This window comes from Ruditapes philippinarum, unplaced genomic scaffold (assembly GCF_026571515.1).
Source record: "Ruditapes philippinarum isolate M1 unplaced genomic scaffold, ASM2657151v2 ctg6240_1_1_1_1, whole genome shotgun sequence".
Classification (NCBI taxonomy): Eukaryota; Metazoa; Mollusca; class Bivalvia; order Venerida; family Veneridae; genus Ruditapes; species Ruditapes philippinarum.
Genome location: NW_026852422.1, coordinates 3,024 through 75,112, shown reverse-complemented (window position 1 = coordinate 75,112; position 72,089 = coordinate 3,024). Strand labels below are relative to the sequence as shown.

The 72,089-nt window shown below is 32.8% G+C and overlaps 4 protein-coding genes and 1 pseudogene across 4 annotated transcripts in view; all 5 read right to left on the bottom strand.

The window, feature by feature from the left end:
• Positions 1-18,704: 18,704 nt before the first annotated feature.
• On the bottom strand, positions 18,705-33,760 carry LOC132759979 (tubulin alpha chain-like; annotated as a pseudogene).
• A 6,563-nt stretch (positions 33,761-40,323) lies between these two features.
• Positions 40,324-41,823, bottom strand: LOC132759956 (uncharacterized). The gene has a single exon (XM_060751835.1). It carries the CDS (start codon positions 41,821-41,823, stop codon positions 40,324-40,326), a length of 1,500 nt encoding a protein of 499 aa, XP_060607818.1.
• Positions 41,824-47,934: 6,111 nt separating this feature from the next.
• LOC132759945 (uncharacterized) lies at positions 47,935-49,617 on the bottom strand. Its single transcript, XM_060751823.1, has one exon. It carries the CDS (start codon positions 49,615-49,617, stop codon positions 47,935-47,937), a length of 1,683 nt encoding a protein of 560 aa, XP_060607806.1.
• A 3,769-nt stretch (positions 49,618-53,386) lies between these two features.
• Positions 53,387-58,217, bottom strand: LOC132759968 (tubulin alpha chain-like). Its single transcript, XM_060751843.1, has 4 exons — positions 58,053-58,217; positions 55,728-55,950; positions 54,131-55,124; positions 53,387-53,724 (listed from the first exon to the last, which is right to left on the bottom strand). Exons 1-4 carry the CDS (start codon positions 58,053-58,055, stop codon positions 53,592-53,594), a joined length of 1,353 nt encoding a protein of 450 aa, XP_060607826.1. The 5' UTR covers positions 58,056-58,217; the 3' UTR covers positions 53,387-53,591.
• A 6,874-nt stretch (positions 58,218-65,091) lies between these two features.
• Positions 65,092-72,089, bottom strand: part of LOC132759984 (adenylate cyclase type 6-like) — a 10,013-nt gene continuing 3,015 nt past the window's right edge. The window contains exons 4-6 of the mRNA XM_060751866.1: positions 71,866-72,067; positions 70,682-70,806; positions 65,092-70,069 (exon numbers count right to left, since the gene is read on the bottom strand). Of these exons, the coding sequence (XP_060607849.1) occupies positions 69,938-70,069; positions 70,682-70,806; positions 71,866-72,067 (459 nt within the window). The 3' untranslated portion in view covers positions 65,092-69,937. The remainder of the gene's footprint in view (positions 70,070-70,681; positions 70,807-71,865; positions 72,068-72,089) is intronic.

The following is a 72,089-nucleotide window of genomic DNA, read 5'->3' as shown; positions in this document are numbered from 1 at the left end:
TGCCCGTTTAGCTGATGATTATTCTTTAACCCACAAAGTTTCATTTATAAATAAAGGGAAGTCCACACCCTCACATTTTAATTCCAAGTTCAGTTCTGGTAATCTATCTGGCTCATCTAGTCAGTCAAATACTCCCAAACCAAAGTCATCTGATGAACATAAAGGTCATAGTCCCTTATCTCGTCCTACATGCAATTATTGCAAGAAAACTGGACATCTTATTTCTGATTGCTTTACCTTAAAAAGGAGGCAACAACAACGTGATGAGGCCAAACCCACTGGTCTTACCACTTCAAGGTCTGAACCTCAGTCTTGTATTGATAACAATTCAATTTTGAAGGTCAAAGAACCCAAGTCTGATTCTATAATGGAGATTTATGAACCATTCCTTTCGGAAGGTTCCGTGTCACTTATCGGTGATACTTGCCCACCTACTCCTATTACAATTTTAAGAGACACAGGAGCTTCTCAATCTCTTATTTTAGCAGATACACTGCCTTTTTCTGAGAAGACTTCTTCTGGATCTAGTGTCCTTATTCAGGGTGTAGAGTGTGGTTTTTCTAATGTTCCTCTCCATAATATTCATTTGTCCTCAGATTTGGTTACTGGGCCGGTGGTTGTAGGTATAAGATCTTTCTTACCCTTTAAAGGTGTTCATTTATTGCTAGGTAATGACTTAGCTGGAGATAAGGTAGTGGTTAATCCACTTGTAACTGACACTCCTTGTGTGGATCAGATACCTGACCCCATTGAGCAGGAAATTCCTGACCTTTATCCTTCATGTGCAGTTACTCGAGCTATGGCTAAGAAGGCCATTCAAGAAGATAATTATTGTTCAGATATTGACTTAGCTGATACTTTTATAGGTCAGTCTTTTGATAATGAAATGAATTTTTCTCTTACTCCTACTCTGCGTGAAACTCTGCCAGATTTTTCAATATCTGATTTTTCTACACCAAGATCTAAAGATCAAGGTCATGATACGCTGTCAAGGTCACAGCTTATCCAGGAACAACAAAATGATCCTGAGATTTCTGTCCTTTTTCAAAAGGCCATTTGTGAAGATGAAGCTTTACAAGTCCCTGTTTGTTATTATGAAAAGAATGGGATTTTAATGAGAAAATGGCGACCGCCCGATGTCCCTGCTGAAGAGGAGTGGACTGTTAATCACCAAATTGTGGTCCCTAAATCATATCGCCAGGAAATATTAAACTTGGCTCATGAAACACCCATGGCAGGTCATTTAGGTGTTAATAAAACCTACCATAAAATTCTCAATCATTTTTATTGGCCTGGCCTTAAAGCAGATGTATCTAGGTACTGTAAATCTTGTCATACTTGTCAGATGGTTGGAAAACCTAATCAGACAATACCTAAAGCTCATTTACAGCCTATTCCTGCATTTGATGAACCTTTTAGTAGAGTTATTATTGACTGTGTAGGTCCATTACCAAAAACTAAATCAGGTTCTCAGTACTTATTAACTATTATGTGTGCTTCTACGCGCTTCCCTGAAGCTATTCCTTTAAGAAATATTAAAGCCAAAACTATTGTCAAGGCTCTTGTGAAATTTTTCACATTTGTTGGTTTACCTAAATCAGTACAGTCTGATCAAGGGTCAAATTTTATGTCTGGTATTTTCCAGCAGGTCATGCATGAGTTAGGAATTACTCAATATAGGTCTTCAGCCTATCACCCTGAAAGTCAAGGTGCTTTAGAAAGATTTCACCAGACTCTGAAAAATATGATTAGGTCATATTGTTTTGACACTGAAAAAGACTGGGATGAAGGCATCCATTTATTGTTATTTGCTGTAAGAGAATCTGTTCAGGAATCTCTTGGCTTCAGCCCTTTTGAATTAGTATTTGGTCACACTGTCCGAGGACCCTTAAAACTTCTAAAAGAGAAATTCCTGTCTGAAGATAACATATCTTTAAATTTGCTTCAGTATGTATCAGATTTTCGAAATAGGTTGACTAATGCATGTGAGGTAGCTAGGGTTAATTTAAAATCAACACAAAGTAAAATGAAATCAAGGTATGATGAGAATGCTCAGGAAAGAAGTTTTAACCCTGGTGATAGAGTACTTGCTCTTTTACCTATACCTGGAAAACAATTACAGGCAAGATACTTTGGTCCTTATACTATTGAAAGGAAAGTCAGTGACCTTAATTATATTATTAATACTCCTGGGAGGCGAAAGCAAAAGCAAATGTGTCATATAAATATGTTAAAAGAATATTTTGATAGAGATAGCAAAATTAGTAAACCTATATCTTTTGTAAACTCTGTTCCACAAAATCAATGTTCAATTGAATCTAATAGGTGTGAAAATTTTGAAAAGTCTGATCCTGGTTCAGCAAAGCTTGAAAACTCTGATATTCTGAAAAATCTGGATGAAAAACTTGCTCACTTAGAACCGTCGAAACGAGATGAACTGAAACAGCTTATTTATGAATATGAACATTTATTTCCTGATATTCCCACACGGACTGATAAAATACATCATGACGTCATTCTTGAAAACTCTGAACCAATAAAACAACATCCATATAGAACGAATCCTATAAAACAAAAGTACCTAAGACAAGAAGTTCAGTATTTATTGGATAATGACTTTATTGAACCAAGTCAAAGCAGTTACAGCTCTCCATGTATTCTTGTACCGAAATCAAATGGAACATATAGAATGTGTACAGATTATCGTAAAGTGAACTCTGTAACAAAAACTGATTCATTTCCTATACCAAGAATTGATGACTGTATTGACAAAATTGGAAAAGCAAAGTATGTGACAAAGTTTGATCTTCTAAAAGGATTCTGGCAAGTTCCACTTACTGATAGAGCTAAAGAAATATCAGCCTTTGTAACATCAGACGGCTTATATCAATATAAAGTCATGCCCTTTGGTATGAAAAACTCACCAGCAACTTTTCAGAGACTTATAAACATGGTAATATCTGGGCTACACGGATGTGACGCATACATTGATGACGCAATCATCTACTCTGATGAATGGGAGGAACATCTCAAAACTATACGAGCATTCTTCGACCGACTTAGTGATGCTAAATTGACAGTTAATCTTGCAAAAAGTGAATTTTGTCATGCAATTTTAACATTTTTAGGACATGTAGTGGGACAGGGTAAAGTTAAACCAATAGAAGCTAAGGTCAAAGCTATCTCTGAATTTCCTGTGCCTACTTGTAAAAGACAACTGATGCGATTTCTTGGTATGGCAGGGTATTATCGTAAATTTTGTAATAATTTTTCGGTTATTGCAGAACCATTGACAAATTTGCTAAAGAAAAGAAACAAATTCATTTGGAATGACAAGTGTCAAATGGCATTTGACAGCCTGAAAGCCATACTTAAGAGTGCACCAGTTCTCTTGGCACCAGATTTTAATAAAAACTTTAAGTTAGCTGTAGATGCTAGTGACATAGGTGCTGGAAGTGTATTGATCCAAGAAGACAAAAATGGTGTTGACCATCCTGTTTGTTACTTTTCTAAAAAGTTTAATGAACATCAGAAAAATTACTCTACTATAGAGAAAGAGTGCCTTGCTCTTATTCTTGCTATTCAGCATTTTGAAGTTTATCTAACTTCTTCAAAGTTGCCTGTTGTTGTCTTTAGTGATCACAATCCCCTCACTTTCTTGCATAAACTTAAAAACAAAAATCAAAGGTTGTTGAGGTGGAGCTTATTTTTGCAAGAATATAGTCTTGACATTAGACACATTAAAGGGAAAGATAATTTGATCCCTGATGCACTTTCACGTGTCTAAAATTGTTATTTGCAGTATTTTAAATTTAACATTTATATGATATGATTGATTCTTTTTTGTTATTGTTTGCTATTGTTTGTAATAGCATTTATATGATATGATTGGTTATTTTTTTTGTTGTTGTTGTTTGCTATTGTTTGTAATACACATATATTATATATGAATGTATAAAATTGTTTAACATTTCTCCTATGTTATTTGTTAGTTACATTGTTTGAATTTATGTAAAAGAAATATTCATTTCATTCATATTTCTTTTTCTTGAAGAGGGGAAGTGTTATGTATGCAACATATTACATGTATATAATTTATATCTGACAAGTTGGTATTTCCAATATTATCATTGTTCTATTTTTAGAACATAAACTACATGTATGTACTAGAACGTTCTTAACTGTTGTAGAAAACTCATGCATTATATTTAGATAGAAATTTCTGGAATGATCTTTATTGTTGAAGTTGCTAGATTATGATTACTGTAGTAAATGGAAGACTATTCTAGAAACTTCTTAGTTAATATATATAAGGAGACATTTTTCATTACTCTTACCTTTTTAGTCATCAGTGATCTTTAAGTCATCAATATATTTGGAGTATTATTCAACTTGGAAATTAAGTGATTTATTGGAGCTTGGATTATTAATTATTCTTGTGGATTTTATTGTGGGAATTTATTCTAAAGTGTTCTTGGATTTAACTTGGATTTAACTGTGCTATTGAAAAAGGATCATTCCAGGATCAGACTAGACATTTGTAATTTTTATTTGGACTTCAGGTATTTGTAAAGTTATTTGTTATTTTATTTTTCTTTAATATTTTTTTCTGTAATAAATTTGTTATATTGTTACAAGTTTGTTGCTGGCTTTTCTTTCTAGTTACGCCTGGCTCGTAACAATGATAATAAAAATGTTCGAAACCTGTGTGTAGGCTCCTATGGGATATATTATTTTTATATAAATACTTTATGGACTACTTCTTTCAAAAGAAAAAAACATTACCTCTATTGTTCTTGAAGGATTCTATTTCATGAAAGAATAGTTTTTGAATGCCCGTCTGGATGGCTTTTCCTAGTATTTTTTGGAAATGCTTATACTCGTTTTTTTTTTTGTTTTTGTTTTTTTTATATAAAATCAATTCGTACATGAAAAACTGTAGACCAGATTCCCCACAAATGAACTATTTTAGAAACATTTCTTTCTAGAAAGACATGACCGTGATCTTCGGGCTGTTGAACTGGCTCTCAAGCACTACATATCCTATACGTGTCCTTGCGCAATCAACATTGACATAAAAATATTATTTCTCTTTCAAACCCAAACATTTTATGGTAACCTTTTTGAATGATAAGTAATAATTTAAAGTAAACCTTTTCCTAATCTGTTACATAAAGCCGTGTATTATGCTAAATTATTTTAAAATCAAGGTGTCAATGAAAGAATCCTAAACAGGACAAAGATTTTCGAGCACTTCCAAGTCTAACTTTAAATTTGATCATCAAATCTGGGTCTAAGTTCTTCTCATTCGGCTTTTTTCTTGTTGGATGGTTCCAGTATTCCTCACTTGAATACTGTTGAATCACCGTTAGGATATGTGGCCTGCTTTTAAATTTGTATTTTAATGTATCATCTGTGCTGGCTTCATAACGTCTGATTCAATTTAAAAATTTCATTTTATTTAGTTCCGTCAATTGTTTTATTCGTTTGGGGCAAACGCATGTTTTAACTTGGGGACTATATGCCGTTTTTCATGGAATGACACTTATGTGTCACATTGAAGGTTTCAAGAAGACCGTCATATAACACATCTGCGGATGTTTCAAAATTACAAATTTTGCCTGTTCATGTTAAATTTTGAATACTGCTGAAGGGGGCGTGAACGGTAACTTGCACATTCCATTACGGTCCATGAACAGGCTCAATAAAACCGTGCCTGCAACATTTTTAAATTTGTAGTTTTGTACGTTCTTTAGGGATTCGTTATTTCTCTCTAGTTTGCTTTTGTCATTGCCTAAATGTGGCATTCTTTCACATTTTTTAAAAAACCCAAAGTATGACATTATAGACAGGAAAAAAACGAAAAGTCTTTTTTTTCTTTGGGGATGTCTGAAACTTCTTTATATCCAAATTAAAGCAGCCATTTTCCCTACATAACTAATGATTCATCTTTAAGGTCGGGCCTGTACTGAATTGATCTCTATGGAGGCTATACGTTGCCAAAAATCCAGCCTTTGAAACTTGACAATTATGCACACTTCGCTTCTACTAAACAAATTATTAAAAATCTAATCCGAGAGTTACATACTATACTGGTATTAAGCGTTTTGGATTATCTCGATTTGATAAAATGGAAGCTGTTTACATGCAACTTAGCTAAATTGCAAATTGTATTTAGAAATGTATAACTTCAAATTTGCGACATGTAGAAATGTTAACAATAGAATGACACAACACGTTTAATGTTATGCATCATGACGTGTCAAGAGTGTAACTGCACCAGTTAACACTCTCAGGTTGACAATTTTACATTCTAACGCGATTAACATTTGTAAACGAGTTTGCAACTTCCATATATGGAATAATCACGGTTATAGACGAAAATTAATAGGCGGAGCCAATTTTCATGAACTTCAAATCAGAATATAAAGAAAGGTAGCTCTTGCTGGTACAAAAATATTACAAATTATATAAAACTGTTATAAATTTCACATACATCAACTGCATTACAGTTGACTTTGAATATCCTCTGATTTTGTTAAAACGTATTCTAGCACAGGATATTAAAGTAATGCAAAATTGGTTAATATATATTGTAACAATGTAACAACGTTTATACTGATAATGAGCATAATAATATGCAAAAACTAAAGTTGGTGAATTAACATAGGGAATGTTTCCCATATATAACGACACAAACCACATTTGTATTCATCGACAGGGTTCTGTGCATTCAAACGTTACAACGGTAGTAATCGTAAGCATATCTTTTACATTCAGCAAACATTACAAGAATGCGATACATGGCAACACGAATAAAGAGAACTGAGCAATAAGCCTGTGCCTTCTTTCTTTAAAGGACTATATTGGGTTGTAGAAAAACCCAAATGTTTAAATTTTACTATGGAACTATTAAGAGTCTATCGAAAATTCCTTTATAACCAAACACTTGTGACTTTTACCATTTTTGTGTTGAAGTGTTTCCCAGAATCTATTTTCCCCCATTAAAGATTTTTGAGTCATAGGTGATTTAGGCCCTTTTATTTTTAAAATATGTAACGACGTTGGCGGACCCCTTAAAATTTTATCAAATCAATACAGCTCTAAGATCGTGTATACATCTTCTAAATTTTTTTCTTACTGCTTTTTATCAAAATCAGAAAATCTTTTTTTGACTGAAATACTTCCAAATATTTTTTAATTTTTTGATGGCTTTCTTTGAAAATAAAATAAAAAAAGGATAATAAATTGTAATCAAAATACATATCTAAGAGATCATTTAAAAGGAAAGTCATGAGGTTCAAAAAAACAAAAAACATAAAAAGATCACTGGGGCACGTAATACAGGAAGACATGCAAAAAAATAATTCAGAAATTTACTAAAAAATGAACTGAAAAGCGTATTTTTGTGTTATTTTTGATACGACTTTAATTAAAAGCGCTTAAACGCTTTTCCATTTCGGGTCATTTTTCACAATGTGAATAATTATCCTGGATAAACCACGAAAGCAAGTGATCTAAACTTTGCACACAAGTTACTGATCTAGACCTACATCAAACTGAGCAAAAATCTCGAAAAATTATTTCCAGTTTCGTCATGTCAAAAAACCCTTTCAATATTATTATTGGAAAAAAAAACTGGTAAAGATGGAAAAATATATCTATACAGTATGGTAAAAATAAAAAGTTATGTACGAAAGGGTACATACAACTTTGGTTTTATTTTTACTATTGTTAAAAGATTTTTCTTGTCAAGTTATACGCTAGAATTAAGGTTACTAGTAAATGAAACTACTAAGAAAGACAACAGCCAGAATTTGGTCTGTATTAGTATTTAGTCGTATCGAAATCTCTAACAGATGTTGACTTGAAAATTTGAAAGTGGTAAGGTAGCAGCATAACTGTCAATGTTACTTATTCGTATTCAAATTGGAATCCCCTCAGTAAAATATTGATTGAATAAAGGCATAGTTTAGCAATCATGCAAGTGAATTATGTTTGGTGAATAATTAAACACCTAAAAGGTGTAGTAAACGGAAACTACGCCGGTGCGTGTTCTTGTTTCCTTCTTGTCGCTGACGGTAAGCGGATAAATACGTTTATTCACGATGATGTAGTGGGCCGGAAAATGGGCGGAGCTTATTTTATCTCCTATTGAAAAACGTGTAAAGCTGGATTATGCTAATCCGAATCATGATGGTTTGACAATGTCAAGCTGAGCATGTTACTTTTGTTTTGTCGGCGAATACACGAACAATGAATATTCCGCATGTTATGATGAACACTTGGTATTGCTACTATCAGAAAAACAGTTTATGTTTTGTCGTTTAACAAAATGTATTTTGTTGAAATACATGTTTACAATGTTAAATCGGCAAACTCAATCCAAGAATGTAACATTGGAGTTTACATACAAAGAAATACAATTGTATTTTGTCCGTTAACAAACTGATCAACTCAGATCAACAAGGCTGGATTTTTAGCAACGAATAGCCTCCCTAGATCTGAACGTCAACTTGTAAATTGCCAAATACCCCTTAATGATACATGAGATGCTCGAACAGATAGACAGACGGACAGACATTTAAGCAGGAATCCCTTCAGGGTGATACAAAATTATCACAATTCTTAAAAAGAACATTTATTGTATGCTTCGAAGTATCAAAATAACATATAATGACAAAAGCAAATAGAGTCTCAATAATTTGTGACCTTTTTCACCATAAAGTTTGTAGGTTAAGTTGATCTTTTTTCTAAGTTTCTGCTTGTTAGTCTTCATATGTATAACTTCACATCTAAAGAAAAGAAATGAGAGTGTTGTTGTATAATAAAATATGTATTTCTTTAAACTATTTTTCATATTTATGCTGTATATTATTAGATATGTTAAATATGCCATGTCTTGTATTGTATATGTTAATGTGTACTTAAAACTGCCCATCTTTTTTTAAAACATAAAAATGAAACATGACTTATATATTTTCATACTTTTCAATATTATATTACTTTTGTTAACCTAACCGCCAATTATGAGTGGCGAAAAACATGTATATATGTTTATGCTAATAAATACTTTGACTTGACTTGACTAGTTTACAATATAAACATGTAAAATACGACCACAGGTATAATAACCCGGATAAATTTACAAACCTATTATTTACAAATAGGTGTAACCGACATGTAGGGCAACACAGGTGATATATGTATTGCCTAAAAAACTTCCGAAAATTACATTTTCGGCATTACGAACAAATGTTAATAATTTTAGTATGTTAAAGTTTAGATTTGATACTTTTTATCTATAGTGTGTGAATACGCATGCCAAATAAATATTAGTGGTGTGTCATTGTTGATTAAAATATCGGTAATTTACACCATTGTAAAACATCCCACCATCCCCTAAATGCTAAACAAACATACCCTTCATTGTAACAGGGTTTGTAATTCGCTACACATCACTTATAGTACATTGTATTTTATTATTTTCTATTATTTTTCAAATATTTATTTTAAAGTTCAAAGCTCATGTTATTTGTATATAAAAAAATTTCCCTATCCAGATATATCCAATTATGAAATTTAACATGTAAATTTGTCAAATCGCGGCGGATTTCATAAAGATTAGTCTCAAAAATGCACGTTTGTCTATTGTGTAAAAATGATATTATACATTTTAAAATCCTGCCACATGTACGACAAAAAAAAAACTCTGGACAAAGAAATCACCCTACATTTATTTGCTGAATACAATTTTGGAATTTCAGTTGAAAATCGCCAAGTTTTTGCCTCTTTTATCATAATTTAACTATAAAAAAATGTAAAAAAAAAATGCGTAGTGGCAAATGTTTTAATATTAATATATTAAATTGTAATACAAGACAAGAAATTAAATGCAGGTATATTTACTTTTTCATAATGTCGAATTTTAGCTTTTAAATTAGTAAAATCATATTCAAGCTATTTTGTGTTAGTTTTAATATGTGAAAAATCTCTTGAGAATGTTGTAAGAAAATAATATTTAACACGATGTGCCGTCCGTGATTTTAGAAAATTTACCGACTATCCAGATTTTTTTCAGATTAACCAATTCCGTAACTCAAGATGACTTTGTCAGTTCGTGTAGATAGGGCGTCCTTCAACAGACAGGAATTCGAGATTACCTTGTTTGTTCGTGTCAAAATGACTTTGTCTGTTCTTGTAGTTGACAGACAGAATCTCAAGCTAACTTTGTATGTTTGTGTAGGAAGATTAACAGATAATCTATATATAAGAGTTAAAGACAAATTTAATTCGCATTTCACAGATAATGTCTTTTCCAACATAGATCCAATTCGTTCATAATTAGATTTCTTTTTATGCACATAGTAAAACATAAATATCTACGAATGACATTTAGTTGTAGATAACTGCTATGCACGACATTCATGAATGACAGAATTATTACATATATAGTTTAGAAGAAGATATTTGTAAATATTCTTTTAATTCTCTAACATAGAAAGGTCTCTATTTTTTTCTTACCAGTGTGCTGTGTAAATGGATAATAATACATTTTCTTTTGTACCGGCGGAACCATACATTTATGCATACATTGTGTTATGTTCCCAATATTGTATTGTAAAATGCTCGGGCAAAAATAAAAGATATGTTGTGATCGGCTCTTATGAATGATTATGATTTTATTTAAAATTCAAAATATCATTTATTATATCAAATCAAAGTTGTAAAAACATCACTTTCTTTCTGAAGTTATGTCTTCATGCATAATAAGGGGTCGCAATGTCTGGTCAATTAAAGGGGTCTAAGTGTCTTAATTGTCTAGGTATCAAGGGTTGAGATTTCAAAGAGTCGTTTGTATAATAATTATAAATCTTACTGAGATCACACACAAGAGCTTATTTAATTGCATATTAATCCATGATGCCCTTACCATCACTCTTTAAAATTCTGGTCGGATGACATTAATTGACATTACATGATGCGAGTTCCATCTACGTCTCGTTTGTTTACAGGGATAAGATGTAATGTGTAAATGAAGCTTATGGTAATTAATTAATATACACTCGGATATTTATGGAATTCGGATGTAAACACGTATCTGAAATAAATAGACTGTATCCTTTATTTTTAAGTACAATACTTAAATATTTGAGTTATTTCTTTAATAAATATATCTGTGCGATAAATGAATTTCCATCATGGTTGAAAAAAATTTTTTGCTTACAAGACATTTGGATCATCATACTGATGTTAGATTGGTATTTCCAAAGTAAAAGTTCTTAAAGTTCATTACACATATTGTTAGTGTTGAAGTTGAATACGTTAATAAATTATGTTATTCATTTTCAAATAAATCAATGTTATAAAGATTTATTGTTTAATTGTCTCTACTGTTTACTTTCTTACTACTATGTATAAAATAAATATTTCATGAATTATTATCCCCACATCAACATTTTACGTTCATTTCGGGGAATCCTTGTGTATATTTATTCTCGTGTTTTACAGTATATATACAACACATTTTTTGATTTATAAACACAAAATGTTAAGCGATTTATGTAACAGAATATATATCTATACATTTTTGGTTTAAAAACACAAAATGTTAAATTGCCTATGTAACAGTATATATTCTATACATGTTTTGGCAGACTCTTCAAACGCTTATGTTACAATATATATTCTATATTTTCTATACATCTTGGTTTATAAACCCAAAATGTTAATTTGCTTATGCTACAGTATATATTCTATACATTTTTGGTTAATAAACGCAAAATGTAAAATCGCTTATGTAACAGTAAATTTTCTATTTATATCGCCAGATGCTTGCATTATGTAATCGTATTCAGCTCGTCCAATAAATTTAGTATTGAACTTATACTAATTCAATATACTCAATAGATGACATGAACTATAATTCAGTCCGCTGCCCGGAAGGTTTCAGAATACAGCAGCTAATTCTTAGGATTTTTTAAACAATAAAAATATTATAAATTCACTTATTTTCGAACCGTCACCTACGGATGTATAAATAAACTGATGAATTAATAAAATATTTTTTAACAATTTAAATGGGAGTTCAATAATGTAAAAATAATTGGTCTTTGGAATTACCCTACCTGCAATTGACATTACGCCGCCTGTCAATCAAACTTGCAGAGGTCATAGAGATAAGCCAATCAACGATCGTTATTAGTTCCATTCTAAGATGCCTGCGAAGTCCACCATTTTCCATAGATAAACTACTTGTCTAAGTCAATGGTATAGAAGTAATTTTGATTGAAATAAGTTTATATTATTTTCAATTTAAAGCTTATTTATCGATATATTATTTAAGTTACCAACTATACTGACATATTGACAGATCGAGTAAGTTATTTATTATACAAAAAGTCAATACATTTCTAGATATGGAAATGATAAGTACGAAACATTTATCCTGGGTTTTACACAGTGCATTGAAAAAGGAAAAGATTTAAACAAATTCACTTTGCTTATTTCCATTCTACCGAATAATAATCACAAGTTACATATCATCAGGTCCTAGAATATCCAGAAGATTTATTCGTTTATAACGTAAAGCGTCAATAAAAATGCAGCCGTAAAAATGCAAATATAATAAGCCAATTAATAGAAAATTGGGTGAAGTTATCTAACCTGAATATTTCTATTAAAGTTCAATAAATTAGGATTAAATATTCAAATAGATCTGCTTAATACGAAACTAATACCAATAACATCATGTTTGATGTATGTGAAGCTTATTCTTAAAAGAATAACAAATATTATTATGTATTTTGTCGTGAATCATATCAAATGTATGTTAACGATACAGAATCACATATACTAAAACGTTAGCAAGGGCATGCAATTTCCTGAATCAATTCTAACAATTCATGAACAAATTAATGTATTATCTAAACAGAATTTTGCACACAAAACCCGAAAAATGATTTAGATTTGAGTCACTTATATAATTTTACTGTTTTTGTTTCTCTTCTTCAATTTGAAAATAAAACGATCATAACATAATCATATACTTTTCTACATATAGTCTCTTTGAATTTTGTAAGACATAATGACATTTTGTCAGTTATAGATTTTCATTGAAGTCAACCAGAAATAACACGCTCTTTGCAAAACGTTTCATGCGTCATTAATACGTAAATGCAGATATTTTTAACTTGTTTTTAAAATACCATAATACATTTATACATTGAATAATAGATATACTATTCAATAAAGCTATTAAAAGCATCACAATTTTATATATACAAAAAATATTCAAGGTACATTCATTAGTCACATAAATGGTATAACAGTTTTGCGAATACATCGGTACCATAATGTGTTTAAGGTTCTTGCTGACCGGGTCACGTGAATTAGTGGGCGGAGCGATGCCTTCTCTGGCTTAATGTCAATTATAAATATTTTGTTGTTGTTACTGCTGTTGTGTCTTTTTTTATTTATTTATTATTTTCTATAACTTTTGAAAACTGATCAATCTTCTCAATTTTCATCAAAAAGGTCATTTTTGAACGGTTCATTAAAGTTTAGTTAAACGTCTGATTGTACTGAGGAAAAAATAAAATAGAAGAGATAAACGTTCACAAGCATAACGCGGCTAAGTGTCTGCCCCCTAATCATGAGAAGTTACCGTTGCTGATACACTACAAGCTTTTCGTGGCAGTTACTTCCCCTGATCAGTAAAGTTAACTTGAATAAAAAGCTGGGACAATTAAAATGTTAGAATATGCATTATAAGAGGATTAGATGAATTTTTCGTTTAAATATTTAAATCAGAAGCAGACGTTCAATTTATACTTAGTCTGGCAGGCGACTCCTTAAGATAGCGGAAAAAACACATAACCATTATAGTTCACTACATAAGTACATAATAGCAGTCCATTATCAAAGTTATTGTCGATGCATTGGCAAAATGTTATTTTTCCGGGCCCATCTTCCGGTAGGGTCTTCTTTAATTAAATGAAAAAAAACAACATATTTTTGTTTGTTTTTATGTGCGAATACAAATGAAAACGTTTTAAGTTATTATCAAAATCAAAGTAAGAAATAAAATGAGAGTAATGTTGGTAACATACTAAAATTTAAATTCAACATAATTCTTCAATGTTACAAAGAATTCGAAAAAAAACGATAATAATAGTTTGCTGTGTTTGATTCGTCAGCTTTGTAAAATATAAAATATCAAGGACGAAACTATAATAATTAAATCTATGTGTTGAAAATATTTTCATTATTAACCCAATCATATAAAACTAAATTTTAACAAAAATGCAAATAAATGATAATTGAAAATTAAAGAAAAATATTCAAGCGAATTTCCACTTACGGCATGCAATTCCCAAAGAAACACAAAAAATGGCATTTGAATTGAAAATAAAATACTGAACATAATTGTGTAACACTATACGTCTTTTATTTTTCCTCTGCATTGTAATGCTATTACTGTTTACAAAAGTATATGAAGTAAGAAAAAAAGTACAGCATATTTACAACATAATTTTTAACACTGAATTAACGCTATTAATGCTTTTAACAAAACATTTATTTATGTGACTATTATTTTAATCTTTTCCTCCTTTTTCGTAAAATGCAAAGTGTCTCAATAAAGATTAACATGGTGATAGTATTGTAGGTACAACAATACTGTTAACTTTATCTCATTTTGGCACGAACAAAAGCCATACAAATGAATTATACAAGCATACTTATTTTGTGACACAGCCCTAACTGTTACTTGAGTTCAAATATTTTAATGAAATTGCAGTCCACGGATGAATTGAGTTCACTAATAAAAATTTTATTTTGCTCTTTAGAAATGTTGATATAAAATGGCTTCAATAAATGCTGCGCATTGAATGGCAGAATCTCTTTCGTACCAGGAACAATAACTCCGAGCGAATAGCTTTTCATTGGATAACAAACAACAGCACATCCACAGTTTGTAACTGTTAAACCTACTGGTTTATCATTATTCTCTGTTTTATTTTGAGATATCAGTTCTCCCTGGACTGTAAATTTATACACGGCACGGTTTTTCTTGTCAGACACGAACATATATTCATTATCTGTACTCAGATGTACAAATGTTGGATATTTCAATATGCTTGTATCTCTAACCTCATGAAGGATATGACCTTCCATATCCAATACCTGAACAGCGGGAGGTTTAATAAAGGACACTGCCAATATACCATTACGATGATCTAGTCCAACACATCCTTTCCTGACATCCAGACTGTGACTTTCAGTCAAACCGTTATGCGTATTCACAAACAAGATTTTGCCTTCATTTGGTAAACATGTTGCAGCAGATGATGAACTGATAGTGGTTATGTTAGCGGGAAAATCTGACAATTTCAATGTTGAGGTGACTATATTATCTCTGTAATTAAGAACTTTTAACGATTTGTTAGCGTGGTCTGCTAAAAGAATTTCGGCTTCAGATATAATTGTGATTCCTACAATAATACAATTTTCTTCGTTTTCTGTCTGGCAATTTACTTTATTAACAAAATGTGCCTTCATGTCATTAATACATTTCTTGCATTGCCCTGAAAATGTTTTTACTTGTGTTGTAAGACTGCCAAGGGGTGTGTTATGTTTCATCATGGTATCAATACCTTCAGATACTTTAAAATTTAAAGTGTTTATCTGACTTTTGGTTGAAATGGTTTCATTTATTTTTTGACATTTTTCCGATTTTCTCTGTACACGTTTAGATGTCACAAACAAATTGTTGACCTTGTCTTTGCACTGATTCAATTTTCTTTGAAATTCTTTCATTTCATCTGATAATGCCTCGCACTGATCTTGAAGCTTTTGCTGAGACGATACATCTCTGTCATTCATTTCGTCAACTTTTTGTAAAAGGTCTTTTTCAATTTTGTATAGATAATCATCCATTTCTTTACGCCATAGCTTGATTTCTTTGACGACCTCGGCCTTTATTTCATCCGCTGCTTTCAAACTGCATTTTATTTCTTCTTTACATGAAGCAAGGTTTTTCCTGAGGTTATCAATTCTATGTTTAATTAAATCGAAGTCGACATTGATGTCATAGTTACTTGATACATCTGAAACGAGTTGAACCTTGCAAGAGGTATTGTTGAAGTACCATACAATCTCCATAACCAACGCTGTCGTGCTCTTGACAATAAAACTTTACTATTTCGTTTACATGAACATCACAGAGTTCAGTACATGGGTCGCTTTGTGTCTGATATGTCGGCATTTCATTTTTGGATTTGATCACGTGATTTGTAGTAACAGCCAATTTCCGGTGTGCCTTGATACATGATGAACATATAAACTCGTTACAATTCTCACAATAGCCCTCTGCTTGTGCAGTATCACCGTCACGCTGACATGGCTGGCATAATATAGCAGAAGTTTCCTTACGTCCCGAGACTTCCATTTCAAGGTGAAAAGTCTTCCTAAGCAACGAAATGTCCGATCTCTTGTCTACTAATACACGTATTTACACAGATAAAAATTATTAACACATCAATCCGGTATGTAAAATTGCACCAACTTCTGATTATTCTATTTTTATCACTATAATTATATCACATGTATTTCTGCAATTACTTTATAGTGTGACCGTGTCTATCGCGTACACAAAAAAAAACGTCATTCACACAAAAGAAGCGGTGGTCGAACGTTATTTGAATTTATTTTAAAATAAAAATTTAAAGTTTTAAGTTTATTTACGAGTGGTCATATTAAGAGGCAAAACGTCCTCTAGTGCCTCTAGTATATGCATCTGTCATATTGACATTCGCTAAATTTACATAAAGCCAATTGAACAACAACAACTACCCTTTCATAGTATTTGAATGCACTTCGGCCAACAGAGGCCAACATGTTTGGTCTTGTAACAATATAGTAAATGCTTTCATTTAATCTAAGCTTTATTTAATCCGTCTGACCCAAAGTTTCAACCCCTTAAACTTTGAATCATTAAGTAAACATTTTCCGAAAATGACATAAAGGAAGTTAAACAACCCTTTAAAGTTTAAACGTTGCTGAAAGCGGTATATGAAACATTACACAGTTATTTAAAAGCAGTACTGTGTATCTAGTGTTGAATATATCAGCCTGCACCCGCGGAATGTTCATTTTAATATTGTCTATTACGAAAATCCAACTTCAAATATTTTTTGATAAAACATATTAATGTGCTTTGATGACTTTCTTAAAACTTTTAAATCGGTTGTCATTTTTCATAATAATATTTTTTCATATCTTGATAGGTACTGTATAAAAAAATAAAAGAAAAATGTCAGTTTCCAATAAAGCAGATTAATTCTAAATATCCTATAATAGCAATTAAATACATTGTATGTTGATCCACAGAAAATTTATTTTTGTTTTCTAATCAAGTTGATGTTTGTAAATTAAGATGGACATTACTCTTAAAAAAAATTTCCAGTCAAGTCCAAATTAAGTTATTACCTTTTATATCCATTCTTGTCTATTTCCAAATGCGTTTCGTTTCAATGATGTTTTTATGATTTATGTGAGATTTTATTTTAGGGATGTCATGTTTATCTCAGGTGTTTTTAATGAAATTTTATTGGAGATTAATGAAATTCCTCTTGGTACTATTTAGAATTAATTGACTTAAACAAACATTCAATCATTCTTTAGTTTTGCTTATAACTTATAAATATTACAACAATCTTCAAAGTATGTGGTGGGGGTAATAAGATCATTCAACGTTTGTATTTGTAATGTATTTCAACTTGTAACCACATAAGGCTGAAACTAGATAATAGATATAACTAATTTTTAAAAGGCATGGGAAATATTTTAACTTCTTGAATCTTAAAAATTTATGTACACATGTTCTCGTTGGTGAGAAAATACAACCCTCATTACCGCCCATTAGGCCGGATATTCCGATATGAACCGTAACAAATGACAGTTATTTTCTTGAGTAGCAAGAGTCTAGACGGACATACGTAACTTACACGGTCTTATAATACGGTATACACCAGTAATACGTAACACTCATCATTCTTACATGACTCGCAGTTTTCTCTATTGACCATAGAAGGACCGAAAGTTTTTGTAAATATGCAATAAAATCACTGTTTTGACAATTATTAAAGAATCGATTGGATGCGCAATTCTTCACACAGTGATTTTATTTAGCTATAAAATCACTGTTGCAGAAACATTTTTTCTAAAGCCGTAAGTTCATGAAAAGCAAAAAGTGTGCGTATTACTATATATTTTAAAGAATTTTTTAGTTTCTTAACGTAGGTTAGACTTAAATACCGTATCCGTTCTGTGTATTCATACTATTGTGTCCGAAGGCTTACGGAAAGGGCCGAAAAGTTGCGATTGACACGAAATTTGGCATGTGGCTGATTTACACCATGTCGTATTTTAGTCTGGTTCCCGTCGTACTATAAAATTTAGTATATTTATTGAACGGAGAGAAAAGGGCAGGTAATCCAGACTAGTCGTATTTTTGCTTCTTTGTCTCAAAATGCGAAAACACGAAGGGACCACAAAATTGGATTTTGTCGTCTTTCGTGTTTTCGCTTTTTTTATTTTTTTTGAGGCAAAGAAGCGAAAACACGATATGGCGTTAATCAGCCGCTATAAAGATCAATTATGCCAAGGGAAAGTCATAACTGTTATACAACAAAACTTATTACTTCTGAAAAGACAATAATTTATCAAAAGTATATACATATCTATGAAAATATACAATGACAATTTTAATATTGACTAAATAAAATAATAACCAAAACGTAAGATGTATTTTTATCGTCCAAATATATACGAGTATTCCGCTATTAATTAATTAAAATGTCAGGATCACCACCGTCGGCTTAAAACTATGTGTTAATTCTTCCGACTAGTACTCTTCATTTTCATCTTCTGCTTCGTAAGTGGAATCGATACCAACTTCTTCGTAATCTTTTTCGAGGACAGCGAGGTCTTCCCTCGCCTCGGCGAATTCACCCTCCTCCATCCCTTCGCCTACATACCTAGAAAATGAATGTGGAAATGCAATAACTATGGTTACAGAAGTAGCATTGTACAAATGTCCGTATAGTTCATGCATATAGGTAGTTTTTACATGCAAATTGCTTTGATTTTAATAATGTTGTTTGCATAGAGTACATAAAAAAAAGAATTGTGCGTATGTTTAAAAATTTAAAAATTGAGATAAAAGCTGGAAAATAACGTCATTGTGTTCATGTTTGACTTCTTGTCTATAAAAAAGCTTCCAAAATTACTTCCATCACAATTAAAGAAAGTCAAGATTAACGCAAACAGTTTCACACTTTCAAGAGAGGACCAAGTGTGTTTAATTTAACATTAAATGAATTAAAGAGCTCTAATTGCTGATAAGATGATGTTGAATACATAATCTCTTACCAGTGGACGAACGCTCTCTTGGCGTACACAAGGTCGAACTTGTGGTCCAGTCTAGACCAAGCCTCGGCTATGGCAGTTGTATTACTCAACATGCAGACAGCTCTTGGTACTTTGCCAAGGTTTCCAACGAGAACCACAGTAGGTGGCTGGTAGTTAATGCCTATTTTAAAACCAGTTGGACACCAGTCAACACATTGAATACTTCTCTTTGTCTTGCGATCGCGGCGTTGACATCTTTCGGAACCACGTCACCTCCGTACAGCATACAACACGCCATGTAGTTCCCTAGCGAGGATCACATTTCACCATTTGGTTTTGCTGGTTCGAAACACATTTGTTAGCAATCTGGGAAAACTGAAAGCTGTTCATTATAAGCACTTCTCAGCTGATATGATCGGGGAGTATGTCGTCAACAGGAAATGGATTCTTGGAAAAAAAACAAGTTCGTCTGTAACTCTGTTAATCAAGGTTTAGAGCTCCATCAAATCTTAGCAAGGCAGTGATTGAACATACAATCTGACCAATCAATCGGTTCAGGTTTAAATACGAGGGGTGCTCCACGTCAAGTCTCTTATTGCAGATGTCAAAGGTCGCCTAATTATCTACCATGAAAGCGCAGTTTGTTTGTTCTAAAGTTGTATGTGTGGTGAGGACGGCATTATAGGGCTCAACGACAGCTGTTGCCACCTTTGGAGCCGGATACACGGCAACCTCTAGCTTACATTTCTTCCCGTAGTCCACGCTAAGTCTTTCCAAAAGCAAAGATGTAAATCCAGACCCTGTGCCTCCACCGAAGCTGTGGAACACAAGGAATCCTTGCAGACCCGTGCATTGATCGGTCATCTTACGAAGTCGGTCAAGGACTTCGTCGATAAGCTCCTTACCTAAGGTAAAATGACCTCTAGGGTAGTTGTTAGCAGCGTCTACATTTCCGGTTATAGTTGCTCCGGATGATATAGCTGCCTATATTTACCAACACGGTCCTTGTCTGCAGAATAAAGTCATCTCTTTTTAAAAGTTAACGTACATTAATTGTTGTACATATACTAAAAACTATATTAACAAAATGATAATTGTAATAATTATAGATTCTAAAAAAAATCTTTTTAGTTTGTTCTCCCTATCAAAAGTTTGTTGAAGGCTACTTATGTGTGCCAAAAGTCGTGCATGCCAAAAGTCTTGTAGAAATAAATCCCTTGTTTGAAAAATAAACTTGGAAAAATAGAACTTTTATTTATTCATAAAATAATTGACTTTGTTGTAACTGTTTTAGGTCCAATATCAATTATTATTACATGTACAAAAATTAGTACACATGAAGGAACAAACTCCTCACAATGATCTGTGTAGCGAAGCAAAGGGAGACCACTGAGTATAGGAGTTTGTTGTTAAGTTGATGAAACTGTTTATATCTTTTTTATAAAGTACATGTACTTCCAACAATGTATTTACTATTTATCATTGGTTCGATATCAAACTTTTCCTTTTTTTCAGTCTAAAACAAAACATAATGTCGGCTAAACTTGCTACATTTTGACCAGTGGCAAACATTGCTACATGTAATTTCCTGATATACATTGAGATTTGGGGACCAATTGAGAGATTCATACGAAAAAAGAGATATGTACCAATGCCAGTAGGCTCGAGGTCAACAAAAAGTGATCTCAGCACGTGTTTCCCTGAACCAGTCTCGCTAAAGAAAGTGTTGAACGAGTCGTCTCAACTACCTACAGTCGTATCACTGGGCATGCGCCCATCGGGCTTGATACCATGCTCCAAACAGTATAACTCCCAGCCTGCATTGTCAATCTGGACCCCGGCTTGGCCGACATGTATGCTGATAACCTCACGCTCTAGTAAAAACGTTTTTAAATATCAATTCAAAACTCAAAATTATTCCAGTGACTGAATATCAATTATTGTTTACCTATCAGCATAATAATAGAGACAAATAAGAATCCCCATAAAGCCCAAAGTTTAAGATTAGAAGTTAACCCTTATGGTATTTTATAATTCACATATATATGTTTAGATTTGGTGATTCATATTAGTTCGCAATTATTTGTATGCATGAATGGAATAGACTTGCAAGTTTCTAAATATTTCTAGAAAAAGAAATTTGTTTTCCATGCAAGTTTATGTATGTAAGTGATTCATTTCTGCCACAAATACCAAGAAGAGAGGAAATGACCATTAAACTCAGAGTAGGAGATAATGGTCACGAAGAAATATCATCATGACATTGTCAAACGTCGTATTCCATTTGTGAAAAGTTGTATCTCCTTGTTACTATATCAATGAGGAAGTAACAAAATAAAGTCATAACTTAAAACAATCTGCCTGATGCATATCTCTTACAATGTAATATATAATCGGAACATGTATGACAAATTAGTAATCTAGTGTCATATGAGTTAAAGCAAGTACATGGTAACAATATCTGCTTTATGCTTGATATCAGCATTGATAAATTTTGGATATTGTTTATGGTGGCTGATTTGTGCCATTCGTGTTTTCGCCCCGCGACCCCGCCAAGCGATAAGTCGAGAATTAACATGTTAACATGGCGGAGGCGCGTAGCGAAAATACGCTAATTAGCGAGGGTGCGGGGTGAAGTTAAATAAATAAAACTTCTTCCCGCAGGGGAGCGGAGCGAGATTTAAGAAATAAAAGGGCGGGTCGCGGAATGAAAACACGCTAAGTAGCGGGGGCTCCGGGCGAAGTTTAATAAAATAAAACTTCGCCGTGCGTCCCCGCTAATTAGCGTGTTTTCCTCCCGCGACCCCGCCAAGCGAAATGTCGATAATTAACAAGTTAAAATGGCGGGGACACTAAGCGAAAACACGCTTATTAGCGGGGTCATTAATTAGCGTTTTTTCGCTCCGTGCCTCTGCAATTTTATCTCTTAAATCTCGCCCCGCACCCCCGCGGGACGAAGTTTTATTTATTAAACTTCGCCTCGCGCCCTCGCTTTATAGCGTGTTTTCGTCCCGCGACCCCGCCGATTTAACTTTTTAATTCTCGACTTTTCGATTTGCGGGGTCGCGGAGCGAAAACACGAATTGCACAAATCAGCCACCATAATTGTTCCTTGTATCATAGTTTGGAGACCTTTCTGTTGAAAATGTGTCAGGGTTAAATCGTTTACATATACATGCACAGTGCGTTAACTGGAGTGCGGGTATTAGTTACCCGCACTCCAGAGCATGACCATTGATTGGCTCATTTTTGCTGGGGTTTACATATTGTGACGGCAGAGAAAGGGAAAGCGACAGAAATGTCATATCCAGATGCTCGTTCATTGGTTCATTTTTGCCGGGGTTTCATATTGTGATACAGGGAACGTGCTTTTATTTTTGACTATGATACAAAAGAGAAAGAACACCAAAACACTTGGCAATCTGATTTATACTCGGGGGCTACGCCCCCTCGTACAAATCAGATAGCCTCGTGTTTCGGTGCTCTTTCTATTACTTAACCTTGATAATGTATATCATGTATAATGATAATGTTAGATAAATAGCTAATAACGTCTAATGTTAGTTGCATTTGTTAAGTTAAGTGTTTTTACATTGTTATTAACAGTCAAATAGATCCAAACCACATGCCAAACAATAATAGAAAAAAGAAAATTTAAAGGTTATATTTGTTTATTAATTTATAAAGGTAATAAGATCTCCAGATAATTCACTTACATATGCTCTAAATGAAACAATTGTCTGACGTATACATAAATATATACAAAAGCAAAAATATTTGATATACATGTAAAATAATATGCGTTTTATAAAAGAAAAAGCGCCTCTCAACTTCATAGAAGTAAATTGACTTTCTTTCTCTCTCCTGTTCCCTATATTCCTTCTTCTTTGACCTTTTTTGTTCTTCTTCAATGATTTATAATCATAAAAAATTCAAACATACTAGTTAAGTAGATCACACGCTAAACTTAGCAATGTATCCCTTTAAAACTGAATTCTTACTCATGCTTTTACCTCAAATCGAACAGTAATGGATCTTAAATTAAGTTCACGAATACTTAATATAGAATGTTTACGTAAGAAAGCAAGCACAAGTCGATATGATATGTAAAGCTTAGCTTATATATTTTAATATTTTGTAACCATGTATATAAAATTTGTTAAATACTGATTACGGAGAGAGTTTCAAAAAAGCTTTACAAGCTTCCTTCTCACCCCGTAAGTTTTATTTTATGTACCTTATTATGTAAATGTATATATTATAAATAAATAGTTTTTTAAGCTAAGATTTTTTAAGAAGAAAAAAGACGAAAGAAATATGTCAAATCTGGAATTCACACGGAAAGTGAATTTTAGGGTTGGGAAAAATTTCGGCGGTTGAAAACTCGGCTTTTAAAATTTAATCGAGTTTATCGGAAATTTTTTAAAACTTCAACTCCCCATTTCATTCTATCGTGGAATTTCGAAAAATATCTGAAATTTTGTAAAAGTTTGTAGTTTTTTTTAAAAAATTCCAGATTTCCTTTTTGGTTTTAAAAAAACATGCCTATAAAAAGTACGGGAATCCCTTTGTTGTGGCGCATGTGCAGCAGATGCTCATTTTGAGGCCCGCACAGGGGTACTTTTATATATTGACGATAAGGCGATTACCGGTAAAGCAGACGACGTTTACGCATACATTTTGTAAATGAAATTCAGACTCACCTTTTTCTTGCTAACTCAGAAAAAAGGCTGATTACACAATTGTAATCTTTAAGTGGAAGGGATTGAAAGACTAATGTTAAAATGCTCCTTTTATATGTTATTGTGTAGGTTGAATACCACTAAATTAATTTCTTCTGCACTCTGTTAAGCTAAGCAAATATAAATTTGAATCACTAATTCTTTAACTACATATTTCGTCATACGTTAATAAATGGTAATGCATGTGTTTTTACGTAAAAATGATTTATATGTTACATAGTACGTTGCATATAAATATCGTGTTATCATAGATATTCATTAATTTATACTAATGTAATGCTCAAGAATTTTGGTAACAATATTTTTTATTTGACATAAATGAACAGCAAAGTAATAATAAAATGTCTAAAAATGTTATTTTACGTTTTAACTTACTCATTTAAGAAGAAAAACAAAGAGCCGGAATTATCTACTTGCGCGCGTTAAAAATATCCTTTTTACGTACCAATTCCAGGGCCTCTCAAAATGTTTTTTATGTTTCTAAATATAAATTTTATGGTGATACCGGAAATTCGAAGAGCTGAAGTTTATTATGGTGCAACCTTCATCAGAATACGAAAACAAATAAATGAAATATGCCCCCAAAACACTGATTTTCGGCCGAGTTTATCTCCCAAACCAGTAAGGTTTCAAAATAAATTCTTCATGATTTGTGTTTATTCTCAAAATTAAGATGATTCTATACTTGAAATATGACACTTAATTTTATGATGTAATTTTAAAGAACATGAATAAACAATTGTGAGATATGTGCTTATAAAATTTTATCGAAATCTTTATTATTCTTTTAAGATTGATCTATGACTTTGTTTGATGTATTATGCACTATATCAGTCAAAATGTGTTGAATTACATTTGCAGTTTTAAAGTTATAATCTCATAAGCGTAATATATTTAAACTGAAGCTCCAGACAGTAATCTCAATGGGTCTTTGAATGGACCTTACTAGCAATTATACATATTTTGTTGTTGTTGCTGTTTTTTTCTTTCTTCCTTTTTTCTTTCTTTTTTAAAACCTTTTAAAACTGATCAGTCGTTCAATTGTCATCAAAATAGGGTCATTTTGAACGATTCGTTACAATTAAGTTAAACTTCTGATTGTATTGAGGAAACGCTTGGCAGAAACATTAGTGCACAAACATAACGAGGCAAGGCACCTGCCCCTCTGATCAGGGGAAGTAACCAATGCTGACACACTACAAACCTTTTGTGGCAGTTACTTCCCCTGATCAGTGTGGTACAAAGTTATGAGAATGAAATATAGAACCGCTGTATTAGAATATGCATTCTAAGAGAGGTAGATAGACTTTCCGTTTAAATATTAATAACCAGTAGAGACATTCAATTATACTAGGGGGGCGATCCCGGGGATGGGCAAAAAAAACCAAAGCATTACAATTCTCATCCAATGTTTTTTTAGTTCCTAATAATAAATTTTACAGCCCATTATTAAAAAGTATTGTCGTGAATTGGCAAAATTTATTTTCTCCGGTTTCCATTTTAATAAAGAAAATTTTAATGTTATCACTAAAATTTAAAAAGGAATATAGAAATTTTTACTGTTTTTTTTTATGACCATATTTTTCAATATCATTTAACTGTTACCAATTTTCAAATATGACCTGCTTATAGTTGATTTTTAAAAGGGGTCAATTTTTTACGCATGGGTTGGTCATTTAATGACGAGAAGGTGTCACTTTTCAAAATTAGAGAAAATCCGTTGAAAAAAAAATATAGGGTACGAGTAAAAGTACGAGTACGTGTCAAGCGTCTGCAGTTTATTAGGATAAAATATACTTTTGTAATACATCATTTATATCTTTCTCGCTCATTTGGTCTCTTTCTGGTAGTGAGGGTTAACAATTCCAAACACACACGCGCGCGTTTATATTTGTAATTTATAATTAATCACGATACACAAAGTGAGAAACTTGCGTGATGTTTCGGGTAGGGTCTTCTTTATTAAACGAAACAAAAATCATATTTTTGTTGCTTTTATTCAGATCTAATACAACGAATACAAATGTCAAAATTTATACTTGTTATCAAAATCAAAGCAAGAAATAAGAAAATGTGGTAACATACTCTAATTAAAACACAACAAAATTCTTCATTGTTCAGAATAATTATAATTTTATTTTTGAAAGCTCATCTTTGTAAAATATAAAATAAAAAACAAAATTGTAATTTTTAAATTTTTAAACTAAAAGTATTTTCATTATATGAAATTAAATTTAAAACATGCATTGGATTATATAACATTGTAGCTTTTCACTAGAAATAATTGTTACTTTTTTAATATATATTTGTTAACTCAGGATAACTTGTGCATAATTTATATATTGATTGTGGTATTCCACTAAGAATATACATTAAATTATAAAATGGGACACTCGAACCCTAAAACATAAAATATTACAGTTAATAGCAGATTTCCATTGACGGCATGCAATTTTCAAAGAACCAAAACACATTTTAACCTAAGACTAAATACTGAACATAATTGTGTCGCATAATTAATGTGTTTTTTTTTTCTTTCTCTATAACGTAATGACTATGGTACATCTGTTTAAAAATTATATCCAGTGAAAAAGCGTGCAGTATATGTACCACATAAATATCATTTATAACATTGAATTAATGCTGAACATAATTGTGTCACATTAAACGTCTATAATGTGGGGAGATATATTTTTACAAAATATATAAAGTAAAAAAATTCTGTTTATTTACAACACAATTTATAACATTGAATAAATGCTATTAGTGCTGTTTACAAAACATTTATCTGTGTGACTACTCTTATTAATCCTATCCTCCCTTTTCGTAAAGTGTATATAGTGTCTCAATAAAGATAAACTGAAGATATTATAAAGAAACTTTGACACTTTGAAACTTTATCACACGTTGGCAGGGACACTAGTCAAACACACAAACAATATTCACACCAATGAATAAACAGATTGATTTTCTGACAAAGCCCTAAATTTTACTTTAAGTCAAATATTTTAATGAAATTGCAGTCCACAGAAGTCGGTAATTCACTGATAAACATTTTATTTTGCGCTTCAGAAATGTCGACATAAAGTGGCTCCAATACATGCTGCACATTGAAAGGCAGAATCTCTCTCCTACATGTATCAGGTACAATGACTCCGAGCAAATCGCTCTTTTTTGGATAACAAACAACAGCACATCCGCAGTTTGTAACTTTTAAGCCTGCTGGTTTATCATTATTATCGGTTTTATTTTGAGTTATCAGTTCTCCCTGGAGTGTAAATTTGTACACGACATGGTTGTCTTTGTCAGACACAAACATATTATCATATTCTGTACCTAGATAAACAAATCGTGGATATTTCAATATGCTTGCATCTTTAACCTCATGAAGGATCTGACCTTCCATATCCAATATCTGAACAGCGGGAGGTTTAACAAAGGACACTGCCAATATACCATTGCGATGGTGTATAGAGTTACATCTTTTCCTGACATCCAGACTGTGACTTTCAGTCAAACCATTTTGCGTATTCACAAACAAGATTTTGCCTTTATTTGGTAAACATGTTGCAGCAGATGATGAACTGATAGTGGTTATGTCAAAGGGAAAATCTGACAATTTCAATGCTGAGGTGACTTGATTATCTCTGTAATTTAAAACTTTTAACGATTTGTTTCTGGCGTCTGCTAACAGAATTTCAGCTTCAGATAGTATCACAATTCCTGTAATAGAACAATTTCCTTCGTTTTCTGCCTGGCAATTTACTTTATTAACAAAACGTGCCTTCATGTCATTAATACATTTCTTGCATTGCCCTAAAAATGTTTTTACTTGTGTTGTAAGACTGCAGAAGGGAGTGTTATGTTGCTTCAAAGTATCGAAGTCTTCCGATGCTTAAAAATTTAAAGTGTTTATCTGACTTTTGGCTGAAATGGTTTCATTAATGTTTTGACATTTTTCCAATTTTCTCTGTACACATTTAGATGTCACAAACAAATTGTTGACATTGTCTTTACACTGGTCCAATTTTCTTTGAATTTCTTTCAATTCATCAGATAATGCCTCGCACTGATTTTGAAGCTTTTTCTGTGAAGATACATCTCTATCATTCATTTCATTAACCTTTTGTAAAAGATCTGCTTCCATTTTGTCTAGATAATCATCCATTTCTTTTCGGAATAGCTTTATTTCTTTGACGACCTCAGTCTTTATTTTATCCGCTGCTTTCAAACTGCATTTTATTTTTTCTTTACATGAAGCAAGGTTTTTCATGAGGTTATCAATTCTATGTTTAATTAAAACAAGGTCCACATTGTTGTCATAATTACTAGATATATCTGAAACAAGCTGAACCTTGCAAGAGGTATGTTGAAGTACCATACAATCTCCACATCCAACGCTGTCGTGCTCTTGGCAATAAAACTTTACTATTTCGTTTACATGAACATCACAGAGTTCAGTGCATGTGTCGCTTTGTGTCTGAAATGTCGGCATTTCATCTTTGGATTTAATCACGTGATTTGTGGTAACAGCCAACTTCCGGTGTGCCTTGATACATGATGAACATATAAACTCGTTACAATTCTCACAATAGCCTCTGCTTGTTCAGTATCACCGTCACGCTGACATGGCTGGCATGATATAGCAGAAGTTTCTTTCGTCCCGAGACTTCCATTTTAAAGTGAAAACATCTCCTTAGAAACAAAACGTCCGATCTTTTGACTACACATACACGTTTTTACACAGATAAAAATTATTAACACATCAATACGGTATGTAAAATTGCACCAATTTTTTATTATTTTTTTATCACTTTAATTATATCACATGTTTTTCTGCAATAACTTTATAGTGTGACCGTGTCTTTCTCATTAAAAAAAGTTATAATGTCTTTAACATTCACATTAAGCCGTGTCTCGACATATGCAGCTGTATAATTGACACATAAGGTCAATCAACACAAAACTACACCTACCCTTTCTGCGCGCAATAAAGGGCGGCTTCGCGCTTCCGGCGGGAGTCTTGAAACATATCGTAAATGCTTTCATTTCTATATAAGCTTTATTTAATCCGTCTATATGACATTTAATGGTTTCACAGCTTAAACCAAAAGTTTCACCACTTAAACTTTGAATCATTAAGTAAAACATTTTTCCGAAAATAATATAAAGGAAGTAAAATTGAACTGGGTTATTATTTAGTACGCAGGGAAAGGGAGAACAATCCATATGCTTTTAAAACTGCCCCAAATATTTCCAATGTTTGCAAAGAAAGATGTAGTTACATATATCGATATATTTGTACAGACTTCAATAGAATATGAATACATAAAAATATTATTATGTTCTCCATATTTTTACATTTTTAAAAGCGGTATATGAAACATTACACCGTTTATTTAAAAGCAGTACTGTGTATTTGTGTGGAATATATCAATCTGCTCCCGCGGAAATGTTCATTTTATATTGTCTATTTACGAAAATCCAACTTCAAATTTTTTGATAAAACATATAAATGTGCTTTGATGACTTTCTTAAAACGTTTAAATCGGTTTTCATTTTTCATGAGACTATTTTTTCATAGCTTGATAGGTACTGTATAAAAAAAATAAAAGAAAAATGTCAGTTTCCAATAAAGCAGATTAATTCTAATTGTCCTATAATAGCAATTAAATATTTTGATCCACAGAAAATTTAATTTTGTTTTCTTATCAAGTTGATGTTTGTAAATTAAGATGGACATTACTCTAAAGAAAAAATTTCCAGTCAAGTCCAAATTAAGTTATTACCTTTTATATCAATTCTTGTCTATTTCCAAATGCGTTCCGTTTCAATGATTTTATATGATTTATGTGAGATTTTATTTTGGGGATGTCATGTTTATCTCAGGTGTTTTTAATGAAATTTTATTGGAGATTAATGAAATTCCTCTTGGTACTATTTTGAATTAATTGACTTAAACAAACATTCAATCATTCTTTAGTTTTGCTTATAACTTATAAATATTACCACAATCTTCAAAGTATGTGGTGGGGGTAATAAGATCATTCAACGTTTGTATTTGTAATGTATTTCAACTTGTAACCACATAAGGCTGAAAATAGATAATAGATATAACTAAATTTTAAGAGGCATGGAAAATGTTTTAACTTCTTGAATCTTGAAAATTTATGTATACATGTTTTCGTTGGAGAGCAAATACAACCCTCGTTACGTCCCATTAGGCGGGCACCTTCGAGACGTATATTACGATATGAACCGTGACAAATGACAGTTATTTTTCTTGAGTAGCAATCGTCTAGACGGTCTTATAATACGGTATACTCCAGTAATACGTAACACTCATCATTCTTACACGACCCTCAGTTTTCTCTATTTACCATAGAAGGACCGAAAGTTTTTTGTAAATATGCAATAAAATCACTATTTTGACGATCTATGTTAAAACAAGTGACTTAACCATTAAACGGAAATAAGTACGGAAACAAATCAGGCACAATTATTAAAGAATCGATTGGATGCGCAATTCCTCACAGTGATTTTATTTGGCTATAAAATCACTGTTGCGGAAACATTATTTCTAAAGCCGAAAGTTCATGAAAAGCAAAAAAAAATGTGCGTATTACTATACATTTTAAAGAAATTTTTTAGTTTCTTAGCGAAGATTAGACTTAAATACTGTATCCGTTCTGTGTATTCATACTATTGTGTCCGAAGACTTATGGAAAGGGACGAAAAGCTGCGATTGACACGAAATCTGGCATGTTAAGATCTATAGTGGCTGATTTACACCATGTCGTATTTTTGCTTCTTTTTTCTTTCAAAATGCGAAAACACGAAGGGACCACAAAATTGGATTTTGTCGTCTTTCGTGTTTTCGCTTCTTTTTTTTTTCTTCTTCTTCTTCTTCCGGGTAATGTGTGGGCCCTTGGGATCGTCCCAAAAATTTTTTTTTTGGAGGAAAAGAAGCAAAAAACCCATTGCCTTTAAAATCACCCGCTTAAGATAAATTATCCCAAGGAAGTCAAATGTTATAAAAGGGAAACTTTTCTTCTAAAAAGCAATAATTTATCAAAAGTTTATACTATCAATGAAAATTAAAATGACAATTTGAATATTGACTAAAACTAGTAAAACCAAACGTAAGATGTATTTTTTATTCCCAAATTATACGAGTTTTCCCGCTAAAATTAAAAATTAAAATTCAGGATCACCCCCTCGGCTTAAAAATATGTTTTAATTCTCCGATTAGTTATTTTCATTTTCCCCTGTTTGTAAGGGAAACGTACCAACTTTCGTAATCTTTTTTAGGACACGAGTTTTCCCGCCCCGGCGAATTCACCCCCCTCCATCCCTTCGCCTACATACCTAGAAAATGAATGTGGAAATGCAATAACTATGGTCGGAGAAAAAGATTGTACAAATGTACGAGTTCATGCATATAGGGAGTTTTGACATACAAATTTCATTGATTTTAATGTTGGTTCTTGCATAGACTACATAAAACAAAGAATTGTTCGTATGTTTACAAATTTTAAAATTAAGATAAAAGCTTCAAATTAAAAATAGTAAAAAACAACGTCATCGTATTCATGTTTCACTTTTTGACTATGGAAATGCTTCCAAAATTACTTCCGTCGCGATTTAAAAAAGTCAAGATTAAACGCAAACAGTGTCACACTTCCGAGGGAGGACCAAGTATGTTTAAATTTAACATTAAATAAAAAGAATTATCTCTAATTGCTGATGTTGAATACACTAATCTCTTACCAGTGGACGAACGCTCTCTTGGCGTACATAAGGTCGAACTTGTAGTCCAGTCTAGACCAAGCTTCGGCTATGGCAGTTGTATTACTCAACATGCAGACAGCTCTTGGTACTTTGGCAAGGTCTCCACCGGGAACCACAGTAGGTGGCTGGTAGTTAATGCCTATTTTAAAACCAGTTGGACACCAGTCAACAAACTGGATACTTCTCTTCGTCTTTATTGCGGCGATTGCAGCGTTGACATCTTTAGGAACCACGTCACCTCTGTATAGCATACAACACGCCATGTACTTCCTAGCGGAGGATCACATTTCACCATTTGGTTTGCTGGTTCGAAACATTCGTTAGCAATCTGGGACACTGAAAGCTGTTCATTATAGGCTTTCTCAGCTGATATGATCGGGAGTATGTCGTCAACGGGAAATGAATTCTTGGAAAAGGAACCAGGTTCGTCTGAAACTCTGTTAAATCAACGTTTAGAGCTCCATCAAATCTTAGCGAGGCAGTGATTGAACTTACAATCTGACCAATCAATCGGTTCAGATTTAAATACGAGGGGCGCTCCACGTCAAGTCTCTTATTGCAGATGTCAAAGGTCGCCTCATTATCTACCATGAACGCGCAGTCTGTGTGTTCTAAAGTTGTATGGGTGGTGAGGACGGCATTATAGGGCTCCACGACAGCTGTTGCCACCTTTTGCAGCCGGATACACGGCAAACTCTAGCTTACATTTCTTCCCGTAGTCCACGCTAAGTCTTTCCAAAAGCAAAGATGTAAATCCAGACCCTGTGCCTCCGCCGAAGCTGTGGAACACAAGGAATCCTTGCAGACCCGTGCATTGATCGGTCATCTTACGAAGTCGGTCAAGGACTTCGTCGATAAGCTCCTTACCTACGGTAAAATGACCTCTAGCATAGTTGTTAGCAGCGTCTTCTTTTCCGGTTATAAGTTGCTCCGGATGATATAGCTGCCTATATTTACCAACACGGACCTCGTCTGCAGAATAAAATAATCTCTTTAGTTAAAGTTAACATACATTAATTGTTGAACATATACTAAAACTATATTAAAAAAAAGATAATTGTAATTTAAATAGATTTAAACAAAAAAATGTTTAGTTTGTTCTCCCTATCAAAAGGTTGGTTGAAGGCTACTTATGTGTGCCAAAAGTCTTGTATGCCAAAAGTCTTGTAGAAATAAACCGCTTGTTTGAAAATTAAACTTGGAAAAATAGAACTTTAATACATTATTCATAAAATAAGTGACTTTGTTGTTACTGTTTTAGGTCCAATATCAATTATTATTTCAAAAATTTAGTACACATGAAGAAACAAACTCCTCACAATGATATGTGAAGCGAGTCAAAAGGAGACCACTGTGTAGGAGTTTTATGTTTAATTGATGAAACTGTTTCAATCTTTTTTATTATAAAAGTACATGTACTTCTAACAATGTATTTATCATTGGTGTCGTTATCAAATTTTACCCTTTTTTTCGTCTGAAACAAAACATGATGTCGGCTAAACTTGCTACTTTTTGACCCGTGGCAAATATTGCTACATGTAATTTCCTGATATACATTGAGATTTGCGGACCAATTGAAAGATTTATACGCAGAAAGAGATATTTACCAACGACAGTAGGCCAACAAAAAGTGACCTCGGCTCGGCACGTGTTTCCTTGAACCAGTCTCGCTAAAGAACGTGTTGAACGAGTCGTCTCCACTACCTACAGTCGTATCACTGGGCATGCGCCCATCGGGCTGGATCCCGTGTTCCAAACAATATAACTCCCAGCATGCATTGCCCATCTGGACCTCCGCTTTCTCTCTATTTGACCGACATGTTTGCTTATCACCTCGCGCTGTAGTAATTGAAAAACGTTTGTAAATATCTATTCAAAACCCAAGATTATTTCAGTGACTTAATATCAATTATTGTTTATCTGTCAACATAATAATAGAGACAAATAAGAATCCCCATAAAGCCCAAAGTTTAAGATTAGAAGTTAACCCTTATGGTATTTTATAATTCACATATATATGTTTAGATTTGGTGATTCATATTAGTTCGCAATTATTTGTATGCATGAACGGAATAGACTTGCAAGTTTCTAAATATTTCTAGAAAAAGAAATTTGTTTTCCATGCAAGTTTATGTATGTAAGTGATTCATTTCTGCCACAAATACCAAGAAGAGAGGAAATGACCATTAAACTCAGAGTGGGAGATAATGTGTCACGAAGAAATATCATCATGATATTGTCAAACGTCGTATTCCATTTGTGAAAATTAGTATACCCTTGTTACTATATCAATAAGGAAGTATCAAAATAAAGTCATAACTTAAAACAATCTGTATGATGCATATCTCTTACAATGTAATATATAATCGGTACATGTATGACATATTAGTAATCTAGTGTCATATGAGTTAAAACTAGTACATGGTATCAGTATCTGCTTTATGCTTGATATCAGCATTGACAAGAAAAGCATTGATGCAAAGCATCAAAGGGCGTCCAAGCAAGAAATGCAGCAAGTGAAGATGAACTAGTACACATATGATGACAAGATATTCTTATAAACTACCAGAAATGTATACCACTTATGAATGAGCGGACGAAAGACATTGTTCATTATGAACTTTGATTGGCATGCTAGAGATTAGAATATTACTTGTTATTTCTTTATGATCGTGGTTATTAATAGCAACGGATATACATGTATGCAATCATTTATAATCCATATGTGTAACGCATGATCAACACGTACCACACATTTGTCCCTTATTATGTACATGTTATCGCTATTAGCGAAGACCCCCTTAAGGTATCTGTTCACACTTTAAGTTAGTAAAAATATGACACTGGTTATATTACCATGTTGATCATGTTGAGCATAATTGTTTATTATACAATAATTGTAATATCTATTAATTTTAATTTAAAAAAAATACAAATTTTATGAATATTGTTTTCTTTTATTCTTTTTTGTGTTTTATGTGCTATTTTAATACTGAGTTTTTACTACTCTTTTTTATTAAAATTGTAAAATAAATTTTAAGAATTCAATTGTCATATTGACCGACGATTATAAGTAAAAAGCTTAACTGGAAAAAGTCAGTAAATTATGGTTTATCTTTCAATATATAATATTGTTTATTCTTAAACCATGTACATGTACATTGTATTTTTCTTTATCATTTTTTAAATTATCGATCAATTGAATAATTCATAAAATCTAATTTGTAACTTTGAATAATTCCTCGGCATCTTTACTAAACACGGATAACAAATTGAATAATTAAATAAAATGTTTCAAAGTTGATAATGTCATTTTAATACCATAAAAAATGTACCTTTTTCTCAATTATTGTACATATCACGGATTTATATTACATATAAATCCGTGTACATATTTATTGTTTTTATCTCATATAGATAAAATGAAACATGCTATTGTTGTTTTTTTCCAATTGTAACGATATCAAACATCTACTCCAAAATCGGGAGAGACCGGACAATAAACGTGTGGTACTATTCGCCGGTCACTAGTAAATCCTGGTCAAAATAGACCGGGAGAGACCGGCATTTACCGATAGGAGTGATAAAAAGATATATCTATAAATAGGTTTTTGGAATATTTAGGTCATCGACTGATCATTCTAGGATACATGTACAACAATAACATACCATGACATGATAACCGACTGTGTACTACAAAATGATAAATAAAAAACCCCGAAGAGCGGGATTTATTGACGGAAAAGGTTATTTCATTTGTAAATGTTTGCATTGCGAAAATTCATTGTAACATATCGCGACATTTCATTCTTATTTAATAATCAAGCACCCTCATACCGATCGGAATTTTCGGCTTTTATTATGACCGACTAAAAGGCTCGAGAAGTTGCTGTCGCCCTTTCACAAAATCTGATCTCATTCCATAAGAGCGCCGCGCTTCGGCGCGGACGCCAATAAATTTTGGATATTGTTTATGGTGGCTGATTTGTGCCATTCGTGTTTTCGCCCCGCGACCCTGCCAAGCGCAAAGTCGAGAATTAACATGTTAACATGGCGGGGGCGCGTAGCGAAAATACGCTAATTAGCGAGGGCGCGGGTGAAGTTAAATAAATAAAACTTCGTCCCACAGGGGCGCGGAGCGAGATTTCAGAATTAAAACGGCGGGGTCGCGGAATAAAACACGCTTATAAGCGGGGGTTCGGGGCGAAGTCTAAAGGCCAATTATGTCTTGTAAACCTTTTTTTCATTTCTCAGAAGCTTTTTAATTTCAGTGTACATTTATAGTGTCCAAAAAAATACTCATTGGCCAATTACCAGAACCATCTTTTTCATCTGTTGTTTTTTGGAACATAAGTACATTTATAGTGAATTAGTATTTTGTATGGAAGTCAAAATACTGTTGTTTACATTTTGCTTCTTTTGAGAATAATTATTTCACATCTACTGCTACTTTCTTCAGGTAACAAGCATAGATCTAACATTCTCTAAAAGCATTATTTAAACATTGCCTTTTCTGAAGAAGTAAAAAATTATTTGTTTCTGGGGCATAATGTGCCTTTAATAAATAAAACTTCGCCGCGCGGCCCCGCTAATTAGCGTGTTTTCTTCCCGCGACCCCGCCAAGCGAAAAGTCGATTATTTACAAGTTAAAATGGCTGGGGCGCGGAGCGACATTTAAGAAATTAAACGGCGGGGTCATCGGAGGAAAATATGCTAATTAGCGGGGACGCGGGGCGAAGTTTAATAAATCAAACTTCGCGCGTCCCAGCTAATTAGCGTGTTTTCCTCCCGCAACCCCGCCAAGCGAAATGTCGAAAATTAACAAGTTAAAATGGCGGGGGCACGAAGCAAAAACACGCTTATAAGCGGGGTCATTAATAAGCGTGTTTTCGCTCCGCACCTCTGCCATTTTATCTCTTAAATCTCGTCCCGCGCCCCCGCGGGGCGAAGTTTTATGTATTAAACTTCACCTCGCGCCCTCGCTATTTATTTCGCTTTTTAGCGTGTTTTCGTCCCGCGGCCCCGCCGATTTAACTTGTTAATTCTCGACTTTTCGATTTGCGGGGTCGCGGGGCGAAAACACGAATGGCACAAATCAGCCACCATAATTGTTCCTTAACCTTGATAATGTATATCATGTATAATGATAATGTTAGATAAATAGCTAATAACACCTAGCTAATGTTACTTGCATTTGTTAAGTAAAAGTGTTTTTACATTGTAATTAACAGTCAAACAGAGCCAAACCACGTGCCAAACAATAATAGAATAAAGAAAATTCAAAGGATAAGATCTCCGGATAATTCACTTACAGATGCTCTAAATGAAACAATTGTCTCATGTATACATAAATATATACAAAAAACAAAAAAGATTTGATATACATGTAAAATAATATCCGTTTTATAAAAAAAAGCTCCTCTCAACTTCATAGGAGTAAAGTGACTTTCTTTCTCTCTCCTGTTCCCTATATCCCTTCTTCTTTGACCTTTTTTGTTCTTCTTCTTTGATTTATAATCATAAAAAAATTCAAACATACTAGTTAAGTAGATCACACTCTAAACTAAGCAATGCATCCCTTTAAAAATGAATTCTTACTCGTGCTTTAACCTTAAATCAAAAAGTAATGAATCTTGTATTAAGTTCACGAATACTTAATATTATTTAGATAGTATGTTTACGTAGTTTACGTAAGAAAGCAAGCACAATTCGATATGATATGTAAAGTTTAGTTTATATATTTAATATTTTGTAACCATTTATATAAAATTTGTTAAATGCTGATTACGGAGAGAGTTTCAAAAAACAAGCTTCCTACTTAATCTGTAAGTTTTATTTTATGTACCGCATTATGTAAATGTAAAGATTATAAATAAATATTGTTTAAACTAAGATTTTTAAGAAGAAAAAAGACAAAAGAAATATCTCAAATCTAGAATTCACACGGCAAGTGCAATGTAAGGTTTCAAAATAAATATTTCATGATTTATGTTTATTCTCAAAATTTAAGATGATTCTATATTTGAAATATGACACTTAATTTTATGATGTAATTTTAAAGAACATGAATAAACAATTGTGAGATATGTGCTTATAAAATTTTATCGAAATCTTTATTATTCTTTTAAGATTGATCCTATGACTTTGTTTGATGTATTATACACTACATCAGTCAAAATGTGTTGAATTACATTTGCAGTTTTAAAGTTATAATCTCATAAGCGTAATATATTTAAATTGAAGCTCCATACAGTAATCTAACTGGGTCTTTCAATTGACCCTACCTATACATCTTTTGTTGTTGTTGCTGTTTTTTCTTTCTTTTTTTTTTCTTTCTATTTTAAAACCTTTGAAAACTGATATATTCCATTTTCATCAAAATATGATCATTTTGAACGGTTCGTTTCATTTAAGTTAAACGTCTGAAACTCAAGTTCACAAGCATAACGAGCCACTCTGATCATGGAAAGTAACCGTTGCTGGGACTTTGCCGATTAACTACAAACTTTTCGTGGCAGTTACTTTCCCTGATCAGTAAAGTTAACTTGATGAACAAAACGCTGGGTTACGAACGCACAGCCGAAATTTATGAGAGGTTGAAATATACAACGGCTGGTTATAATATGCATTCTAAGAGGGGTAGATGGATGTTTCGTGTTTAAATATTAATAACAGTAGCAGACATTCAATTTATACTAGCAGGCGACTCCCTGGGATAGCGAAAAAAACATAAGCATTCATTATTCTGCATCCAATGTTATATTATAGTTCACTACATAAGAAAAATATAGCAGTCCATTATTAAAGTTATTGTCGATGAATTGGCAAAATGTTATTTTCTCCGGTTCCACTTTAAAAAACGCATTAATGTTCATCACGTACAATTCTGAAAGGAATATAGATATATCACTTTTTCATGTGTATGACTATATTTTGCAATATCATTTGGATCTGTTACCAATTTTCAAATTTGGCCTGCTTATAGTTGATTTTTTAATAGGGGTGAATTTCTCACGCGTGGATGGGTCATTTAATGACGGGAAGGTGTCAATTTTCAAAATTAGAGAAAATCCGTTGAAAAAAAAAATATAGGGTAAAAGTACGAGTACATGTCAAGCGTCTGCAGTTTACTAGGATAAATATACTTTTGTAATACATCATTTATATCTTGCTCGCTCATATGGTCTCTTTCTGGTAGCGAGGGTTAACAACTCCAAACACACACACGCGCGTTTATATTTGTAATTTATAATTTATCACGTTTCACAAAGTGAGAAACTTACGTGATATTTCGGGTAGAGTCTTCTTTAATTAAACAAAACAAAAATCATATTTTTTGTTGTTTTTATTTAGATATAATACAACGAATACAAATGTAAATGTTTTAACTTTTTATCAAAATCAAAGCAAGAAATAAGATAATGTTGGTAAGATACTCTAATTAAGATACAACAAAATTCTTCCCTATTGTAACAAAGAATTCGGAAATTGCGTTAATAATAATTTGTTTATTTTTGAAAGCACTTTGTAAAATGAAAAACGAAATTGTTATTTTTAAATCTTTATACTAAAAATATTTTCATTGTATGAAATTAAAGTTAAAACATGCAAGTAAATAATCATTTTGGATTAAATAACACTGTAGCTTTCCACTAGAAATAATTGTGTCTGTTTTTAATGTCTATTTGTTAAACTCAGGATAACCTGTGCATAATTTATATATTGATTGTGGTATTCCACTCAGAAAGTAACATTAAATTATAAAATGGGACATTGTGTTCAGATTTACTAACTCTGAATCATAAAATAATACAGTCACTAGCAGATTTCCATTGAAGGCATGCAATTTTCAAAGAACCAGACCACATTTTAACATAAGACTAAATACTGAACATAATTGTGTCGCATAATTAATGTATTTTTCTCTCTATAACGTAATGATTATGGTACATCTGTTTACAAATTATATCCAGTGAAAAAACGTGCAGTATATTTAACACATAAACATAATTTATAACATTGAATTAATGCTGAACATAATTGTGTCACATTTATCGTCTATAATGTGGAGAGATATATTTTTACAAAGTATATGAAGTAAGAATTTTCCAGTTTTTTTACAACACAATTTATAACATTGAATTAATGCTATTAGTGTTGTTTACAAAACATTTATCTGTGTGACTACTCTTATTAATCCTATTCTCCCTTTTCGGAAAGTGTATATATTATCTCAATAAAGATAAACTGAAGATATTATGAAGGTACTTTGACAATGTTAGCTTTATCTCACGTTGGCACGGACACTTGTCAAACACACACACAATATTCACACCAATGAATAAACAGAATGATTTTCTGACAGAACCCTTAAATTTTACTTTAAGTCAAATATTTTAATGAAATTGCAGTCCAAAGAAGTCGGTAATTCACTGATGAACATTTTATTTTGCTCTTCGGAAATGTTGATATAAAGTGGTCTCAATACATGCTGTGCATTGAAAGGCAGAATCTCTCTCGTATCAGGTACAATTACTCCGAGCGAATCGCTTTTGAATGGATAACAAACAACAGCACATCCACAGTTTGTAACTGTTAAGCCTGCTGGTTTATCATTTTTCTCTGTTTTATTTTGAGATATCAGTTCTCCCTGGACTGTAAATTTATACACGGCACGGTTATCTTTGTCAGACACGAACATATATTCATTATCTGTACTCAGATGTTCAATTCTTGGATATTTCAATATGCTTGTATCTCTAACCTCATGAAGGATATGACCTTCCATATCCAATACCTGAACAGCGAGAGGATTAATAAAGGATACTGCCAATACACCATTGCGATGATCTATTCCAGCACAACCTTTCCTGACACCCAGGCAGTGACTTTCAGTCAAACCACTTTGCATATTCACAAACAAGATTTTGCCTTTATTTGGTAAACATGTTGCAGCAGATGATGAACTCATTTTGGTTATGTCTGCGGGAAAATCTGACAATTTTAATGTTGAGGTAACTTTACCATCTCTGTAATTTAGAATTTTTAATGATTTGTTATTGGTGTCTGATAAAAGAATGTCAGCTTCTGATACAATTGTGATTCCTGAAATATAACAATTTTCTTCGTTTTCTGCCTGGCAATTTACTTTGTTAACAAAGTGTGCCTTCATGTCATTTATACATTTCTTGCATTGCCCTGAAAATGTTTTTACTTGTGTTGCAAGATTGCCAATGGGTGTGTTATATTTCTTCAAATTATAAAAATCTTCAGTTACTTTAAAATTGAAAGTGTTTATCTGACTCTTAGCTGAAATGGTTTCATTTATTTGTTGACATTTTTCATATTTTCTCTGTATACTCTTAGATGTCACAAACAAATTGTTGACCTTGTCTTTGCACTGATCCAATTTTCTTTGAAATTCGTTCATTTCATTACATAATGCCTCGCACTGATCTTGAAGCTTTTTCTGTGACGATACATTTCTATCATTTATTTCGTCAACTTTTTGTAAAAGGTCTGCTTCCATTTTGTCTAGATAATCATCCATTTCTTTACGAAATAGCCTTATTTCTTTGACGACCTCGGTCTTTATTTTATCTGCTGCTTTTAAACTGCATTTTATTTCTTCTTTACATGAAGCGAGGTTTGTCCTGAGGTTATCAATCCTATGTTTAATTAAAACGAGGTCCACACTGTTGCCATAGTTACTAGATACATCTGAAACGAGCTGAACCTTGCAAGAGGTATGTTGAAGTACCATACAATCTCCACAACCAACGCTGCCGTGCTCTTGACAATAAAACTTTACTATTTCGTTTTTATGAACATCACAGAGTTCAGTGCATGGGTCGCTTTGTGTCTGATATGTTGGCATTTCATCTTTGGATTTGATTACGTGATGTTTGGTAGTTGCCAACTTCCGGTGTGCCTTAATGCATGATGAACATATAAACTCGATAACCCTCTGCTTGTGCAGTATCACCGTCACGCTGGCACGGCTGGCATAATCTAACAGAAGATTCCTTACGTCCAGAAACTTCCATTTTAAATTTAATCAACGAAATGTCCAATGTTTTTTCTTTAAACACATATTATGGTGAAATCCCAAATAAGACACAGTTCTGGTTATTATATGCTATATTACATGTAATTCTTTTTTAATTTAATAGTGTCTATTGTGCATAAAAATAAAACACTAGTTATTTAATTCGTGTCTGAACATGAAAAACTGCCAAATTGACATAAAATAAATCCCAATATAACGTTTTGCAATGTTACAATATCGTAAATGCTTCCTATTGAATAAACGAATTAAAATCCTTTAACATGACGAATATTGTCTAACATTTTGAAAGCCATTAGGAAATATTTTCCGAAAATATCACCAAGGAAGTTAAATTTAATTAGGCTATTAGATAATATACAAAGGGGAATCTAAGTGTGTTAACGTATATGTTAAAGCATGTATTGATTAAACTTCAATAAAATGTTCATGTATAAAAATAGCATACTGTTTTGCATAGCGTATATTTTATAAATCTTTACAGATATACAAGAGCTTTTGAAACATCTAAATAAGTGTCATATTAACTTTCAAAGGTATAAGACCTGTTTTTTTAATGTGGAGCTTGTATTCAAAGGAGAATTTATTATTTAAGAAAGAGTAATGTCTGCAATCGGGGGACGCCCGTCATACCGGGTATTTCGAAAATCAATTTTGTTATAACTTAACTTAAGTTTTTACTGTCTCGGCAGCAACTATATTTTGATAAATTAAATATAAAGACTTTTCTTGAAGGATACAAAGCCATGTTGGGTTGTCAATTATCATTAGATGTTTTTTTTATTTCTTGAACCCCATATAGTATCTAGATATTATTGTAATTTATTCATTCATAAAGCTATAGCATTTAAATTTTCCATTGCTTGTTAGGTTGAGATATTTGTCTATTTTTTTTTAACTCTTTCTACATCTTCCTAAGCTTTTTAAGTGTATGACTTTTTACCATATATTTATACATCACAACAGCAGGTGTCAAGGACTGTGTGGCAGTCGTAAAAAATTGTCCCGTACTTCATTACAGTACAGTAAATTTGATAGGGAGTATTCGTTTTATTCATCGTTTGTATTTTTTATTTATTGTACTGGGACTTGTGCTTGGGCTGAATGAAATAGATTTAGCTCATTTGCAAGGCACAGAAATTGTCTTAGGAGTTAATTTATTGTAGTATGAAATGATAGTGAATAAAAGATTAATGCTATAAACAGTATATAGAAGCTTTTACATTATTCTTGCTTATATCGTCAAAAAAGTCCAAATCGTCCTACAAAACTTACTCTGTTGATTGTTTAACAGTTATTCATACTTCCAAGCTTGTAATCTCATTATAATTGCATTTAAGACCCCATTAGCTTTGCAAAAATGTATTTATATCATATTTTTCATTTTGAATAATATAACTGAAAATGTTTGTTTGCTTTGTGCTGGTTTTTTCATGGAACAGTCACATTAGAAATAATAAGAAATTAAATGTAGCAAATGGTCGGCGTGTTGAAAAAAAACGATTGTACACGTTATGAATATATTTACACGAGCAGCAGATAGTATCTTAGAAACTTTACTTAAAGTTGCGTGCACAACACTTTAGACCTATTATGTCCTCTGTTTATATTATTGAACATGGAATATTGAAAAAAAGTATCTAATCTCTTACCCTCGGTGCGTGCTCATCGCGAAGACGCGAAGAAGGCTCAGTATAAGACCACGGCAAAAAATTTGCAGCTTGGCGAGTAAACTTCCTAGTACTTCGGTACACATCGTCCTCGTCTTCGACTGAAGATCAGCTGCCGATGTCCTGACAAAATCCAAGGAGAGTGGCCATACAAAGTAGGCAAGTGCGACAAGGAAAGTGAGCTAGGGTAAGTGAGACCTTTGCACAAAGAGTGACGGGTTGAAAGGCAGGCCCTTCGATGGCATTACAGCCCTTTTCAGGGCTACAACTTTTTCATATTGTCTCAAGTTACTGTAAATTTAGGTTTTAATTGTCCGCTTTAAAAAACCTACTGTGGACTCAAAATTATTACTCTGTGAAATTGTATCGATGTAAATCATCACCAATTCGTGATTCAAAAATAATCCTTTAAGGGCATAGCAGATGACATGTCCGGGGTCCGTGCTCGACAGCAAAATCTGCTTTTGTGCTGCTTAACGGGGGATGGACCTTTACATACATACATACATGCACGCACGCACGCACGCACGCAAACATACATACATACATACATACATACATACATACATACGACACTTCATCCAAATGTTTCATTTCCTTTTTATACAGTCAACGTACTATAGAATGTTGTATTATACATATAGGTATCATACTTTGGTATAGAATTCATCCAAGCATTTACATAAATGCATGATTAACATATACTGTCGGTTTTATTTGCTATATCTGGCTGACAAATAACGTAACTTGTCTGGAAGTATGTGATTTTGCTTTCTATCTCTAGTCACTTTATAGTTATAGTATTTGAATATGTAACGAATGAATTAATGTTACTGTATTGTTCATGTTTAGATATCTCAACACAAATAAGAAAGTATCCCCCTTTTGACTGCTGGTGACAAATAAATACATTGTATATCCATGCAAACAGTGCAGACCAAAGTCCGTGCGGTTTTATTATGGTCTGCACTGTTCGCTATTCAGCCAGTATATACCTATCATTAGATGATCCTTGTATCCTTGAAACATGATGAATAGTTATACAAAGATTGAAGGACAAGCAAATCCATTTACGATATTTGACATGGTAAAGGTTAAATTATATGTTATCACAATTTGCTTATAACAGACACATAGTTTCATTTAAAATAAAAAAGGATGCGTATATGTACTTAAGCATTCTGTTAAGAATTTAAAAAACAATTATATAAAAAACACGAAGAGCGGAAAAATAACGGGTGAATTACAATTGTTACAGCCTTGTTTTTATTGAGCCTGGTCATAGAATGTACTGGAAAGTGCCAGCTATCGTCCACGTCCTCTAGTACCGACTTTATCCTTGGAACGAATTAGCAATAATGTAATTCGTTTTTGAAGTTGAACAGAACAAACTTAGGCCACTAAAAAGACTATTACTAATGGGAAAAGTTCAATCATAAATCACTGTAATTTGATTATCATCCGATATCATCAAAAAGCTGTTAAAATAAGTATGATAAGATATTAGTAAAAATATTTTGTGAGATAATAGGTTGGTCATTGGACTTTGATACTATCATTATTTATCAATTTTACATTACATTAAACTGTAAATAACACAAACTTTTACTTTCCAAATGTTTTGAAGTACTTAATGAAAATATTATAAATTCACTTATTTTCATGCCGTTACCTACAAATATATAAACTGTTATTTTTTATTAAACAATCAGACTTGCACTATGACTACAAAGTAAGCTTTTCAAATATGCTTTGCTAATTTACATAACTCTAAAACGCAGTCAAGATAATTTATTAATCTTATAAAGATATCTCCTACGTCTATGCATTAATATATTTTAATAAATTTATTTTGTGTGGGATGTTACGTCCCACCAAAACTGTAAATGTGATTTGAAGACTTCCCAGCTTAACTTGATGGAATCAAGCAGAACTCAGGTACCCCTTTATTAGTTCAGGCACGAGCGGCTACCTTAATAGAACCACTGAAGTTCGGAAAGCAAGCTGGATGCCTCTTAATCTATTTAAATCCATAGTGTCTACTTAGCCTGATATTATTAAAAGCATAATATAGACCTATGAATAAGTCGAGACAATTCCCTTGATCTGTTTGTCAAAAAAAAGCTTCCACAAATTTCTTTGAAAGTTAATCGTATGTTTCCATCAATGTTTAATTATCACACTTCCCAAAACAATCACACAGATCTAAAGTTATCGCTGATTGAGCTTTTGTGTATTGTGATTTGGTACACCTTGCGCGTTGCGTTGTCGATAGCGACAAAACAACCTGTATCATTATCGCCATTTCGTCTTGTCGCCAGCGAAACGCGCCGAACGGAGCGTTGTCGCACTGTCGTCTTTTCATCTTGTCGCTAGTAAAGCACGCCAAACGGCGTGTTGTCGTGCGGTGCATTGTCGCGATGTCGTCCTGTCGCTTGACTTATACATATATATATATATATGTGCAAATAGCCAATCCTTCGATTTGAGCCGAGCGACAATGTGACATCGCAACAACACGCCGCACGACAAAGCGCCGTTTGGCGTGCATCGCTAGCGACGGGACGACTAGACGAAAGTCCGACAACTCGTCGTTTTGTGCTGCCGCTAACGACAACATGACGCACAAAAGTGTTCCAAATTAGCCACCATATTTGTGCGATTTACACGTCACTGGATTTACGCGCGATTTGCAAATCATTGGATGTAACGTTTTACTCAAGCTTCAAACAAATCTTCTCACAATCAAACAATTTAAAGAGTTGAGATTGAAAATGAAGTTTGACCTCAAGTGTAACTCATGACAACATTTTCTCAGTCAGTTCAATAATCATCAAAACAATTTTTAACGATGCATGAAATATGGTGATACTTTAACAGATAAGCGATATTGACAGAGATAACTGACATGGTTTCGCCATACCGTCTGCACATGTAAATATCGTATACATTTTACGTAAGTTGAATAACTCTCAATATACAAGTATTTGAAATGGTTCTGAAGAAACAAATTGAATTATCATATACATGAACATACAAACGTTCTTACAAGACGTCCTATTCTATAATTATTTACGATCGTTATCTTTTAACCACACAATTTATTTTGTAATTATCGTATATTTTGTATCAGTATAACCCATGTCGATGAATACTGTAGATTAAACCTCATAATGCCACAAAAATACTCACTAAACAATAACCACATATTATTTTCCTTACATCAAAATTACTGACCGAATGAATATTGCATTTCGACACTGGGATTTGTCAGTGAAATTAAATATAACAAAAATAATCTCATACTGTCGCATAATTATTGGAAATTTTTATATCATGTTTTCTATGTCGTGAAGAAATTTAGATCAAGCGTTTTATTGCATACCATTTCCAATACTTGTATGTTTAGCGGCATTTATATTTTATCCCGTGACATACGGATCGACACAAAGTGCAAAACAGGGTATTTCAGGTACGGTCTTCTTAATCAAACGAAAGAAACATCATATCTTTGTTTTATTTATTCCTATACAATATAATGAACACAAATGAAAACTTTTAACTTGTTATAAAAATCAAAGCAAGAAATAAAATAAGAATAATGGTGGTAACATACTCAAATTAAAAAACAACATAATTCTTCAATGTTACAAAGAATTCGAAAATAAACGCTAATAATAATTTGTTTATTTTGAAAGCTCGGCTTTGTAAACTATAAAATAAAAGATGAAATTGTAATAATCAAATATGTGTTAAAAATATCTTCATGATATATTAAATTGCAAATATCAAACATGCAAGTAAAAAACCTTGTAAAATAAATCACATAAAATTAAACAAAAGGATTCCCACTTACGACATGCAATTTTCCAAGAATCAGAAAATATTTGTAAATACGGAACATAATTGTGTCGCACTATTGTTGTCTTTATTTCTCTGTAACGTAATGATTCTGATACAACTGTTTGCAAATTATATTCAGTAAAAAAAATTGCAGTATATTTCAATATAATTTATAACGTTAAATTAACGGTATTATTGCTTTTACGAAACATTTATCTTTGTGACAATTCTTATTAATCTTTTTCGTAGAGTGTATTTAGTGCCTCAATAAAGATAAACATGAAGATTGTATGAAAGATAAATTTACACTGTTAACTTTATCTCACGTTGGCACAGACAATAATCAAATTCACGAACAACAGTCATACAATTGAATACGCAGGTTAATTTCCTGACACAACCCTAAATGTTACTTTAGTTCAAATATCTTAATGAAATTGCCGTCCATGGAGTTCCGTAATTCACGAATGAACATTTTATTTTGATCTTCAGAAATGTAGATATTAATTGGCTTCAATACATGCTGCAAATGGAAAGGCAGAATTTCTTCGCTACCAGGTACACTTACGCCGATCGAATCGCTTTTCATTTGATAACAAACAACAGCACATCCACAGTTTGTTACTGTTAAGCCTAATGGTTTATCATTATTCTCGGTTTTATTTTGAGATATTAGTTTTCCCTGGAGTGTAAATTTATACACGGCACCGCCCTCCGTGTCAGACACGAACATATATTCATTGTCTGTACTCAGATTTACATATCTTGGATATTTTATCATGCTTGTATCTCTAACCTCATGGAGGATATGACCTTCCATGTCCAACACCTGAACAGCGGGAGGTTTAGTAAAGGCCACTGCCAATATACCATTGCGATGATCTATTCCAGCACATCTTTTCCTGACATCCAGACTGTGACTTTCAGTCAAACCGTTATGCGTATTCACAAAAACGATTTTGCCTTTATTTAGTAAACATGTTGCAGCAGATGATGAACTGATAGTGGTTATGTCAAATGGAAAATCTGACAATTTCAATGCTGAGGTAACTTTATTATCTCTGTAATTTAAAACTTTTAACGATTTGTTGGTGGCGTCTGCTAACAGAATTTCAGAATCAGATAATATCACAAATCCTGTAATAGAACAATTTCTTTCATTTTCTGCCTGGCAATTTACTTTATTAACAAAATGTGCCTTCATGTCATTAATACATTTCTTGCATTGCCCTGAAAATGTTTTTACGTGTGTTACAAGACTGCCAAGGGGTGTGTTATTTTTCTTCATGGTGTCAAAATCTTCAGATAATTTAAAATTTAAAGTGTTTATCTGACTCTTGGTTGAAATGGTTTCATTTATTTTTTGACATTTTTCCAATTTTCCCTGTACACGTTTAGATGTCACAAACAAATTGTTGACCTTGTCTTTGCACTGATCCAATTTTCTTTGAAATTCTTTCATTTCATCAGATAATGCCTCGCACTGATCTTGAAGCTTTTTCTGTGATGATACATCTCTATCATTCATTTCGTCAACTTTTTGTAAAAGGTCTGCTTCCATTTTGTCTAGATAATCATCCATTTCTTTACGAAATAGCTTAATTTCTTTGACGACCTCGGTCTTTATTTCATCCGCTGCTTTCAAACTGCATTTTATTTCTTCTTTACATGAAGCAAGGTTTTTCCTGAGGTTATCAATTCTATGTTTAATTAAAACGAGGTCGACACTGTTGTCATAGTTACTAGATACATCTGAAACGAGCTGAACCTTGCAAGAGGTATGTTGAAGTACCATACAATCTCCACAACCAACGCTGTCGTGCTCTTGACAATAAAACTTTACTATTTCGTTTACATGAACATCACAGAGTTCAGTGCACGGGTCGCTTTGTGTCTGATATGTCGGCATTTCATCTTTGGATTTGATCACGTGATTTGTAGTAACAGCCAACTTCCGGTGTGCCTTGATACATGATGAACATATAAACTCGTTACAATTCTCACAATAGCCGTCTGCTTGTGCAGTATCACCGTCACGCTGACATGGCTGGCATGATATAGCAGACGTTTCCTTACGTCCCGAGACTTCCATTTCAAAGTGAAAAGACCTACTTGGAAACGAAATGTCCGATCTTTTGACTACACATACACGTATTTACACAGATAAAAATTATTAACACATCAATACGGTATGTAAAATTGCACCAATTTCTGATTATTCTATTTTTATCATTATAATTATATCACATGTATTTCTGCAATAACATTAAAGTGTGACCGTGTCTATCGCGTACACAAAAAAACGTCGTGTCTCGACATATGCATCTGTCATATTGACATTCAATAAGTACACATAAAGTCAATCAAACACCAACAACAACAACTTCCTTTCATAAGATATGAATGAACTCAATAAAGGGCGTCGCCCTTCGGTGCGGAGGCCAACAAGTTTGGTCTTGTAACAATGCCGTAAATGCTTTCATTTAAACTTAGCTTTATTTAATCCGTCTATATGATATTTTATGGTTTCACAGCTTAAACCCAAAGTTTCAACCACTTAAACTTTTAAATCATTAAGTTAACATTTTTCCGAAAATAAGATAAAGGAAGTAAAATTGAACTGGGTTATTATTTGGTACGCAAGGAAAGGGAGATCAATCCAAAATGCTTTAAAACTACCCCAAATATTGCCAATGTTTGCAAAGAAAGATAATTATAGTAACATAATTATATTGATATATTGGTACAGACTTCAATAGAATATGAATACATAAAAATATCATTATGTTCTCCATATTTTTACATTTTTTAAATGCGGTATATGAAACATTACACCGTTATTTAAAAGCAGTACTGTGTATCTAGTGTGGAATATATCAATCTGCACCCGCGGAATGTTCATTTTAATATTGTCTATTACGAAAATCCAACTTCAAATATTTTTTGATAAAACATATTAATGTGCTTTGATGACTTTCTTAAAACGTTTAAATCGGTTGTCATTTTTCATAAGAATATTTTTTCATATCTTGATAGGTACTGTATAAAAAATAAAAATAAAAGAAATATGTCAGTTTCCAATAAAGCAGATTAATTCTAAATGTCCTATAATAGCAATTAAATATGTTGATTCACAGAAATTTTTATTTCGTTTTCTTATAAAAGTTTTGTTTGTAACACAAGATAGACATATCTCTTTAATTATGTTTCCAGGCAAGTCCAAAGCACACACTTTATGAAAGCAACATAGTTGAGAAGCTGATAAATATTTTAACTCTATACAGTCATAGCTTCACTCACTTTATTTAAAAATGTTGCAATGATTTATTCATTCAAAACGCACGAGCGTTTAAAAATTTCGTTCCTTTCAAGTTTAAGATATTCCCCCGTCTATTTTCTAATGCTTTCTCAGATGTTTTTTATGAAATATGTGAGATTTTAGTTTGAGGATGTCATGTTCCTCAGCTGTTTTTAGTTTCGAATTAGTTGTCATATGCAAACATTTAACTATCTGGTTGTTTGGTTATAAGTATTACCACATTATCCCAAGTATGTGGAGGGGGTTATAAGATTATTCAGCGTTAGTATTTGTAACGTATTGTGCATGTATACAATGCACTTGTAACAACATAAGGCTCAAAATAGATAAAAGATATAACTAAATTTTAAGAGGCATGGGAAATGTTTCAACATCTTGAATCTTAAACATTTATGTACACATGTTTTCGTTGAAGAGAAAATATAACCCTCGTTACCGCCATTAGGCGGGCACCTTCGAGACGGAGACGGATATTCCGGTATGTAACGTGACAAATGACAAGTTATTTTTCTTGAGTAGCAAGCGTCTAGACGGACAAACGTAACTTACACGGTCTTATAATACAGTATACTCCAGTTATACGTAATACTCATCATTGTTACACGACCCGCAGTTTTTTTCTTTTGATCATAGAAGGACCGAAAGTTTTTGTAAATATGCAATAAAATCACTGTTTTGACGATCTATTTTAAAACAAGTGACTTAACCATTAAACCGAAATAAGTACGGAAACAAATCAGGCACAATTACGAGGTTTATTCAAAAAGTTTTGTTACCAATGGTCTTCCGTAGCGAAATCGACGGTTTTGCTTCAATAAACATATACATTAATGTACATAAATATTCACACTATATAAGCACGAAAAACACGTGCAAATCGATGCAATAATGACAAAATTATTCAGTTTTGAAGTAGTGTCACTAGTATACACTGGCCATATTTTGGAAATAACAATGAAACGACATTACAAAGTTGAAGTACGCACTTATATTAAAAGTCGCACTGCTTTGCATGTATCTCCAAAAGACATTTATAATGAGCTGAATGGTATTTATGGACATTCGTGGTATCATTTATGACAGTTTGTAGATGGGCGAAAAAATTTAAAGGTGGCCTTTCTGTGATTAAAGATGGTCATCGAAGGTGACGTCCGAAGTCGTCAGTGACTGATAAACATGTGGCTGCTGTGAAAGCATTGGTGGAAGAATATGGCCGTTATACAGTAAAAGATATGGCTAATAGCGTTGGCATTTCAGAAGGAAGTGTTCATGAAATTCTGTTAAAAAAACTTGGACTGAAAAAGGTTTGTGCACGTTGGGTGCCCTATTTACTGACCAATGACCAGAAAAAAATGAGAGTCATGTGTTCAAAAAAACTCCTTAAAGAGTTCAAAACATTTGACAGCAGGACTATTTCTAATATGTTAACTGGAGATGAGACTTGGGTCTACATGTTTGAGCCACAAAGGAGGGGTGATAATAAACAATGGAGAGGACAAAATCAAAAACGTCCAGTAGTGGCTAAACGGCAGAAAAACTCAAAGAAAGTTCTGTACACCATTTTTTTCAATCATCTTGGTCCAGTTATTCAGATACCATCACAATCTGTAAAAACAATCACTGGAACATATTATAAGAACGTTGTGCTAAAAAGGATAAAAAAGTTTTATAAAAAAAAACGTTCAAGTACTGGATTAAGGGGAGTAAATTTACTACATGATAATGCCCCCGCGCATAAAAGCAGGGGGGTTGTTAACTTTCTCGCTGAAGAAAAGGTAAATGTGTTAAGCCACCCCCCTTATTCGCCGGATTTAAGTCCATGTGACTTTTTTATATTTCCCCGGCTAAAAAAGATGGTGTCTGGACGTCGGTATACCACCAGAAGCGGACTTGGAAGTGCTGTATATCAGTGTTTGAGACTGATACCAAGGGCAGACTACTCTGATGCATTTAGACAGTGGAAATTTCGATTACAAAAGTGTATTTCTGTAGGTGGTGAATATTTTGAAGGGATGAAATAAACCATTTTCGTATATATTTTCTTTATATTGTTTTTAATACCCGATAACAGAACTTTTTGAAGAACCCTCGTATTAAACTCGATATCATTAGAATCGATTGGATGCGCAATTCCTCACACAGTGATTTTATATAGCTATAAAATCACTGTTGCGAAAACATTATTTCTTAAGCCGTAAGTTCATGAAAAGCAAAAAATGTGCGTATTACTATATATTTTAAAGAATAAGGTTAGACTTAAATACCGTAACCGTTCTGTGTATTCATACTATTGTGTCCGAAGACTTACGGAAAGGGCCGAAAAGTTGCGATTGACACAAAATCTGACATGTAAAGATTTATGGTGGTTGATTTACACCGTGTCGTATTTTCGCTTCTTCGCCTAAAAATGCGAAAACACGAAGGGACGACAAAATTGTGTTTTCGCTTTATTTGGAGGCAAAGAAGCGAAAACACGACATGAAGGTCAATTATGCCGAGGGAAAGTGATAACTGTTATACATTATGCAACGAAACTTATTACTTCTGAAAGGACAATAATTTATCAAAAGTATATATATATCTATGAAAGTATACAATGACAATTTTAATATTGACTAAAAAAATAGTAATAACCAAAACGTAAGATGTATTTTTATCGTCCAAATATATACGAGTATTCCGCTATTAATTAATTAAAATGTCAGGATCACCACCGTCAGCTTAAAAATATGTGTTAATTCTTCCGATTAGTACTCTTCATTTTCATCCTCTGCTTCGTAAGTGGAATCGATACCAACTTCTTCGTAATCTTTTTCGAGGACAGCGAGGTCTTCCCTCGCCTCGGCGAATTCACCCTCCTCCATCCCTTCGCCTACATACCTAGAAAATGAATGTGGAAATGCAATAACTATGGTTACAGAAGTAGCATTGTACAAATGTCCGTATAGTTCATGCATATAGGTAGTTTTTACATGCAAATTTCTTTGATTTTAATAATGTTGTTTGCATAGAGTACATAAAACAAAGAATTGTGCGTATGTTTACAAATTTTAAAATTAAGATAAAAGCTTGAAATTAAAAATAGTAAAAAACAACGTCATCGTGTTCATGTTTCACTTCTTGACTATGAAAATGCTTCCAAAATTACTTCCGTCGCGATTAAAGAAAGTCAAGATTATACGCAAACAGTGTCACACTTCCGAGGGAGGACCAAGTATGTTTAAATTTAACATTAAATAAAAAGAATTATCTCTAATTGCTGATGTTGAATACACTAATCTCTTACCAGTGGACGAACGCTCTCTTGGCGTACATAAGGTCGAACTTGTGGTCCAGTCTAGACCAAGCTTCGGCTATGGCAGTTGTATTACTCAACATGCAGACAGCTCTTGGTACTTTGGCAAGGTCTCCACCGGGAACCACAGTAGGTGGCTGGTAGTTAATGCCTATTTTAAAACCAGTCGGACACCAGTCAACAAACTGGATACTTCTCTTCGTCTTTATTGCGGCGATTGCGGCGTTGACATCTTTAGGAACCACGTCACCTCTGTACAGCATACAACACGCCATGTACTTTCCTAGCCGAGGATCACATTTCACCATTTGGTTTGCTGGTTCGAAACATTCGTTAGCAATCTGGGAAACTGAAAGCTGTTCATTATAAGCCTTCTCAGCTGATATGATCGGGGAGTATGTCGTCAACAGGAAATGGATTCTTGGAAAAGGAACCAAGTTCGTCTGTAACTCTGTTAAATCAAGGTTTAGAGCTCCATCAAATCTTAGCGAGGCAGTGATTGAACTTACAATCTGACCAATCAATCGGTTCAGATTTAAATACGAGGGGCGCTCCACGTCAAGTCTCTTATTGCAGATGTCAAAGGTCGCCTCATTATCTACCATGAACGCGCAGTCTGTGTGTTCTAAAGTTGTATGGGTGGTGAGGACGGCATTATAGGGCTCCACGACAGCTGTTGCCACCTTTGGAGCCGGATACACGGCAAACTCTAGCTTACATTTCTTCCCGTAGTCCACGCTAAGTCTTTCCAAAAGCAAAGATGTAAATCCAGACCCTGTGCCTCCGCCGAAGCTGTGGAACACAAGGAATCCTTGCAGACCCGTGCATTGATCGGTCATCTTACGAAGTCGGTCAAGGACTTCGTCGATAAGCTCCTTACCTACGGTAAAATGACCTCTAGCGTAGTTGTTAGCAGCGTCTTCTTTTCCGGTTATAAGTTGCTCCGGATGATATAGCTGCCTATATTTACCAACACGGACCTCGTCTGCAGAATAAAATCATCTCTTTTAAAAGTTAACATACATTGATTGTTGAACATATACTAAAACTATATTTGCAAAATGATAATTGTAATAATAATTGATTCTAAAAAAGTCTTTTTAGTTTGTTCTCCCTATCAAAAGGTTGGTTGAAGGCTACTTATGTGTGCCAAAAGTCTTGTAGAAATAAATTCCTTGTTTGAAAAATAAACTTGGAAAAATAGAACATTAATTCATTCATAAAAAATATGTAAATTTGTTGTAATTTTTTAGGTCCAATATCAATTATTATTACATGTACAAAAAATTAGTACACATTATGAAGAAATGATTTGATTCGTAGCGAAGCAAAGGGAGACAACTGTGTAGGAGTTTGATGTTTAGTTAATGAAACAGATTCAAGTGTTTTTTTTATAAAGTATATGTACTCATAGAAAAGTATTTATCATTGGTTTCGTTATTCCCTTTTTTCGTTCTGAAACAAAACATAATGTCGGCTAAACTTGTTACTTTTTGACCAGTGGCAAACATTGCTACATGTAATTTCCTGATATACATTGAGATTTGCGGACCAATTGAGAGATTTATACGCAGAAAGAGATATTTACCAACGACAGTAGGCTCGAGGTCAACAAAAAGTGACCTCGGCACGTGTTTCCCTGAACCAGTCTCGCTAAAGAAAGTGTTGAACGAGTCGTCTCCACTACCTACAGTCGTATCACTGGGCATGCGCCCATCGGGCTGGATCCCGTGTTCCAAACAGTATAACTCCCAACATGCATTGCCCATCTGGACCCCGGCTTGGCCGACATGTATGCTGATTACTTCGCGCTGTACATAATAATTAAAAAAAGTTTTTTTTAATATAAATTCAAAACTCAAGATTATTCCAGTGACTGAATTTCAATTATTGGTCAACATTACAAGTCTAACGTCTTAAGGCAACCCTTATATATGTTGTGTTATTATTCAAATATAGTATGTTGAAATTTGGTGATTCATAAAATTGTTCGCAATTATTTGTTAATAAGTTGTTTTTTAGAAAAAGAAATGACTTTTCCATGCAAGTTTATAAGTAAGTAAGAGATTCATTGCTGCCACGAATACCAATCAAAGGTGATAGGAAATGACTATTAAACTCTATATCATGAAGAAATATCATCATAACATTGTCAAAAGTAGTATCCCATTGTAACTATATCAATAATGAAGTAACAAAATTACTTAAACAAAAACAAAACGTGTTGTGAACATCCAAATTATGTTATTTGCATATTTTATTTTAGTTGATGTGGGAGGGGTTAGGGGAGGGGGTAAGAGGGAGTCTCCGGAGGGATTCTGGACACCTTCAACCTATATTTTGCACTGTTATCTGCCTAATGCATATCTCGTACAATGTAATACAATTAGTACATGTAATGACATAATCTAGTGTCATATGAGTTAAAGCATATAAATACTAGTACATGGTATCAGTATCCTGCTTTATGCTTGTTATCAGCATTGATAAATTTTGGACATTGTTCCTTACCCATGATAATATATATCATGAATAATGATAATGTCAGCTAAATAGATAATAACATCTAGGTCAATGACTTAAGGATCAAAAATGTTTATATACTACTGTCTGAATGCATATTTAAATTGGCTGAAATAAATGAATGAATGAATGAATGAATGAATGAATGAATGAATGATCCAATAAAGGAAATAACGAACGAATAAATCAATGAACCAATCTATAAACAAATTAATCAATTAGAATCCTTTGATATTTTTCTAATTAGTAAATATATTCATTGTAATTGTTTTGATTTGACTTTTTATTCAGGAAAGGCGGTAAGGTGGTCATTTTTTACGAATCAAGGTGGTCAATTTCTACGAACAATGGATAAATAAACAATAAAATTTAAACAACGCTCAGACTGATTTTATTTTTTAAATATATTTTTCTTACAATTGAATATTTTTATAGATAGATTTCATTATCAGACGTGTCAGAGGTATGTCACTTTTTTATAGAGGAATGTGCAGTTGCCCTGTAACGAGTACATCTAAGTCAATTCTTTAACTCCAAAATATTTTTGTCCTGGCTTCTAGAGGGGAAACACTGCGTATATCTCAATCTTGGTACAATATTTTTAGAGTACATATACATTGTAATAATAATAATGCAACTGAAAACTCCACTCCACCCACATCAAAATGCCTACATAGAAACAAAACTTATCTACAAAATAAGGAAAATAACTTGAGTTGACAAATTCACGACCTCCTTAATGGCCTAATGAACTACACACTGTATACTATACATGTAGGTAAGGATAGCCTAAAGAAGAAATTTTAATTGAAAATGAAACAAACGTCACGTTCAGCAATTACACATTCGCCATATCTTAACTCTCCGTACTAGTTTTATGATTTAAAAAACAAGGACCAGCTATTAGAAGCGGAGGTGTTAAGTGTTAGACGCCAGGCCAGACTGAATGCCCGTGCCTGTACCTCTGGGTAGACTCTTAACTGTTGTTAGCTCAAGATTCTCTTATTTTATTACTAAAATCCCTTAAACTCCAAATTCACAGAAATGCAATTCCATTGCCCGCAATTAGCAGGTTACGCAAGCAAAATAATGAAATTTAATCTTTCCTAAGGCCTTAACTATATTTTACCATTGAGTTTTAAAATGAATATAAGCAGAAGTTACTACATAAGTTACTGTCACAATTTGTGTACATAAATAATGCAAGTCGGCACAGGGATCGGTGCAAAATGGAATAAAGTTATATTTAGTTAAAAATTAATGATCTTCAATATACGAAACTTCAAAATCTTTGATTTTTAGAGATTGATGGAAATTGCAGTTATTTTTAAAACTAAAAAGAACATACGACTTATTATCATCAATATGATTGTTGAACATACTAACTTACCATTGTTTTTTGTCTGTTGACCGTGGAACTGCTGGAAGATTATCTTTATAATTAAACTCCTAATTCACTTCGCCTCACTTTGACTTAATGAGCGTCCGTGAGAGATGATCTTTGATGTGAAAAACGCCTCCTAAATATACCTGCATATATATGTTATCTATGATATGTATATGAGGCCACTATGAATCACATAACGTGGTCATATCTATACATACAACTATGACACATATAAATATGTATATAGCCAGATTTATTTAACATGGTTTATCATAATTTTGATATTACAGTCAAACCTTTGAAAATAGGCCATTGAAAAGAGAGAAAGAACATGGCCTTTAAAGACAAGCGGTCTTTATTTGGAGGTAATATAATCTTATTAGTTAATGAACATTTTTTTTAAAGAGTGGTCTTTATTCACAAGGTGGTCTGTATTCTGAGATGATCTTTAAGACAGGTTTGACAGTAGTTCTTCGATTAATTTCTTACGAAGAATGACCTGGTACCGAAAAATATATGACGAGGTTGATAGCTCTAGCACCTATATTTCATAAATTATCTCCCCTTTCAAATTAGAAAAATTGCTATCATATTGTTCATTTCCTTATTTAATCTTTTTTGTTACTATAGATAGGAAAAGAACTTTCCTGGCTTAAATACGATGTTCTTATCATCGCTGACATCTTAAATGACGGGCAGTTAACTTTCAGCTACAATCATTTCAAAATTATCTCCCCTTTGAACTACTGACGCTTGTCCTAAAATTGTTCGAATTTTTACCGTGTTGTCTCATTACTTCAAACGCTAAATACACGTAGAACTTTACTCTTCCTCATATTTGACATGGTTCATTAATCACGAACCTATTTCAAGAATTACCCCCCTTTAAATTAAAAAAAAATTATGTGTAAATTTGATATTATTCAAACATTGTCTTTCTTTATATAAATGTAGTTGTTCTTTATCAAGAGACTTATTATAACAGACTATGTTCATAGCTCGATCTAGTGCCTATACTTTAAGAACTCACTACATGTTTACTTAAAATTATGTAAGGGATATCTTTTTTTCCTTTGCAGCAGAGACATTCCGTATTGATATTTTATGTTACATTTTCATTTATATGTATGCTATATTTGATAATGACTTTGAGAATTTGAGTTTTACTTGAAATTGATGATAAGATAAAGTTAATTTCTTTGCTTTCTTCTTTCTGTACTATCAAGTATTATAGGGTTATTATACATTGTAAAGAATGAGTACACAGCTGTTAACCTATATTGGACGAGGTGCTAGCCAAACCTGATACATGTTTAGCGACAATGTACAAGTCCAAAGAGATCAGTATTGATCTCAACCATGTGTAATGACCTTTTTACTTCAAACCACAGAACTTTGTTAATTCAATAATAATAATAATTTGATACGGATTTTGGACTCTCAAAAGTGAAAACGAGGCTAGATGACGAGGCTGAATTTTTGGACTCTGCATGGAGATGAAAACGAGGCAGTATGGGATGTGATATAGATTTGATATTGACTTTTTGACTCTGGAAGTGAAAACGATACTAAATTGATAAGATTGGACCCAATTGATTTTTTTTACAACATCAAGCAGTGCAAATGATCTTGATTATGAGGACTCGTTCAATTAGCAGAACACAGTAAGAGTTTAGGGAATGACGTTATTTAAAGGTTATTTCTATTCTTTAAACTGGGGCCTACTTAATTCACATAAATACTGATGAAATTACCTACCCTACCTGGACTAAAAAGGATATTTTTGGAAACAATAGACGCTCTACTATAATGTATTAAAGGGGCGTATAGCTTTGTAAACAACCAATGGACAAAAAAGTTGGTGCTAATAGACATATGTACTCCTTTGAACTTTAGATTTCTATGAAATTTCGGTGGTTGCTGAGAAATAGCTAGCAAGGTGACCAAAATTTCAAAACAGACAGACGGATGGTTCTAATTAATATGAGAACTTATGACGTAACTCTATTGTCTACCACTATTGTCCTTTAAATTAAGCCACGTAAACGATAAAGACCGTACAGAATGAACAGCAAGGAATGCATGCTAACTACATTGTATCATTCCCACAGAAACCTTACCATCCGTTATACGTACAGACGGACAAATACACACGGACAAAGCAGAGTCTACATAAATCCCCGTAGTGGAGAATGAAAAAAAGAAATCAAATTATTCTAAAATAATGAAAAAGTCGAATGAGTTTATCACAATGGTTTACTTCCAATTAAATAACAAACCTTAACAATATTATATTTTATTTCATATTTAGTCACTCAATATTTTATAACTCATACTTATTTACACAACAAAAATGTCGGAACTAATGAGGCTGAACTGTTAACAAATTAATAAATTAAATAAATCTGTCAATATCTCAATCCTTAACATGTGCAAAACATCTGCATTCTAAATTTATAGAGAATAAATATAACGTAATTTACAAAACAAAATAAATAAACAATTTGATAATAAATTAATTTGTTTTCTATATTTAATGTAATAGTAAATATTACGAAACAATGTGGACAATCAATACATGTAACAAAGTCTTATATCATATTCAAATGGATTTAACATTTTTTTCAAAGAAAAATACACAGTTATATAAGTCAATTAAATTCACGAATTAAGTTCAGCTTAGACTAATACTTATAAACAAGACTAAAGTTTATGATATGAAAGTTGTTATTATAAAACAAACACAATTTATTTAATTTGGACATTTATCCAAAGTCTTAACCCGTTTTTCATGAAACAAATGAGCTGTGCCATGACAAAACCAACGTTATGGGTTTGCGACCAGCATGGATCCAGACCAGCCTTCGCATCCGTGCAGTCTGATCAGGATCCATGCTGTTCGCTTACATAGCTTACAAACCCTATAACAAGAAGAGAAACTGATAGTGAACATCATGGATCCTGATCAGACTGTGCGGATGCGCAGGCTGGTCTGGATCCATGCTGGTCGCAACCAATTATGCTGGTTTTGTCATGGCACGACTCAAATCAAAATTCTAGAATTTAAATTTCTTTAAACATCATGATAAATTGAAAGCAGTATAATCAACAGTGAGAAAAGATGTTATCTGGAACTCGAAAAAATGTGGGTTTTCCCCCACTACATGAAAATCTGGGTACAGACACAATTTTCAAACCTTCTCAATGAAGTGGACAATGCCTTATTGCAGCATTATTATCACTACATTTATTCAAATGGAGTTATAACCTAATGCCTTCTATAAATACTATTTGAGCCGCGTCATGACAAAACCAACATCGCGTCATGACAAAACCAACATAATGGGTTTGCGACCAGCATGGATCCAGACCAGCCTGCGCATCCGCGCAGTCTGATCAGGATCCATGCTTTTCTCTATCAGTTTCTCGTCTTGTTATATGGTTCATAAGCGAACAGCATGGATCCTGATCAGACTGTGCAGGCTGGTCTGGATCCATGCTGGTCGCAAACCCATTATGTTGGTTTTGTCATGACGCGGCTCATTTCCTTATTTTCAACTGTTGAATTGAACCGCTGAAATCCTGTGCATGCACAATGATGAAATGAACTTTTGACGACTCAACATTTTTAACTGTTACACCTCTTCGGCCTTTGGCAACAGTTCCAGATGTTATCCCCGATACCTCAGGGCAATACCCATGAAATAACTGTATACTAATAAAGTTTGTTTGTGTCTGTACCCCCGCATTAGCTGGGATTTTTTTTTACAAATTTGCCGAGTTCTGGAGTACATGTATCTCTGTTGACAACACTGACTTGTGGAGAAAACATTTTATTTTAGAATGTGGAGAAACTTCTAAAAAAATCAACAAAAATACATGATAAAAATATAACAAAATTAAATCAATACATCAAAGATAACTTGATACTTCAAACCATTTAGACTTAGAAAAAACAATTAAAATGATGAACAAATAACTTTATTAAACAAATCCAATTCTAGCAACTTCAATCAGAAATTAAATAAGCCAGATATCAAATCGAAATTGTTGGAGTTATGATAAGTAGAAATCACATAAATGATAACTTTTGCTGATCATTTGACTTGGTTGCGTTTCATGGAAAGTTCAAAGTCTTAAGAACAAAACTGAGAAATTTTTCTTTCAAAGAAAATGACCTTACTTGTTGAGATCATCAATCTCTGAATACAGATGCTGAATGAACATTTGAGCCATGTCATGACAAAACCAACATAATGCATTTGCGACCAGCATGGATCCAGACCAGCCTGCGCATCCGCGCAGTCTGATCAGGATCCATGCTGTTCGCTATCAGTTTCTCTACTTGTTACAGGGTTTGTAAGCGAACTGCATGGATCCTGATCAGACTGCACGGATGTGCAGGCTGGTCTGGATCCATACTGGTCGCAAACGCATTATGTTGGTTTTGTCATGACGCGGCTCATTTACACATTGCGGATTGAAGTGTATACCATCGTATTTGTAACTTTTCTCAGGGGAATGACTTAAATAAAAGTCTAAAAACTTTTACTAATGATGTAAATATTTATTTAAATGGTTTTTAGTTAGTCCTAATTGTTTTCGTAAGTCCTAGGACTTCAGATATTTTGCACTAAGGACTTTCTATAAAATGCAACCAAGTTCCCTATGAGCATTATAGTTACTTTAAGATCTACAAATACTATACAATTCAATAATAACAAGCAATTATCATAGTATTGCAAGCAATACATAAGTCCCCTACCGGTTAGAACCCCAGCAACATTCTGAAGGGCCATTGGCCATTATCTTATGTTTCTATTTTAAGTAAATTTGTTGAAAAAGTTCTTTAAAAGTGATCACAGGAAACAGTTTTTATGTACAGACAGACAGACGGACTGAAGGACATTCTAAAGTTATTTTTTAAACATCCCTGTTATCAAAATATAACATTTTTAAAAGCAAAATTTTTAAAAAGGAGATAACTCTTGAAATAAAGATGCAAGATGTCATACATGATGTGAGTGTAACAAAGAACAATTAGTAATTAAGGTATGAATAATGAATGTTTATTTTGAATTTGAAGTAAATGAAAGTTAAAAGAACGAATAGGAAAAATTAAAAGTTTAAGGAGAAGATTATTCTGGAAATATGGATGCTAGATTTATAAACCTTGTCATAATTATTATTATGATGTGGGAGTTTGAAGAAAATCCTATCATGATTGAAGAAGTTGGAGTAAAAATTACCAATTTCTCAAAACAAGAGGGCCATGATGGCCCTGAGGTCGCTCACCTGTATATAGCCCCCCCCACACACACACACATAAGAAGATGTTTCATGCTAAACATCTAAGCTCTAGCTCATTGGGCTTTTTAAAAGAAGATTTTTTAAGTTCTTACTATACACATATAGTTAAAAACAATGACACCCCTGGGGCGGGGCCAGTTTTGACCCCAGGGCTTTTATTTGAACAAACTTGAACTTGAACACACTTACTAGAAGATGTTTCATGCTTAATATCTAAACTCTAGCTATTTGGGTTTTTTCAAAGAAGATTTTAAGTTTTTGCTATACACTAAGTTTTTGCTATACACAAATAAGGAAAATCAATGACCCCTGGGGCGGGGCCAATTTTGACTCCAGGGCTTTTATTTGAACAAACTTTGTAGACACTTACTAGAAGATGTTTCATGTTTAATATCTAAACTCTAGCTATTTGGGTTTTTTCAAAAATTTTTTTTTAAGTTTTTGCTATACACATATAAGGAAAATCAATGACCCCCGGGGCGGGGCCAATTTTGACCCCAGGGCTTTTATTTGAACAAACTTGGTAGACACCTATTAGAACATGTTTGATGCTAAATATCTTAGCTCTAGCTCTTTGAGTTCTTTAAAAGAAAATTTTTTAAGTTTTTACTACACACATATAATGAAAAACAATGATCTACTCCCCCCCCCTGTCAGGGCCAATTTTAATCCAGGGGCTTTTATTTGCACAAACTTGGTAGACACCAATAAGAAGATGTTTCATGGTAAACATCTAAGCTCTAGCTCATTGGGTTTTTTAAAAGAAGATTTTTTAAGTTTTTACTATACACATATAGTTAAAAACAATGACACCCCTGGGGTGGGGCCAGTTTTGACCCCAGGGCTTTTATTTGAACAAACTTTGTAGACACTCACTAGAAGATGTTTCATGCTAAATATCTAAATTCCAGCTATTTGGGTTTTTTCAAAGAAGATTTTAAGTTTTTGCTATACACATATAAGGAAAATCAATGACCCCCGGGGCGGGGCCAATTTTGACCCCAGGGCTTTTATTTGAACAAACTTGGTAGACACCTATTAGAACATGTTTGATGCTAAATATCTTAGCTCCAGCTCTTTTGAGTTCTTTAAAAGAAGATTTTTTAAGTTTTTACTATATGCATATAGGGAAAATCAATGACCCCCTGGGGCGGGGCCAATTTTGACCCCAGGGCTTTTATTTGAACAAATTTGGTAGACACTCATTAGAACATGTTTCATGCTAAATATCTTAGGTCTAGCTCTTTGGGTTCTTTAAAAGAAGATTTTTTAAGTTTCTACTATATGCATATAGGGAAAATCAATGACCCCCTGGGGCGGGGCCAATTTTAACCCCAGGGCTTTTATTTGAACAAACTTGGTAGACACTTACTAGAAGATGTGTCATGCCAAATATCTAAGCTGTAGCTCTTAGGGTTTTTTAAAAGAAGATATTTAAAGTTTTTTCTTTCGGTTGCCATGGCAACCAAAGTTCTGCATGGAATTAAATTAATGTGAACAATTTTTAAAGGTGACCACCAGAGGAACATTCCTGTGAAGTTTGGATGAAATTGGCCTAATGGTTTATGAGGAGATGTCATTTAAAGTAAAAGTTTACGGACGGACGACGGACGACGGCCGGACGCCGGACGAAAAGCGATCACAAAAGCTCACCCTGTCACTTTGTGACAGGTGAGCTAAAAAGTCTAAGTACAAAAAGGGGCATAATTCTGGAAATAGTTAGGGAGGTAATTCTGATAAATTTTGTCCTAGAGTTATAAACATTGTCACATATGATGTGGTTGATGACTAGCAACTTATATTTAAAGTTTGAAGAAAATACCTTAAGAAATAAAGAACTTGTAGTGAAAAAACTTAAAAACTAGAATCAGAAATCTTGAAATTCAGTCTATTTGTTGCCATAGCAACCAGAATTTTCAACATAGGAAGATAAGAAAAGGATGTTCATAATTTCTATACTGCAATCTACCCATATGTCAAGTTTCATAAAAAATATTTTCAATACTTTTAGCGTTATCACTGGATCCAGGTTATGTGTAAAATTTGCCATATTTTCAGTCTATTTGTTGCCATAGCAACCACAATTTTCAACATAGGAAAAAAAGAAAACAACGTGCATAATCTCCATAATGCCATCTATCCATATATCAAGTTTCATAAAAATATTGTCAGTACTTTTTGTGTTATCGCAGGATCCAGGTTATGTGTAAAATTTGCCATATTTTCAGTCTATTTGTTGCCATAGCAACCAGAATTTTCAGCATAGGAAAAAAAGAAAACAACGTGCAAAATCTACATACTGCCATCTATCTACATATTAAGTTTCATTAAAATATTTTCAGTACTTTTTGTGTTATCGCGGGATCCAGGTTATGTGTAAAATTTGTCATATTTTCAGTCTATTTGTTGCCATAGCAACCAGAATTTTCAACATAGGAAGAAAAGAAAAAGACGTGCATAATCTCCATACTGCCATCTATCCATATATCAAGTTTCATTAAAATATTTTCAGTACTTTTTGCGTTATCGCGGGATCCAGTTTTGTGGACTGACGGACTGACGGACGGACAGACGGACGGAGGGTAAACCTAAAGTCTCCTCCGGTAAACCGGTAGGGGACTAATAAAATATGACAATAAGCAATAAGGCAAGAAACGAGTGACTATCATTTTGTGAAAAAAGTAGACTCAAATTCATGAAGCTCTCTAAGTGCATTCATATGATACAAGTATATATGATAAAGTTGTGTCCCTTGATTAGCTTCAGGTAAACTATTTATTTATATATACAAAAAATGAAAATACAATATCTTAATTGGATTAATTTTGAGAGCACTTATCACACACAATTATTGCACGGTTATGGAATTCACATGACAACCTAAGACGAAAAAATGAGGACAATCCTCACCAAAGGCCACAATAATGTCTTGTCCAGATATTTTTTTTCAAGAATGATAAAGATCTTTATTTTGGCTTTGACAAAAATGTTGATTATGTACATGTAGTTTTTAAAAGAACAAAAGCAGAAAAACACAGACACATGGATGGAAAAGACAATTTCTAAAGGGATGTGAGGGTTGTCCTTTTTTTTATTATCATAATTACCTCCCTTAACATCAAATTAAAGTTTACTCTGGCTAAACATTAAGCAAATTTCAACAAGATTATACTGTAAAAACGATTTTATACATGTTGCTTGTTGTATATATACATGCATTCTTTTAATCATTTATATTGACTGTTTTATAAAATTTATTTACAAGCACATATTTTTTTAACAATTGTGTTTCAACCAATATCCTTTTAAGTGTTAGGATTAGAACGCTATCTCCAAAGCAATCATTGCCTCTTTTATGTTTCTTTTCAATTCATTTACAATACTATAAAAGGTTGTTACTAACACCTTATAGGTAACCAAATCTTTTGTTATGTAATATGGTTCATACAATTATGTAGAGCTTGGACAGCAATGAACCAACATGACATAACAAAAGAGAAGATTTGGTTACCAGTATTAAAAGGTGTTTACAAATAACATAAAAAGAAAGAAACATGTATAAACTCGTAGTTACAATACAATCCTGCCAGTATTACATGTATAATGATTTAATCCTATAAATTGATAATAAACTTTTTAAAATCATAAGGTAAATTTTTGTCTCAAAATTGGTAATAATTGTCAATTTTATTATACTGTAACAGCAATCTTTCACCTTTAAACACCTGCTTTTTGTGTAATAAATTTGCCCAGCATTGAAATTGGAACAGTCTATTCAAAGTTAAAGGGATTTCAATAACAAAATATAAAAACTGTGCTATCAAAATTACAGTCAGTCAGTCTTGTCTGACTTCAAAAATATGCTCTATAAATAATAATGTACTGGTGGAAAAAGGCTACTTACATTGTATTTCCTGAGTGAAAGTTTTAGGCAAAATTTGTGATATGAATCATATTTTACAGTTAATTAAATAAATCATGTTTTGAATCAATTATAGAATGTACTGAATCAATGTCATTCTCAAGAAGTAAAATAAAGTTTCATTTTCATTTTGGCGGTGTATGTACAAACATTATCAGGGAGTAAAAAAAACCCACATAATTATAGCAGTTGCTTTTTCTTGAAATAAAATAACCAGTATGTTTTCTTATATAAATACGAGTAAATTAAATAATTAATTTAGTATTTATTAGTTAATTAATTAAGTACTAATAGTCTAATTAGTTAATTAATTAAGGCTTTCTCAATTGCAAAAAAAAATCAGAAGATTTAATAATTCTGTCAGAAGCCAATTCTAAAATATTTAAGCAAATTTACCACTTTACTGACAAAATCGAAGGTCGACCAATAATACAGCATATACAGTGAGAAAAAAAACAATGTTCTTATTTTCATACCATTGTATTCAATGGTTGGCCATCATCTCATACACATTTATTACATCCAAAATTTGACTGAGTGATAAAATGTACAAGAAATTACTACATATTACATACATACATCACAGTTCAGATAGAGAAATCACAGAGAGAAACACAAATCAATCAACAATAAAAACATTAGCCAGTTGTTTTTTTACATATGAGCCATGTCACGACAAAACCAACATAATGGGTTTGCGACCAGCTTGGATCCAGACCAGCCTGCCATCTGTGCTGTTCACTTAAAAACCCTATTGCAGGTAGAGAAACTGATAGCGAACAGCATGGATCCTGATCAGACTGTGCGGATGTGCAGGCTGGTCTGGATCCATGCTGATCGCAAACCCATTTTGTTGGTTTTGTCATGTCGCGGCTCATATTTATGTACAACATCAAAATATCATCAAAATAACAAAAGACCCGAGTCCTATCCTTAACAACAATGGTTAAAGAAAACAACTTATCTCGTATTTAATCATTATTTAATCAGTCAAGTTCAAGTATTCTGCCATAATTTCTAATACCATTAATACTATAAAAACAATGAAGTTCTTACATTTTTGTTTTGCAGGTACAACTTACTGTTTGCTTTAATCCTAAGATTATGCAAAATCAAACCATGAATTTATTTGTTAATGTCCTTTCGCCCCACACAATAATATATATACATGTAAAATTTATCAAAGTCCCATCCATCCTTCTTTGGATTTCATTTATAATGTTACACAAAGATGACACATGTATGATTCAAACATGTGTCAAAGTTGGACAATTTTAAATGTTTTTTTCTGTTTGGTTTTTACATCAAACCGACACAGTATAAGTCACATAATTTATGTCCACTTTCCAGCTGTACTCAGGTTGAGTAAGATGTCAGGTGCCATTTTGTGCATTAATAATTATTCTAGACACAAACAGCCACCTGAGTACAACCACCAACATTCCATAAGTTAGCTGCATAGCTTCCTCACATGAAAGAATCCAAAGTCCCTGTCAATATTCGAAACGCACAGTGGTGTGTGGCAAGTGGATTGAAGTAAACAACCTTAACCACCCTGCCACAGATGCCCCAAATTTTAAATAAATACTAATTATTAATTAATTCTACTAACTTTTCTTATATTGTCCAAGACCTGTCTTTAAGACCCAGCCAAAACAATAGTAAGAACTTGTGGAACAGCTTGACAGGTGCCCTCTCAAAACAGGGACATTTAACTGAATATACTTTTGTATGATTTTTTGTTTTGTTCGGTTTTATCATCTGCAACAACATAATTTAGGTCATATTGCGCCAAAACAGGAAAGATGAATTTGGCTAACCTCGGGTGTTACAAACTTTAAGCAACACCAGGGGTCAGTACCACCTCACCTGCTGGAACTTAGAGATGCAAAGACTTCTATGAAAATGAGAATTTTAGAATTCAAACTACATAAAGCTGACCCTGAGAGGCAAATGAGCACTTTTCAATATGATAGAATGTATTTCAAAAATAGAAAATATTGAAAATTCCACTAAAATATTTAGAGCTTACTTAGAAAATACTCTATGTTGTTATTAATATGATATAATTTGACGTCAAATTAAATATTTTCACTTTTAGAATTTGCAATCTTTTGAAAAGTTCATCAGTTTTTAACTAAAACTTGAGATGTGCTTTTATATTTGGTTGAAAAAGAAAATACATGAAATTATGCACTGTTCAATACAATATCAAAATTTATGAACATTATTCAATGTAATTTACATGTATAAAACATTGAAAGATAAAAAATATTTTACAAAATAATGTTTTTCTTCTCACACCAAAATTTCACATGTACAATTTCCACATCATTTTCATATGCAAAAAAAAATACTGGTTTTTGTTTTGTCACAGTTTTAACAACCTGACTTTCAAAATACTTCCACATAGCACTATAATTAATTAAAAGCTTATAATTCTAATAATAGAACAAAATCAGTACATTTGTTACTCATATTTACCATCTGACCTTCAACCTCATATCTTGTTTCAAGGTCTCTTAGCCATCATAACTTCCCTTGCAAGACATTGACACAACAAAAGGTCGATCAGCTCCTGCTCTTAGACATCATTGCTAAATATTAACCTTTGACCTTAAATTTGTGGCCTTGACCTTACGAGTTTCATGTTTCTTCAGCTTCCCTTACTTGGCCGATCAACTAAGAAATAAGTCACCATTTCTCCTTTCCCTTTTACTGTAACCATACCCCGGCATTCCAGCATGTATCCCAGAGGTTCAAGAATATTGTACATGTCCTGTGTTACCTGTAAAGAGAAATGTTTATCTCAATAAATAACAGATTTTTTTGATTTTTTACTAGTTCAATAAATTGCAGCCTATATCTTAATAAACTGAAGTATCTTTCTCAATAAATTGAAGTGCTTTTTTCAATAAATTACAGTATCTATCGATAAAAATTGCAGTATTAATCTCAACAAATTGAAGTGTTTATGTCAATAAACTGCAGTGTTTATTTCATTAAATTGCATTGTTTATCTCATTAAATTGCAGTGTTTATTTCCATAAATTGCAATGTTTAATATCACACTACATGTATTTAGATATTAATTGACATCATTTTCTAAATTTGCTAGTTGCTATTAGAATACTGGATGTTCTAATTCTCAAAGACGTATCCATGACATAGATAATCAACCCTTCATCCCTTGAATTTCTAACATAGACTTGTCCAGCTTCCACTGTTTGGAACTGTCTATTATCAATTTTGGGGATGTCAAGACGAAAATTTTAAGTCAGCAAATGAGTTTAGAGCCTCAGGTCAGACTGTATGGATGTGTTGGCTGGCCTGGCTCTATACTGGTGCCTAAGGCTGATCATTTTAGGTTTGAGTAGAGGTAAAGTTAACATTATCACACCTGTATACAGTCAGATACACCTGTACTGTCCATCCTGCTAGCCACATTCACTGTATTACCCCATATATCATAGTGAGGCTTCTTGGCTCCTATAACACCTGCCACAGCTGGACCCACATTCATTCCTGAAAACAATTACCTTAAATATATTCAGGCTTTATAATATATGAAAAAGTCATCTCTGACATTGTGGGTCACACCAAAAAAAACAACAAAAAAACCCAGCACATCTTGAATACTTGAATGGTCTATTTTGTATATTTGTGAGTATATTATTAAGGAATTCCGATTTGTTTGTATGATTTTGTATGTTTTCCTTTATTGTATTCATTATGCAATACGACTTATAATGATTGAAGACAATCATTTTTATAAGGACAGGTGATGTGTAACATAGCATTTCCTTGGTCAAAATGCTTTTATTGCATTAATTATTAAAACCTCAATAATTTCAATATTTAAAGTTTTAACAGTCATAAAAAGAATTTCCTGTCTATAAATATTTTGATATAAATAACTTTTAATCTTAAGTAATTTATTTCTTCACAGTGATGGAAAGTTATAAATATAGAATAAAGATATATATTGTCCATATATATAAAGTTTCACAGCTAGCACCTGAATTTGCCTAAGTTATTTTTTCTTATATATTTTCAAAGTTAAGACTACAACCATTAATATACATCCAAAGTTAATAATAAGACTTCTTCAAAAAATTATTCATAAGACTAATTCAATATATGAAAATTAGTAAAATAAATTGAGAAAATGTTGTCATAGTATTAAATTAAGCTTTAAGCTAATTATTAGCAATAAATGCCATAAGAGTATCATGTAATGCTTGTTAACTTAGATAAATAGACTTGGAATTAGATAATCTGCCTTAATAAAGCCATAAAGAATTAAAATAAAAAGGTGAAAATATTTCCTTTTGACCACTATATATATGACATGTTTACACTGGAATAAATCAGTTGAGTTTGTTTGATTGGGTTTTACATCATACCGACACAGTAAAGGTCATACTGTATATGGTGTTTTTCCAGCTTTACTGGTGAAGGAAGACGTCAGGTGCCCTTCCGTGAATTATTTCAAGCACAAACAGGCACCTGTGTATAGAATCTAAAAATTATTTATATAAAAATATTTATGTAACATGATACTTAAGTGTCAAGCTTGCATACCTATCCTCATTTTAAAATTATTGAAGGAGTGTTCATTAACACTTCTCAGCTGTTCCTGTATTGAAAAAGCGTACTCAGTCAGGGCCACTACATGACTCATATCATTAAAGCTGGTTTCAGGTGTGAGCCCACTGGCTGCCATGTATGTGTAGCCAATAGTCTTGATCTTTTCTATACATTTGAATTTCCTTTCCTCCAAAATCTGCAATACATTTCAAATCATT

What these genes read in the sequence shown, in the direction of transcription:
- LOC132759956 (XM_060751835.1), bottom strand. Translation starts at nt 41,823, where the DNA reads ATGCCAACATATCAGACACAAAGCGACCCATGCACTGAACTCTGTGAT.
- LOC132759945 (XM_060751823.1), bottom strand. Translation starts at nt 49,617, where the DNA reads ATGGAAGTCTCGGGACGTAAGGAAACGTCTGCTATATCATGCCAGCCA.
- LOC132759968 (XM_060751843.1), bottom strand. An exon ending in CCTCGAGCCTACTGTCGTTG is followed by an intron (nt 55,125 to 55,727) that starts GTAAATATCTCT and finishes TTTATTCTGCAG; the next exon opens with ACGAGGTCCGTGTTGGTAAA. An exon ending in AAGAGAGCGTTCGTCCACTG is followed by an intron (nt 53,725 to 54,130) that starts GTAAGAGATTAG and finishes TTCATTTTCTAG; the next exon opens with GTATGTAGGCGAAGGGATGG.